The 71,597-nt window shown below is 31.5% G+C and overlaps 8 protein-coding genes across 11 annotated transcripts; 2 read left to right on the top strand and 6 right to left on the bottom strand.

Annotated features, from left to right (window-relative positions):
- Positions 1-9,527: 9,527 nt before the first annotated feature.
- Positions 9,528-13,684, top strand: LOC133668295 (probable leucine-rich repeat receptor-like protein kinase At1g35710). The gene is made up of 2 exons (XM_062088071.1): positions 9,528-12,974; positions 13,116-13,684. Exons 1-2 carry the CDS (start codon positions 9,611-9,613, stop codon positions 13,502-13,504), a joined length of 3,753 nt encoding a protein of 1,250 aa, XP_061944055.1. The 5' UTR covers positions 9,528-9,610; the 3' UTR covers positions 13,505-13,684.
- Positions 13,685-20,326: 6,642 nt separating this feature from the next.
- LOC133668792 (LOB domain-containing protein 15-like) lies at positions 20,327-22,343 on the bottom strand. The gene is made up of 3 exons (XM_062088799.1): positions 21,952-22,343; positions 21,464-21,713; positions 20,327-21,346 (listed from the first exon to the last, which is right to left on the bottom strand). Exons 1-3 carry the CDS (start codon positions 21,963-21,965, stop codon positions 20,927-20,929), a joined length of 684 nt encoding a protein of 227 aa, XP_061944783.1. The 5' UTR covers positions 21,966-22,343; the 3' UTR covers positions 20,327-20,926.
- Positions 22,344-28,247: 5,904 nt separating this feature from the next.
- LOC133668754 (uncharacterized) lies at positions 28,248-29,225 on the bottom strand. Its single transcript, XM_062088738.1, has one exon. The coding sequence runs from the start codon at positions 29,093-29,095 to the stop codon at positions 28,457-28,459; it is 639 nt and encodes a 212-aa protein (XP_061944722.1). The 5' UTR covers positions 29,096-29,225; the 3' UTR covers positions 28,248-28,456.
- A 10,874-nt stretch (positions 29,226-40,099) lies between these two features.
- LOC133668511 (CBL-interacting serine/threonine-protein kinase 10-like) lies at positions 40,100-42,805 on the top strand. Its single transcript, XM_062088416.1, has 2 exons — positions 40,100-40,249; positions 40,846-42,805. Exon 2 carries the CDS (start codon positions 41,214-41,216, stop codon positions 42,576-42,578), a length of 1,365 nt encoding a protein of 454 aa, XP_061944400.1. The 5' UTR covers positions 40,100-40,249; positions 40,846-41,213; the 3' UTR covers positions 42,579-42,805.
- Positions 42,806-44,633: 1,828 nt separating this feature from the next.
- Positions 44,634-47,937, bottom strand: LOC133667835 (uncharacterized). Its single transcript, XM_062087509.1, has 4 exons — positions 47,692-47,937; positions 47,052-47,190; positions 46,171-46,304; positions 44,634-46,071 (listed from the first exon to the last, which is right to left on the bottom strand). The coding sequence occupies exons 1-4, from the start codon at positions 47,835-47,837 to the stop codon at positions 44,712-44,714; spliced, it is 1,779 nt and encodes a 592-aa protein (XP_061943493.1). The 5' UTR covers positions 47,838-47,937; the 3' UTR covers positions 44,634-44,711.
- A 2,201-nt stretch (positions 47,938-50,138) lies between these two features.
- Positions 50,139-50,936, bottom strand: LOC133668512 (uncharacterized). The gene is made up of 2 exons (XM_062088417.1): positions 50,580-50,936; positions 50,139-50,492 (listed from the first exon to the last, which is right to left on the bottom strand). The coding sequence occupies exons 1-2, from the start codon at positions 50,784-50,786 to the stop codon at positions 50,391-50,393; spliced, it is 309 nt and encodes a 102-aa protein (XP_061944401.1). The 5' UTR covers positions 50,787-50,936; the 3' UTR covers positions 50,139-50,390.
- Positions 50,937-53,862: 2,926 nt separating this feature from the next.
- LOC133706243 (uncharacterized) lies at positions 53,863-59,557 on the bottom strand. Of its 4 annotated transcripts, none has more exons than XR_009844473.1 (13): positions 59,370-59,556; positions 58,117-59,007; positions 57,065-57,177; positions 56,854-56,973; positions 56,596-56,683; positions 56,114-56,205; positions 55,927-56,028; positions 55,075-55,184; positions 54,863-54,950; positions 54,736-54,771; positions 54,546-54,640; positions 54,261-54,303; positions 53,863-54,171 (listed from the first exon to the last, which is right to left on the bottom strand). XR_009844473.1 is itself a non-coding variant. In XM_062131734.1 (13 exons), the coding sequence occupies exons 2-11, from the start codon at positions 58,970-58,972 to the stop codon at positions 54,557-54,559; spliced, it is 1,689 nt and encodes a 562-aa protein (XP_061987718.1). In that variant the 5' UTR covers positions 58,973-59,007; positions 59,370-59,557; the 3' UTR covers positions 53,863-54,171; positions 54,261-54,303; positions 54,551-54,556. The 4 variants fall into 4 exon arrangements, 3 of the variants coding, with proteins under 3 accessions (XP_061987718.1, XP_061987717.1, XP_061987716.1); XM_062131734.1 differs by having other exon boundaries at positions 54,551-54,640; positions 59,370-59,557; XM_062131733.1 differs by having other exon boundaries at positions 53,863-54,303; positions 54,551-54,640; positions 59,370-59,557.
- A 2,967-nt stretch (positions 59,558-62,524) lies between these two features.
- Positions 62,525-64,213, bottom strand: LOC133668470 (CBL-interacting serine/threonine-protein kinase 11-like). The gene has a single exon (XM_062088339.1). The coding sequence runs from the start codon at positions 63,953-63,955 to the stop codon at positions 62,672-62,674; it is 1,284 nt and encodes a 427-aa protein (XP_061944323.1). The 5' UTR covers positions 63,956-64,213; the 3' UTR covers positions 62,525-62,671.
- Positions 64,214-71,597: the final 7,384 nt, after the last annotated feature.

Raw genomic sequence — 71,597 nt, 5'->3', positions numbered from 1 at the left:
TGGAAATTTGAAAAACCTATCCATACTCTATTTTTTGGTAACAAACTCTCTGGTTCCATTCCTCAAGAAATTAGGTTACTTCAGTCTCTTAATGAGCCTGGCTTGTCAATTAACGTTTTAACCGGTGAAACCTCTAATTCCATTGAAAACTTGACCACCTTATCTTTGTATTACCTTTATCGAAACCAACTCTCTATTTTTATTCCTCAAGAAATCGGGTTGCTACAGTTTCTCAATCAACTTGACTTGTCAAGTAGTATTTTTACTGGTAAAATCCCTAATTCTATTGGAAATTTGAGATACCTATCATTTCTTTATCTTCAGGGTAACAAACTCTCTGGTAAGACTTCTAATTCCATTGGAAATTTGAAAAACCTATCCATATTTTATCTTTAGGGTAACAAACTCTCTGGTTTCATTCCTCCTCTTTCTATTGGGAACATGAACATGCTCATTGCACTTGCTCTAGGTTAAAATAATTTATCTGGATATGTTCCTTCAGAAATAGGACAACTTAAATCTCTAGTGGAATTAAGCTTCATTGAAAACAAACTTCACGGCTCATTGCCCCTAGAGATTCACAATCTCACATGTTTGAAGATATTGGATTTGTCTAGCAATGAATTCCGGGTTATTTGCCATAAGAGTTATACCGCAGAGGATTGCTTGAAAAATTTATTGCTAACTCCAATTACTTCACAGGTTCCATCCCGAAAAGCTTGAAAAACTGCACTAGTTTATACCGATTAAGACTTGATTGGAATCAATTAACAGGAAATATTTCTGAGGATTTTGGCATCTATCCACATCTGTATTATGTTGATTTGAGTTACAATAATTTTTATAGTGAGCTTTCTTCGAAATGGGGAGATTTTCGTAACATGACAAGCTTTAAAAATCTCAAACAATAATGTTTCTGGTGAGATACCACCAGAGCTTGGGAAGGCTACTTGATTACAATTGATTGATTTTTCCTCAAATCACTTAGAAGAAAACACTACGGGTCATCTGCAAGTTCTGGACCGTAATGTTAGGGAGTTTGTAGATCCGATTTCTATCAGTCTACCAAACGATCCTACCTCCAACCACAAATTCGGATTGAGATTTAGATGGGTCGAAGAATCATCTCTATATCTCTCATTCAACCGACTATTATATTTATCCTGAAAATAAATAAAAAAAAGTCAGCAAATTCAAGGAAATACTAACTTAAGAAAAAAACTGGTTGAAAATCAACATACCAAAAAGTGTCGAGCTTGCGTATCCACGAACTGTTGCATCCTTTTTTGGCGGTCATCACTACGGGTCATCTGCAAGTTCTGGACCGTAATGTTAGGGAGTTTGTAGATCCGATTTCTATCAGTCCACCAAACGATCCTACCTCCAACCACAAATTCAGATTGAGATTTAGATGGGTCAAAGAATCATCTCTGTATCTCTCATTCAACCGACTGTTATATTTATCCTGAAAATAAATAAAAAAAGTCAGCAAATTCAAGGAAATACTAACTTAAGAAAAAAACTGGTTGAAAATCAACATACCAAAAAGTGTCGAGCTTGCGTATCCACGAACTGTTGCATCCTTTTTTGGTGGTCATCACTACGCACATGCGTTTAACAAAAAGCTCAATCGGGCTTGGTTCGCATTCAAGAACCGTAGCCCGTAAGATAAAAATGTTGTCAGTTAAATATATTTATAAAAAACAACAAATAAAATAAAATGGATGTAGTAAAAAATAAATCTTACCATTCGCTTCGCATGCAAAATGAATGAAATAGAGTCGTTAGTGTGGGTGGTAACAGAATTGTTGACATGCTGATTCTTGTTCTCCCCATCGAATTGTGACTGTTGCGTGAAAAGTGTGGACGTCACGTTCTGAATGCCTCTAAGACGTATGGTAGTTTGAAATCCTTCCAAAACACCACGTCATTCAAGTCTAGAAGCTCTCTTTCTTTCGTATATTTTTTGGCTTTCTTTTGCATCTCATACCAAAAATCATGGAACCTATATTGTACAAATAAATTATCTGTTAGTAAATGAAAAATAAAATTTTAATATTTGGAATAAAAAAAATTATCCTAATTTTGATCTTATTTAGTTGCAGCATGATTCTCCCAAACCATCCTCATAATATTATTATCAGCTTTCTCCCATTCAAATTTTTTCCTGCAGTAAAAATTTGTAAAAGAAAAATTTCAGTAATTTCAATAAAACTAATCAAATTAACATAATAAAAAAAAATTATTTAAGTTAATACTAACCTTAAACCTTGAAAATCATTCATCAACTAACGAATTTCATTCAAGATGTTTGGAAACCTAGCTTCATTAAAACAATGAAATTTCCATAGATGATTTCATCGTCAATGTTATTGTTCTCTCAGCCTCAATGTTTGTAAACCTAAAATTGCATTCCTTAAATGAAATTACTTTTTCAAAAATTATTAACATGTCATTGTGAAAGGAAAACAAACTGATATTAAAAGGTCATCCTTCCATAAGGCCTGATACTTGTTGGTAAATGGATCCCGCTATGAAGGGAACCCCCCTCGACGTTGTTGCATTGCACTCGACGAGCTCGCGTCTTGAGTCGATGTCTGTGCCTCAGGTGCCTATCTTGATTAGCACCTAATGACTCATAGTTGTCATCATCGTTATTAGAAAAACTAGAAGCGAAGATGACACAAATTAACAAATTAACGAATAAAAAAAATTAAATGATTTCTTTTAAAAAAAATCAATCAGCAGCACCTCCACAAAATTTTTAAACCTGCAAATACACAACTTATATGCCACAAACCATTTGATTTTGTTCAATTTCTTCTAACAATTTAGCATAATTCAATTTCATTGAAAATTTTTATTTTCTACGTGATAATATTTTTAATCCTAAATTTACAAAAATGCATTCTAAATTTACAAAAATTCAAAATAATAATTAAAATTAACACTACACATTTAATTTAAATTGAACAACAAAATTGAAATAAAAAAAACAACTAAAATCCAAAAACATTATTTCTAAGTAATAATATTTTTAATTCTAAATTTACAAAAAATTATTCTAAATTTAAAAATATTAAAAATAATAATTAAAATGAATCCTGCACATTTAATTGAAATTGAACAATAAAATTTTAAAAAAAAACAACTAAAATTCAACAAAATAATGCAAAAGGTATTACAATAACAACTAAAACTCAACACAATTATTTCTAAGTGATAATATTTTTAATTCTAAATTTACAAAACAATTATTCTAAATTTAAAAATATTAAAAGTAATAATTAAAATGATTCCTACACATTTAATTGAAATTGAACAATAAAATTGAAAAACAAAACAACTAAAATTCAACAAAATAATTTCAAAATTATTACAATAACAACTAAAACTCAACACAATTATTTCTAAGTGATAATGTTTTTAATTATAAATTAAAAAAATATTAGAAGTAATAATTAAAATGAATTCTACACATTTAATTGAAATTGAACAATAAAATTGAAAAAACAAAACAACTAAAATTCAACAAAATAATGCAAAAATTATTACAATAACAACAAAAACTCAACATAATTATTTCTAAGTGATAATGTTTTTAATTCTAAATTTACAAAAATATACTCTAAATGGAATAAATACAAAATAATAATTAAAATTAATCCTACACATTTAATTGAAATTGAACAACAAACTTGAAAAAAATAACTAAAATTCAACAAAATAATGCAAAAGTTATTTTAATAACAACTAAAATTCAACACAATTGGCCCAACGTCTGGAACACAACAGAACAAAAGATTCGCCCAAGCAAAACAATTGTGTAACAGAAAGGACATTGAATATATATATATATATATATATATATATATATATATATATATATATATATATATCATCCGCCTTAGATCAAGTAAGATCTAAGTTAAAGGAATAAAAAATTAGCTAAAAATTATCCTTTAGACATGGATAAATTAACTGATAAGATCTAAGCTTATTAGTTTAAATTCTCATTTTAAAAAAAATCTTATGATCAATTTCCACTGCTTAATGATGCAATGATATAAACTTTAAGAGAGAAAAGGGCAGAATCATCTGTAAATTTTTTTATAAAGGGATATATATATATATATATATATATATATATATATATATATATATAGAGAGAGAGAGAGAGAGAGAGAGAGAGAGAGAGAGAGAGAGTAGAAGGCAAGATGCACCATTAACCTGGTTTTAGCCCATGAGATTGGTAGTTAGAGAGACGTGTGAGAACTTAAAAAATGGGGGGGAGGAAGATTGGTATTCGCATATAATTTTCTGCTTGTAGTTTCTTGAATCTTAACCACTACATAATACTCTAGAAAAGGTACCATGCTATTAAAATTTAATTATTACCGAGAATCATAGTAATAAAATTCAAATTCATCTTTAACTATTAGGTGAAAAAGGTCTATTATCAATGAAAATTACCATCTAAGTAATAATTAGCTAACTTCTTGAAAATGGCTTTATATTAGTTCTTTAATGAGTTGAAACTTATATAAATACACACTTTCTTATTGTGCTAATTTTGTTTCGAAGAAAGAAGTTTGATGAAAAAATTAGAGATAATAAAAAACAAGTTTTCTTTTCATGTGTTCACACTTAAACACTTATCTTGGATTTTTATCAAGGGCTCACAACCCATTCCTTAAGATCAAAGGTCAATAATGAATTCAAATCTCCTAAAACCCCTGTAAATATCCTTTTAAGATCAAAGGGAAGAGGCTGAAAAAAGAAGAAGGAAAGTAACTGTTCTAGGTACTTTTCTAATCCAAAAGCAAGCCCCTGTGACCTGCTTTAGTTGTTTTTTATTTGTTTTTGTTCTATATTTATGTTTACAAGCATAAAAAATAAGTTTGAAATGCTTCCCAAATGATGTTGCATTCACTTCTTTGCTGTTGTGTTTTTCATTTGACAATGTTAATTTTAAAGTTTTTATGTTTTGATATATGTAAGTTGTTGTTTTAACTTTGTTTTTTTTATATATTTAATGTTATTTTATTTTGTGTTTTTGACCTAACTTATGCATGTTAATGCAAATGTGTTTATCCTGACTTTGCTATGCATGTTCATGCACAAAATGAGTTCAAAAAGCTAATTTTAAATCCATGTTACATGAACATATAGGCCGTGTTAAGTTGTTGTTTTTTAGATTTGGTACATCAAGCTTGATTTTGGTGTTTTAATGCTTTTTTGTTAATGTTTTTTATTCAAATATGTTTGTGTATGTTAGTGTGACCTGTTGGAATAAAGAAAGCATGTTTTAAAAGAAAAAAAATGTCAGTCTTAGAGGCTTGGTAGTGGCTGGGTTTCTGGGCAATTGTTGGTTTTGCTGGGGTAGAGTTCTTCGTGTTCTTACAAAAAAATATTGTCTTAATTTTATGATTTGGACTAATTTTGATCCATTTCTTTGCCTAGAATTCTTCCATGGACTTGATTAATCATTAATCTATGGTTTATTTGCATCAAGAACATATTTTAATGACTTTTAATCTTAGGGTTTAATTTCAGTACCAAAAACCTATTTTGGCCAAATCATGTTGATTTGTTGATAATCAAAGTAAATGGATGCTAGATTTTTTTTTATCATTGCATGATTCCCAACATGTCTATGCCCAGTTGAGTAAAAAAAATTTCGGGTCAAAAGGTTATACCTTGTTTAGTGTGCCTCTTTTTTGTTTTGTTTTGTTAAGGGTTGTTTTGGTTGAAGGTTGTGTTTGACAAATACTCCTTTAGCTTATTTTGGGTAGTTTTATTACAAGCAAAAATAGATTTTTGCCGAACAAAGCCTAAAAAATAATAAAAAAATGTTTTTTTCTTCTTGCATATGGCCAAAAATCCTAAATTTATTAGCATCATTTTCAAAGAAAATTTAAAGTGTTATGGCATATTTTTTAAAACAAATATGCCATGGATTTCACAAGATGTTTGTAAAATTTCAAAGGATTTTGGCCTATATTTAAAAAATATTTAAAAATTATTGTTGATAAGAAAATATTATTCACTTTTAATATAAGGATAAAAAAATATAAAAGGGGTTAATATACAAAATATTAGGGATAATAATTATATTATTTACTTTTAATATATGGATAAAAAACCTAAAAGGAGTTAATATCCAAAATATTATTATAGATAATAGTGTTATTACTCACTTTAATATAAGGATAAAAAACTTGTATGGTGTTAGTATCCAAAATATTATTGTGAATAATACAACCCATTCACTTTTAATATAAATATAAAAACCGCAAGGAATTTTATATGAAATATTATTTGGAATGACGCAGCAACTAAAAAAAGAATTCTAGTTTTTCCCTTAAAGAAGCCCCAACAATAATTGAGGATATTTCACCTTTCCAAACCGAGTTTTTGACCTAGAAAATTAAAATTTGTTTATCGTGGCAAACCCATCATAGTAAGTCGGTAAAGATAGACACCATCAAACAAACAATAAAAAAAAAAATACATCTTACCTCAGGTGAGATGGTAAGATGGATTAGAAGTGTTAATACATTTTCTTTAGTTAATTGATTCTTTATCTAGAATCCTTTTAAAAAATATCAGTTAAAATTTCTAATAGCTATAATATTAGTTTGCGAACATTCAACCAAACTAAAAACTATTTAACAAGATATCGCTAGAAAATTGTCACGACGACACCGTGCACCCCTGAGGAGGGTAGGGCAATAATCAACCGTAGAAAGCTTTCAACAAGACCCACCTACAGTCCGTGGCTAAGTGGCTATACTAACCAATGAATTTCCTACTTCATGTTGTATTCATTATTTCTTTAGAAAATTCAGCCCCAAATAACACGATAACAGGCTATTGGTTGGTTAAACTTTCTTTGCATGATCTTGTATGAAGTAAAGAAAGGTTTTTTTGGCGGAACATAGATTCAACAAATGAAAGGTTGCTGCTAATTGTGATACATAGTTTCTCTCATTCCCAGTATACGAAGAACTTAGACTATCAATAAGTGCTGTTTCTGACCATATAGCTTCAACCGTAATGAGCACGCTAATAGAGAAAAAGTTACGAAGAGACATATTCATGAGGCTGTCAATTCCATTCTATTCCGTTCATAATAAATGCATATCTTGTTTTATTTAAAAAATAAAATAAATTTTATTCCATTCAGAATCTTTGACTTCCATAAATTTTTTTCAAGTTCCGTCTGGAAAGCTCTGGTTACATTCTGACCGTTTTGTTTAGGCCAAATATATTTTTTTAAAAATAAAATATTATCTAATTTTACAGTATTAATTATATATTTCAATTCAACTGTTGGATTATATTGAAATTTTACAAGGAATATCCTGACATATTATTATATCTCAGGTTAAAATTTTGAGGTAATCAGAGTTTCGAAAGGACTTGCAAAACTGCCAATGATATTTTTTTAATTTTGTATAAATTTATAATTTTGTTTCGAAAAGTTATTTTTTTGTTATTTTTTATATTAAATTTTTCTTAATTTTATCATTCAACAATAAATTTATTAAAAATTGAGCTTTATAATTTATTTTGATTTATTTTATTTAGGGTTGTTATGGTCTCATAACCCGGATCACGGATCTGAAAGGTTAACCTGGATCGATTCAATATATTGTTATTTCAATATATATTTTTAAGAAATATATCATCTTAAATTATTTTTAAATCAAACTATATTTTTACCAGTTGTCTAGGTTGTTTGTGGACTCATTAAGTCGATCAAGTAATATCGATTCAATTTTATTTTTTTACTTGTATTTAAAATTTGAATTATATACTTTCAAGTTTGTTTTATCTTTGAATTTGAATAGAAATTATGTTTGTTAAATTAATATTTTAAATTAGAAAGAGAGAAAATAATATAATCTCGAAAGAGCATCTCAAAGTATTCTAAAACTAAAATATATAGTTCCAATTAAAAAAATAAAATGCCAACAGAAAAGAATTTACAACCTTGAATCAATCTAAGAAATTTGAAAGCAAAGAAGGCAACATGACTAATTGTGATATTTTTTCGTCTTTTTTCTTTTATATATATATATATATATATGCGTTTTTATTTAATTTTTTTGGCTATGATTTTGTCAATCATACACATAATTTTTTGTCATTTGTCACCATAACTCATTTTTTATTGGTTAAACGCATAAAATCTTAATTAACATAATAGATAGAATGACATAAATCTGAAGAGGATATGTTTTAATAATTTTTTTGTAAATGGCACAACGCCCCCATTAACCTGTTTTTAGTACATGAATTGACAGTTGGAGAGAAGATACAAGAATTTAGAATGAGTTTGATATTATGATAGGTTGTGTAGTTATGATTTAAAAAAATTATTTTTTATTGTGGTTGGTTGAATTAAAATATGTTTTTAATAAAAAAAATATGGTTGAAATTATTACTATATAAAAAACAATTAAAAAATATTTGGTTAAAATTATTGTTGAAAGTGCTATTAATAATAAAATGACTAAAAAAAATATATAGTAATTTTATAGTTTTGAATTATATTATTGTACACTAGATTATTACTAAGTTATTGATACAACAATGCTACAATAAAATTCTATTTTTATTGTTCCATTAATTACCTTTTGTTAAAGATTTTGCTAAACTGTAGTAATTTATTAAAAGCTCATTCTGGCATGTGTATTGTCAATGGTTCCCTCTCTCTCTCTCTTTTGTCAGCAAAGACAAATTGAAAGAAAGGTAAAGGTTAATGTTTATTTTCAACGGTTCTTTCTCTCTTTGGGGAAAAAAAAAACTTGCAAAGATAAATAAATAACTATGATCAGAACTGAGGAAAAGCAAGATAAAGTTCCTTCACAAAGGTCAGACCTCAGTAATTAATGGGATCTATTATTTAAACCACAAATTTTTTATAATTAACCAAATAATATAGATCATGCCATTCATTGTGAACGTTCTCGCCGGAAGGGGTCTGTGTGTAGCTGCATGAATCAGGAACCGACATGCATGTGTCTCATGTTTATTAATTACAAGAAATATCCAACGAGTGTTCTTTTTTTTTTAAATAAAAAATTAATACACTGTCTAATATTTAAGCTCAATGAAGGTAATTTTATGATGGATCAACCATGGTTTTTTATTTGGTTGCGAGGTCTATATATTAAGCTATTGAACACGATCACAAGTTGAAAGGAGAGCCCATAATATCACATTTATTCAAAATCTTAACTCCTCGATCGGGTTACATGTGTTTGCCTTTTGGCCAAGTTTGAAGCTGTTCTTGACAAGAAAATATACAGTGCCTTATCTATCTGATTTGGTTAAGCATTGGTTCATGGCTCACGTCTGTTACAGGGAATATTCATTTGATTGAACAATTAGGCAATCAATCAAATTCACAAAAAGCAAGTCAACACTGCCAAGACTTGCACATTAGAAAGGAGAGCCCACAATATTTGTAATATTCCATGAACTTAAAAAAAAAAAGAGGATTCCAATGATGTTTTCCATTCTATAAATACCACTGCATGTAGCCTAGCATCTCCATCTACCATAGCAAGCCATATACTGTATCTCTGGAAAACACACCATGACGTCCTTACTGCACAAACCATTCTCCTCATTCTTTCTCCACCTCTTTGTTCTTCTTCACATGTTCTACTTTTCTCCTTTCTTTGCTTTTGCTGATCATACTTCCTCTGCAACTCCAATATTTGGTACGACTGCTAGTGCTGCCAAATACAAAGTTGCTGGAGGTAAATTTACAGAAGCTGAGGCTCTTCTCAAGTGGAAAGCAAGTCTTGACAGTCAAAGCCAGTCCCTCTTGTCTTCTTGGGTCGGCATCAGCCCTTGCATTAATTGGATTGGAATCAATTGTGACAATTCTGGAAGTGTCACCAACTTGACGCTTCAGAGTTTTCGTTTGAGAGGTACCCTTTATGATTTCAACTTCTCATCCTTCCCCAATCTTCTCATTCTTGACCTTCGGAAGAATTCTCTTTCCGGAACTATTCCATCACAAATTGGTAATCTATCCAAAATTATTGAGTTGAACTTGTGTGATAATGAGCTCACGGGAAGTATCCCATCTGAGATAGGCTTCTTGAAAAGTCTCAGTTTGTTAAGTTTATGTGAAAACAAACTCTCTGATTTTATTCCTCATGAAATTTGTTTGCTAGAAACTCTTAATCAACTTGACTTGTCAATTAATGTTTTAAGTGGTAGAATCCCAAATTCAATTGGAAACTTGAGAAACTTATCTTTGCTCTACCTTTTTCAAAACCAACTCTCTGGTCCCATCCCTTCTTCTATTGGAAATTTGAGAAATCTATCCATACTCTTTCTTTGGAGCAACAAACTTTCTGGTTTCATTCCACAAGAAATTGGGTTGCTAGAATCTCTTAATCAACTTACCTTGTCAAGCAACGTTTTAACTGGTGGAATCCCCTCAACTATTGGAAATTTGAGAAACCTATCTCTACTTTTTCTTTGGGGTAACAAGCTTTCTGGTTCTATTCCTCAAGAAATCATGTTTTTAGAGTCTCTCAATCAACTTGACTTGTCATATAATATTTTAACTGGTGAAATCCCTAATTTCATTGGAAATTTAAAAGATCTATTCGTGCTCTTTCTTGGAGGTAACAAACTCTCTGGTTTCATTCCTCAAGAAATTGGGTTGCTAAAATCTCTCAATAAACTTGATTTGTCAAGTAATGTTTTAACTGGTGGAATTCCTTATTCCATTGGAAACTTGACCAAGTTGTCTTGGCTTTTCCTTAATCGAAACCAACTCTCCGGTCCCATTCCTCAAGAAATTATGTTGCTACAGTCTCTTAATCAACTTAACTTGTCAAATAATATTTTAACTGGTGAAATCCCTAATTCCATTGGGAATTTGAGAAACCTATCATTTCTCAATCTTTTGGATAACAAGCTCTCTGGTTTCATTCCTCAAGAAATTGGATTGCTAGAGTCTCTCAATGAACTTGACTTGTCAAGTAATATTTTCACGGGTGAGATCCCTAATTCCATTGGGAATTTGAGAAACCTTTCCATACTTTATCTAGAGAGTAACAAACTTTCTGGTCCTATTCCTCTTTCTATCTGGAACATGACCATGCTCACTACACTTGGTCTGGGTCAGAATAATTTATCTGGATATGTTCCTTCAGAAATAGGACAACTTAAATCTCTAGAGAAATTAAGCTTCGTGAAGAATAAACTTCAAGGCCCATTGCCCCTAGAGATGAACAATCTCACCCATTTAAAGTTTTTGAGCTTGTCTGACAATGAATTCACGGGTCATTTGCCACAAGAGGTATGCCATGGAGGAGTATTGGAAAATCTTACCGCTGCCAACAACTATTTCTCCGGTTCCATCCCGAAAAGCTTGAAAAACTGTACCGGTTTACACCGACTAAGACTTGATAGGAATCAATTGACAGGAAATATTTCTGACGATTTTGGCATCTATCCACAATTGGATTATGTTGATTTGAGTTACAATAATTTTTATGGCGAGCTTTCTTTGAAATGGGGAGATTATCGTAACATAACGAGCTTTAAAATCTCAAACAATAATGTTTCTGGGCAGATACCAGCAGAGCTCGGGAAGGCTACTCAGTTACAATCGATTGATCTGACATCAAATCACTTAGAAGGAACCATCCCAAAAGAATTAGGGGGGTTGAAGCTGTTGTACAGCCTTACTCTTAGCAACAACCATCTTTCAGGTGTCATTCCTTCAGACATCAAGATGCTTTCTTCTCTCAAAATCCTTGATTTAGCATCTAATAATCTAAGTGGATCGATTCCAAAACAACTTGGAGAGTGCTCAAATTTATTGTTGCTGAATCTCAGTGATAATAAATTTACAAATAGCATTCCACAGGAGATAGGCTTTCTGCGTTCTCTTCAAGATCTTGATCTTAGTTGCAATTTCTTAGCTCAAGAGATACCGTGGCAACTTGGGCAACTGCAAATGTTGGAAACTCTGAATGTCTCTCACAACATGCTTTCTGGATTGATTCCGCGCTCTTTCAAAGATTTATTAAGCTTGACAGTTGTGGATATATCATCCAATAAGCTACAAGGCCCCATTCCCGATATCAAAGCCTTCCACAACGCTTCATTTGAGGCATTAAGGGATAATATGGGTATATGTGGCAACGCCAGTGGTCTAAAGCCATGCAATCTTCCAGAAAGCAGCAGAACTGTTAAGAGAAATAGCAACAAACTTGTTATTTTGATTGTACTCCCTCTTTTAGGAAGCTTACTCTCAGTGATTGTTGTGATTGGAGCTTTATTCATTCTCCGCCAAAGAACTAGGAAGAGAAAAGCTGAGCCAGAAAATGAACAAGATCGAAACATATTCACGATATTGGGCCATGATGGGAAGAAGTTGTATGAGAATATCGTCGAAGCTACAGAGGAATTCAACTCCAACTACTGCATTGGCGAAGGAGGATATGGAACTGTTTATAAAGCCGTGATGCCAACAGAACAGGTGGTTGCTGTGAAGAAACTTCACCGGTCACAAACAGAAAAGTTGTCCGATTCTAAAGCTTTTGAAAAGGAAGTTTGTGTGTTGGCAAATATTCGACATCGAAATATTGTGAAAATGTATGGATTTTGCTCACATGCAAAGCATTCTTTTTTGGTTTATGAGTTCATTGAAAGAGGAAGCTTGAGAAAGATTATAACCAGTGAGGAACAAACAATTGAGTTCGATTGGATGAAAAGGCTAAATGTTGTGAAAGGGATGGCTGGGGCTTTATCCTATCTACACCATTCTTGCTCTCCTCCGATCATTCATCGAGACATTACCAGCAATAATGTCCTTCTGGATTTGGAATATGAGGCACATGTCTCTGACTTTGGCACAGCTAGAATGTTGATGCCTGACTCATCCAATTGGACCTCATTTGCAGGTACTTTTGGATATACTGCTCCAGGTGCGTAGCTTTACTTCAACATTAAGTTCCTATAATAGTATGTTTTTAGCTTATATTATAAATACTTAAGTAAATTTTTTTTCAATTTTATTTCTATCAACTATGTGATAAAAACACAGCATGACCAATTTTTTTTGGCAGAGCTAGCTTACACGATGAAAGTGACTGAAAAATGTGATGTCTATAGCTTCGGAGTGGTAACAATGGAAGTGATGATGGGAAGGCACCCAGGCGATCTCATCTCCACAATCTCATCACAAGCATCTTCCGCATCATCTTCGAAGCCACCGATTTCTCAACAGACATTGTTGAAGGATGTGCTTGACCAACGCATCTCGCTTCCTAAAAAAGGAGCAGCAGAGGGTGTTGTCCATATCATGAAGATAGCACTCGCATGCTTGCATCCCAATCCGCAATCCCGACCTACAATGGGAAGAATCTCTTCGGAGCTTGCAACTAATTGGCCTCCTTTGCCAAAGGAATTTTACACAACAAGTTTGGAAGATATATTCTCACACACATGCAGTTAATGTGATTATATGATCAGCTTTGTAGAAATTATAGGTTACCAAGGCGGGCTTTGTTGGGTTTTGGCCAACTTTCTTCGATTGTCTTCTTGAAAAATAAATGTTGTAATTTGCTATAGATTGTGTTCATGGGTTGTAAGTGCGTGAGGAAATACTGTTTTATAATGGATTGATCATTCAGTAGATTCAACTTCGTAAGAATTTGCTCTTTTTTTGGTTTTTAAGTAGATTCAACAAGATGTGAGCCTAATCCTTGGATCCTTCGTCTGCATATTCATGGAGGCAGAGATAGTACCATTGGGCTGAATAATACTTACTAATTTTTCCAAATAATTCCTGAATCCGAAAACAATGTTGTACTTGCAAATTCATGACATTATATGCAAATAAACAAAAGGATAAAATCAAAGCAATAGCCTGTTCAAGGAAACAAGCCAGTGCACGTTCAATAGAAGCTCACCCTAGTTATCAACTTTTCTGCAATTCGTTCTGATCTCTCCGTTAGTTCCAGTAAGAGACTTTATGTTTCCCATTTTGATCATGGAGTGTACATTATCTCATTGTGCTCAGCAGCAATTCCTGTGTTTGATCGCTCATAAACAGAACCATTAGATTTCAAAGGTATGTTGTAAACTCTGCAGCTTAATACATTAGATAGGCTAAAGTCAACTTGCTGTCACGTGGAATTTGTAAGAAGTTTTAAGATTACTCTCAAAAAACAGGAAGTCATGCTACAGATATATACCATGCACTTTTAACTGTGAACCAGGCAAGTCAGGAATTGGATAAGTTCTGGAAGATCATCTAGGGAGATTTGTATGTGTTTTCTCTCTGCCAACAGGAATTAAGGATGAAAATGAAGTTGAGGTCCTGACGATAAAGAAAGCAATGGATTTAAGGGAAACTCATGAGCTTGCTACACAAGCGCACTGGTTTATCGGGTCAGATTCGGTCAATGCTATCAATTGGCCAAGGAGGATGCATGATTATCTTATATATGTTGGCATGTTTTCTATGAAGCTGAGGTCGTTCTTTTATAGAAGGATTAACAGAGAAGGCAATTGCGTAGCAGATTCTTTGGCAAAGCAGAGTCTGCAGAGGCAAACAAGCTTTGTGGCTTGTCTTTAGTTTCTTTTCATTCACCGGTCTGTGATTCTTTTTAAGCCATTTTCTTATTGACTTCTCAGTTTTATCTAATAAAATTCATCTTTTATATATATATAAAGATTTCAACTCTGAGCCATTCTTGATTCGTTATTAACAGCAGCTCCTCCTTGTGTGCCTCATGAGTCCCAGCAACATATATTTGCTTAGGGTCAAACAGGATTGGATAGGCAGAGGCCAGTTGTGTCTCCACAGCCCGAAACAACATGAAGAACCAGTTTCTTATTTGCCCCACATGATTTTCACTGCTCTCTTTCGTCTTGTACTCTGCTTCCCTACATTTACAGTTTTTTGTTATATCTTGGCCAATGAGCTTGAAGCCCACTTAATGCCACATGACTTATTTTATTTTATTTTCGTAAAATAAAACACACGTGGGCTTGTTTGTGGCCCTCTCTCTCTCTCTTTTATATATATATATATATATATATATATATCTAAAAGAGAGAGAGAGAGCGCTTAAATATAAATTTTTTTAAAAATTATTTAATTCAGTTAAATCCATGGCTTGGATTATAAATTTGACAAGTTAAACTACAATACTCGAGCTTTTTGTTTTTATTTTTTTTTCTAATCAATATCTTTTTTTAACATCTTTTTTAAAAATAATTTTTAAATTTATGTTTTAATAAACATCACTCATATGTGAATTTATTTTTTCTTATTTAACTTTTTTTAGATAGAGATTTTTAAAAAAATTATTTTGTGAAAATTTAATTTTTGAAGATATTTTTCTAATTCATTTATATTTTTTTTTATCTTTTGCATAGATTAATTTTATTTTTGAAAATAATAAATATTTATTTTCAAATAATATTTCTAATATGTGCAGTCTTGTATATATATTTTTTTCATTTTACTCTATTCAATCAACTTAGTGTGTGTACGTATTTATTTATATTATTGTTTGATTGAATAAAATATTTATTTTAATAAATAAATTTATAAAATACAATCAGGTAAATATCTCATTTTACAAGATTAAATATCTTGATTTACATTTATCTTTTAATTTTTTTAATTTTATTTTTAGTTATCATTAATGGTTTTTATTTATTTATTTATAAGCACCCATAGTGATTGATTTATTTGAGTGTATATATATATATAAATTTTTTGATTTGCACTTAGAAATTTTTAACTAAAAAAACGCTATAATAAAACTTGCATATATAATGTTTTTTTTATATAAAAAAATATCTAATCCGCAATGACAGAAAATTAAATAACTAGTTTTAACTGAAGTTAAAAACTAGATGTTAAACTTGAAAAGCTAGGCAGTAAGCAAGCAGGGCAGCAAGCCTCAAACTAATATTATTAAAATTCACATGGTCTAAGATTTAAGTTACAAGTTAATAACTTGACTTGGATTAATTTAAAATAATATTATTTTAATTATTTTAATATTAATTTTTTAAAAAAATAAAATGAAATCTCACACAAGTTTCAACAATGACAACTGAATCATGAATAAACCTATTAAATTAATCTGACCAACTCTTACTCAGTTTAATATAAAACCAGATTCAAGTCAAGCTTTTAATCAACGAATTATTAGGTTAACGCCCTCATCTGGGCAATGTTCAATAACACTGAAGACTCTACGAATCAAGTTCTCGATGGTGCAAAAATATTGTAAGATAGGCATTGATTAACAGAGGGAAAGAAAAGGGTACGGAAGGCTAAGTTATCTTAGGAGAAAAGATATAAAGAACACACAGCCCCCATGGCCCAAAAGAAGACAAGAACAGTACTGGACCCAGATACAAGAAAAGTCCAGAAACCGAAATATCTATGCGATTGCTGTATTTGGGTCAATGACCCCCTCATGCGGGGGATTTCTTTTCTTACCTATAGGAAATAGGAATGCAGGGTCCCTTAATTACCGAGGGAATATTTAATAGTTTAATTATAAACTGATCAGTGGAGCTGTAAGTGGTGTCACAATATTAAATCACCTATGATTTGTACAAAATATTATAAATTTAATTCCATGTGAAATCTCTGGAACTTGGCTTTGCAAAACAGGTTTGAGGATCACTATGAGTCGTCATTATTAATTAATTAATTAATATATGTATAGGAATTCTCATAACCATATATATATATATATATATTGGCATCCAAATCTAGTGTAGGAGTAGTCAACCCCTCATAAATGAAAAATCAGTCAAAAATTAATATCATTCTGTCATTTTTGAAGGTGATGAACATCATAACTTCACGATATTAAATTGCTTAAAAATGCTTCTTAATTAAGATATAAATATAGATCCCTTGCTTAGTTTTTTCTCTTGGATATATGAAATTTTGACTCGTAAAAAAACAAAATTCAGATTCCACATGAAATACTGCCAAGAGAGGATACCACATACAGGTATATATATATACTAGCTAATAGTTTTTTTTTTTGTTTTTTTATTAATTTCTCTTGAGAATTAAGGAGAAAGACTTTATTGGAAGAAGGAATGAGGACTCAAAATTTTATATTCGAGAAACTTTTATTGGCAGTGTTCATGTGAAAGGACAAAGCAATTAGATGCGAATATCTCAAGCAACCATGACGTGAAACCAAATTATCACTATTGTATACTATACATACTTTAATTATACAGGGCTTGGCATTGAAATTGTTGTTAGGCAAAGTAGTGTGTCGACACTTTCTTCATGGTTTTGTTGATATTATAATCGAAAACTATTCCTTGCTTCTTCTACTTAACCAATTGAGCTCCACACGCCAAGAAAACCCCATTTCACAAATCAAATCTTGCTGGCATTCTGATTGAGACAACGTTGACTCCAACCCTAAATATTAAAGTTAATCCACAGACTCACAACTATTAAATAAATGCACCGTTTCTGAGGAGATGCCTCACTAGTTAAAACTCCGAGTTTTGGATTAGAAAATCTGAGGTGAGAAGAGAAGAGATGAAGAGGGGATCTTAACGAAGGATTGAGTTGGATTAATGTATAATTAGAAGAGATTAAGAAATATTTTCCATTGTGTGATGGTCATCATCAGTGCTGGATGATTGATTGCTCACAGAAGTGTTAAGATAAATGAACGTGTCAATCAATCATTTTGTACCCCCGAAGTTTGTCCCCACACCATACCGTCCTTGAAAACAAGAAAAAAAAAAAAAGAAGAAGAAGAAGAAGAGAGATTGAAGAGGTCACCATGAGGTGGGAATGCATCATGAAAATTATAATGTAAGAAATCAACAAGGAGTCATGTGCACTAGCCAGCATCAAGGCTCCAAATTCAAATTCATCGCCTAAAAATATTGGTTTGGTGAAAAAGAATTACTTGGGATCCATCCTTTCCATTATTTTTTTGGTGAATTAATGCATCGAAAAAATGTTGCGAAGAACTTTCAAAATGGTATATCTTATTCTCTTAATTAATATGCATCATTAAAATTAAATTTAGCGATCGACTACATATAACCTTGAGGTTTCAAGTTTCCATTCTTAGTTATTAACAACGAAAAGAATAATTATAATAGTATTCCAAAAGTTTTTCTCTCATGGTGAATAAGTGGATCTCACTAATGAATCCTAAAATTCAATGTTTCCAAACTTTTAGGAAACAACCACTTGACATAGCCAGGCAAAAAGCAATAAAACATCGTGAAAAATAGTTATGGGAAATGTTAATAAATAAATGCATGTAAAATAGAATAAACTAGATAAATGGCTTGTAGCGTATTTGTCATGTTCATGTGATATTAATGTTTTAAAAAGAATAAAAAAATCTAAGAATTTAGTAACTAAAAGAGATTGCATGTATTGTCAAAATAATGACTTGGAAAGCAAAAAAAAACAATATGGATTGAGCATCCAATGCTTACTTTTAAGCTAGATTCAACAAAGGTTGAAAAAACAAATTTGAGTTAACCCTTGTTACTTTTAAAACCACATAAAAATCCTATAGAACATAAATAACAAAAAATAACAAAATATTGGTGAATGAAACTTAAAAAAATAAACTTAAAAAAAAATCAAGTAAGTCCAGGTGAACTTGTATACCCGGATTAATCTCTCAAACTCGTAACTCATTAAATTATAGACCTAGACTAAATTAAAAAGCTTAAACACCCTTCAAATTAAATGTCGGAGGATGAAATCAATAAATTTAATTTAATTAAAAAACAAAATCCATTTTAAAAAAATAAATTTATATAATAATGACCCAAAATAATTTGAGGTAACCCTTGTTATTTTTTAAAAGAAAGATAAGTCCCATAAAAAACAAATAAAAAAAATATTGTTGAATGAAATCATAAAAGAAAAGGTAGCCTTAAAAAAGTGAACAAAAAAAAGGTAAGACCGAGTGAACCTTGTAAGCTTAGGTTAAATTTTCAAATTCACAATCCATTAAATTCTTGACTCAAACTCAACTTAGAAGCTCAAGACCTGAAAAATTAAATATTAAAGGATTAAATCAATTAATTTAATTTAAAAATAAAAATCCTTTTAAAAAGCTAAAAAAATCACATATAAAATGAATAAAAACATAACAAAATGTTAGTGGATGAAAAAAAGCTTAAAAAAAGAGGAAAAACAACCCAGGAAGCTTGTGTCAACTTTGTAAACCAGAGTTAATCTCTTAAACCCGTAACCCATTAAATTCTAAACCCAAACTCAATAAAGAAGCTAAACACTCGATCAATTAAAAGTTAGAGGATGAAATAATAATAAAAAATCTAAAAAAATCTTGTAAGATAAAAAAAAAAGCAATAAAAAAGAGATTAGATTTGATAGGAAAAAACTCAAGAATGATGAAATTATATAAAAAAATGAAAAACCATTTAAAATAAAACAAATTGTAATAAAAAGAATGAGAACTAGATATGACAGATAAAAAAATCTATTAGGGATAAAATTAAAAAAAATCCTTAATTTCATAAATTATTCTAAATAAAAAAAATTATAATAAATAGAATAGGGATAGAATCTTAAGGACAACAAACCTTAGGGGCTAATTTGATTTTTTTTTAAAAGACTAACATGAAAATCGAGTGGAAAAGAGTGAAAAAAATAAAAATAAAAGGTCACACGAGTCAACTCAACAACAATTAAAACATGTATGCGTCGTTTGTAAGTGGAGGAAATGCTGAAACTCTTCGACCGCCACTCTTGAAGTAAGGTTTTGGCCACCGGACAGCGTTGCGCATGCTATTCAAACCTGACGATCATTGTTCATGTGCTTCTAGCTTTTATTTTTTTTATTTACAAAATTAATTAAAGCTTTTAATGACATCTAATAATTAAATGTAAAAGATAAAAGAATCCTAAATTAAAGGTAATTGTTTTAAATTCAAAGATTAATGATGAATTTAACTATTTTAAAATTAAGTTAAACACTAAAAAGTAAAAACCCTTGATCAAGGTTTTTTTTTTAGTTGCTAATGGCTATTTAACCTCATTTATAACTGCAATGATTAATAAATCCCATGAAAAATTATTAAATTACCCTTGAATACACGCTGTAAAACTTGAATAGGTAAGGACAAATCAGTAATTTTAGAATGAAAAAAGCAAAGCTCTTTTTAGCTTTAAATGTAATTAATGTGACCTCTTATGCATGCATGTCCACGTATCGATCATACGCAGTAATTAATTGAAAAGGGCTATTTGATAAAGGAACCTGAAGAGTCATGCAGTAAAATATGACTGTCCGAATTCAATAATGAATCACGACTTTAATTTTTACATGGGAAGAATCACAGCCCCACCGTACCTTTTGTCTCCCCGACGTCCCTAAACAAGATTTCAGGACCTTTAATGGCACAGAAAAACATGTACACACGTGGACTTGAAGGTTCAGATATCTTTTACCCCAGAAAAAAGAGATGATAAAGAAGTTTCAAGGCAGGGCCATAAAAACGGTAGTAGACATGAAATTTGAGACCCTAGAACAAGGCAACAATGTGATGGAGTAGAAAAGAAATTTCAATTCCAAAAAATAAATTTAACTAGGATTTTGATTTAATGCCCAGATCGATCTAAGCTATGATCTCTTTCTTTTCCCATGGTTTCTCCATCTTCATAGAAAGTTACAATAGAACAATACCAGACAAGTACCATCTTGCTACTCTATATATTAGACAGCATTATTATACCAAATGCAATAGAAAATGTAGAAAAATTGACTACGGTCTATAATAAAAGACAACCATCTTGCTACTCTATTAGACAACATTATTATACCAAGTGCAATGGAAAATGTAGAAAAATTGACTATGGTCTACGGTAAAATTAATCAAAATATGGGACATTATTATCACTAGAAATAGTGCTATAACCTGATGTGCTAGTTGGTGGTGTATATAGAGAAGGCGAAGATGTAGATAAAGAAACAACAACAGAAAGAGGTGGTGGGGTGGGAGGAGGGGGAGGTGGTGGAGCAAGAGTTTGTGATGGTGCTGAAATGGACGCGGTTGCAGAAGAAACTAAAGCAGCATGAGTAGAAGAAATGATGTTACTAGCAGCAGCTTCTCTGTATTTGTAGTTGAGTATATCAGCCCTTGTTGCACTAAGTTCAGCTTGTAATAATTGAATTTGCTGTTGTAAGGCTGAAATTGCACCCATAGAGCCATAGACAGGATCTCTTAGCCTCAGGTTTGCTTCATAAACTAGACTATTTGCTGCATCAGCTCTTTGACTTTCAGGCACCTCCTAGATAATTAAATCCCAAAAACAAAGAAAATTGAGAAATCCCAAAACTCACTTAAATTATATGAAAAAAAATTGTGGGGAAGAGAAATCAATTAGTAGAGGGAGTTTGATGCATACCATTAGCAGCTTGGAGACATTGCTTGCACCAAAGACTTTGTGAACAGCTGCAAATTTTTGGGGTTCAAGTGGAGAAAAATATGGAGAAAAAGGGCACTCTTCAGCACATCTTCTCCTTAAAAGCTTACATGCAGCACAAGGTGTAACAGTATTCAAGATTCCAGGAGGACCTAACATTTGTCTCCTTCCCATTAGAGAAGATGCATCGCTTTCCCTCTTGATCCTCTTTCCTATCTCTTCAAATCTATCCCTAAAACAGCAAGAAGAAAATCAAGAGAAAGAACCTATATTATATGAGGTTTTTAAGAAAGTAAAGTTTTTTGTCCTTCTCAAAATTCCAAAAAGAGGTAGAACAAACAAATTACAGAAGAAGTCAAGATCATATATAGTTCTTAATTATTTTTTAGGCTAGAACAAGCTACGGTTATGCATTTTCTAGGAAGGTATATAGATCTTATTCAATTCTTTTGTGGGTGATTCACTCTTACCTGTCTCTGGACATTCAAGCATGCTAGTAGGTTCTAGATCAAAGGGAGAGGTGTGGAGATCGCTAAAGGAGAGTTTCAAAATGGAGGAGAAAGAAGAAATATAACACTAGAGAAAGGAGGGCTTAAAAGGCAAGGTAATCACAAAAAGTAGGTCAATGTATGTTTTTTTAAAAGGAAAGAAACAAAATAGGTACAAGAAAATAGATGATTATGAAGTGAATAAGATTTAGCAATCATGTTGATGATAAATATTAGCAGTAAATGTAGAAGTTGTTAATAATGTTCAAGGGGTTAGGTCATTGGAAGAAGAGTTGGAGAAGAAAGGAGAAAGAGAATTGCCAGCTTTGACATTTGACAATGCTATAGATAGGCTAGGCTATGTTCACGTGTGAGTTTTTTTTTTTGTCTACTCCCTTTGAAAGCAACCTCATGATTAACCATCGTTGGTCTACTCACCTTCAAAGCAACCACATGATCAACCCACTGGTTGGCCTCAGTTAAGAGACATATCACTGTTGGGGACTGCCGGTGGCTTTCAACACCGAAATTAAGGTTTTTTTTTTTTTATGGTATTTTATCATAGTTTAAAAACGCAATTCAATTTTGTGGGTAAATATAGGATCTGACTGACTCAAGACTAGAGTTGAGTTGGGTTTATAAAATAATAAAAGTAATTAAAAACTCGGTTGATATGGCAGGTTGACCCAATAAAAAATAATGTTATTTTGATTTGTAAAAAAATTAGAATTGATCTGGATGATCCGATCAAAATCTGATAATCCAATTAAAATTAGTGACCTGGCCAGACCGAGTTTAAAAACATTGCATTTTGGACATATTATCCATTCAAGTGAAGAATTGTAGTACTCGGGCTGTCGGCCAAGGAATACATTAGTGTACCGTGCGTGCAACCCAAAACATTGAAGGACATGACGAACACTACACTATTACCTCAAACTTCCTTGGCATATGATGACATTTTCGAACGGCTCGAGAGCACCTACCCCTTCTTTCCATCTTGGATTGATACTAGAGAGTTCTTCTAAAATCTGCATGCATCCTCTCCTTCTCGAGAAGACCTTGTGGACACGACCAGGTTGGTTGGCGGAAATATTTCGAGAGGATTCGGACGTCGTGGCCAGCTTGTTAGGATTGTCGTCGCGTTTATGTGATGGTGCATAAATGGGATCATCAGGGTATTGCATCAGCAAGCTTCGTGTTAGCACTCCGAACTATATATCAGTATGTAGCCCTAACACTTTCATCCCAAGCACAATTTGTAAAAGAAAAAAAAATCTCAACAAAATTATGCGTGAACGAAGATTTTTGAAAAGATATTAAAAACATGTTTCATATATGGTGTTTTACATTTATCATATATATATATATATATATATATTAATCTTAAAATTTTAATTTATATAAAAAAACTCTCTTAATCACCAAATTAATTCCATATAAAGTTAAATGAAGATTATTGAAATCGAAGGCCAACAAATTTCCAAGAAAAATCACAATATCTTAAGCTAATGAATATAAGAAATGATTGACAAGGAAAAGTAGGATCAATGATTGGATTTTACTTACAAGCTATACCTTCTTTTTTCATGATCCAAGATGGCCACATAACACTAACAAAATATAATATATTACCAAAATTAGAAAATAATAATGGAAACGATGACATAAAATATTTCATTGCTAATTTTCAACAAAAATAGCAACGGAGAATTTTTGTCAAAAATTTCTAACAAAAATAATAATGAAATATGTTTTATTGATAATTTTAGATAAAATTACCATTGGATTAAAAAGAATTATTAAAAATATCATCAACAATTTCATTGGAATACTGACATGTCATTATTTACTAATAAATAAAAAATAAGAATTATTTGTTCTTTTAACTCGTATATTTCATGCATCACGACGCCACATACGTGCGACAGACTAAATAGGTAAAATAAAATTTTAGAAGAAGTTTGATGCACCAATCATCTAATCTAACAAAAACATCATAATATTTTATGTAATAGTTTGATCGGGCTAAAAAAATTTCAGGACATTCTACAAGCCTTATTCTTAATGGGATGGACATTTTAGCTCTAATCAAATCTTGAAATCAACCTTTAAAATAATTTATTAAATTTCTCTAAATGTAGGACACCAACATACATAGAAGGTGCCCTCTTAAAATTGTCCGGGAACAGAAAGAATTTGATTTCAATTGATGCTAATAAGAGGATATCCCTTGTCATTGAGAAAAAAGAAAAAACACAGATAAGGCAAAACAATGCATGATAGTAACTCTTGTGAACGCCATAGAATCATTGCTGGTAAAGAGAAGGAGGGAAACCTAATAAAAAGGGAATATTTTTGGAAATTAAAGGAAAATGATGGATCTAAACTTTGCTTAAAATGGAAGGGATTAATGGACCATCAGTCCTCGTTTGACCCGTATTTTAAGCCTCACAAGTCGCCCTCTTGTCCTCCTAGCTCGATCTCCAACCTGACCATTACTTGCACATAAATACACCGACTCACCTCACATCTTTCTGCCTTTATAGCAATATGCCCGGTGGCCACCCTTCTCCAAAATTAAGCCCTAGAAAATGTCACTTTTCTAGCAAGAAATTTTACAATTTCTAGCTATTAAAATTTAACATCCATTTTCATAATTTTATATTAAAACCCGTTAACTTCCATTAGCTATATGCCTGAACAAACATTCGTGCTTTAGGTTATCTAATGGTCAATAGAGGAGGCCAAAATCAAATCAGTAATTATTGGTGATTTCCAAGCCAGCACATGGTTTTTCCTTGGAAAAAAAATGATGGGTTTACTTTTACTCAATCGGGAAGTTTGGTATGAAGAAGCATGGAAGTAGGCAGCAGGCACAGCAGCTAACATGTTGATCTACAGTAAAAATTAGCACTGACCATATATAATAGGGTAAATGGGAATCTTTGAAATCCAATTTTTTATTTCTTTCATGTATGTATTAGTTAGTGCAGCATCCAGAAAGGTCAATATCACTCAGCACACAAAAATCTAGCTAGTTGAAATTTCTTTTTCAGCCAATTGAACCTTTAATTTCTTCATTTGATTTTGGCTTGGTCAAGGAATATGCTGTTTTAAGGAATCAATTAGGTATTTGACCTTTTTTTTCTTTTTTAAAAAAATTAAAACAGAAAGAAAATATGAAACAATATTCCTTTTTGAATGAGTAAAGATGCCATCAAACTAATATGATTAAATATATTTCTTGAGATAATTTTAAAGAATTATTAAATGAAGAAAAGGGAATTAAACTTGTTAATATATAACAAAGTTATCAAATTTGACTTGATCCATGACTATTCCAAATAAATATTTAATATAGAATCAAAGTCATTAAACTTTAGTGATGAGTTAAGAAAAACAACCCGAATTGATCCAGATCAAATTTATTTTTCTTAAAATGATACTATCTTAGAAGAAAAAAAATTAAATTTTAACTGGATCGATGAAATCATAGATTAACTTGATTAATTAATAAAATTACATTAGATTAACTCTTATTTAATTTAATTTAATTTAAAACTCAAACCGAATTAAATTTCACATCAATACATCACCAACATAACTGGTTCTAATAAATTTATAAAATGAAAAGGACAAGATTAATGAGTGTGTCAACTGCCCATTAAGCTCTCATGATTTTGGGCCTAAGTGATATTTCTTTCATTTGTGCATTTGAGATTCCTCACTGTCTTTGGACACTTTATAACTAAAGCCCAGTGCAAGGCTTGAACTTTCAATCCAATATGGGTGCACAAAACCTTAACTGAGGGATCGTCTGGTATCATCTACATTTTCTGCTTGTGTTTTTTATTTTTATTTTCATTTTTTTGAAAACAAGGAACTTCATTGGTTGCACAGTTTTTTTGGTTTTATGTTGGTTTTGAAGTAGGAAATATTTTACATTATATTTATAATAAAAATAAATTGATAAATATTTATTTGATATTGACTAAATATGAAAATTGAAAGAAAAAAAAGCATTATATATGCATAAAAGCAGAGAAAACAAAAGAAAATGCGGGAAAATGTATCATTAGTGAAGTAGAGGAATTAAGTTGTAACATGGCTGCTAATTAATTAATTAATTCAATGAGAAGCCATGTGATCACGTGTTGGGATTTTTCTAAAGTGAAGCTAATAATTGAATCCATTCAATGTTTAATAAGGAGCTGTATAATGTATCATTGACATTATAGATAGTCAAAATTAAACAAATACAAATCAGAAGCTTAATTATGATTAATTATAGTATATGGTTCCTTTTTTATCTTTTCTAGTTTCACATGCATGCATGGAGACAAGGCTTAAATCAGATTCCAGCCTATTAAAAGAAAGAAAAACCTACATATATAAACTGCTTTCAAATAATTAAGAAAGACAAGATAATATTAAAAAAACCAAAACAACTATGATGAAAACACTATAAGCATTTATTGTACCTTTCAGGGCGGTGTTCGCTTCGCCACAACATCTCCTCCAAGTCCAGGTGGCATGTGTGACTTTAGGGGCTCTAGCTTGGCGGAGGCGATCTCTTCTTCTTCCCCCCCCCCCCCCCCTCTTTTCCTTCTCAATTTATGTGCTGGCCTTCCAAATTCTTATATCATACTTCGATTTATTTTTCCTTCGCAATAGATTTTTTTTTTCTTTTGATTAGTTTTTATTTTATTTAAAATAATTTATGAAATTATAATTTTTTTAATTTTATTCTTTTTAATTTTTTAAATGGTTAAATTTAGTCCCTGTTTTTTTATTATTATTTTTCTTATTTAGGATTTTTTTAAGAATTGATTTTTTTTTTGCAATTTCACCCTCTTTCATTTTTTAATTCCGGGTTTGATCCTTATTATTTTTATTTTTTTCCTTACTTAGGCAAATTTTTAAAATTAATTTTTTTCTTAATTTCAAACTTCAACATTAAATTTGTTAGAAGTTAGCTTTCTTAACTAAGTTTGGGTTGGGATATCACATATTGCGGCTTTGGATGATTAACTCATGTTTAGGATATTGGCCCTTGTTGTTTTTTTTATTTGTTTTTTATAAGATTTTTTACTAATTCTGAGAATGACCCTAACTATCTCGAATCTTTGTATTTGTCGATTTTTTTATTTAACTTTTTTAAAATGAATTTATTTTTTGAATTAGATTAAATTAATTGATTAAATCTAAACATGTTATGAGCTCGGGATATTAACCCGAGTTTAGAAGATTCGTCCGAGTTTGCTTAGTTATTTATTTATTTATTATTGATTATTTTTAATTGTATTGTTAAATTAACTATTTATTTAACTTAATCAAATTAATGACCCAAATCTCATATCTTTCTTGCTTTAAAAAAAATTGCACATCTGAGTTTTTTTTTTATGTTAAGAAAAAAAATAACATGGCTTGTGGTGCATGAATCATCAATCAGTATATAAAGTGTATATTACTCTCTCAATGATAACATTTATCATAACGAATTTAGTCTTTCATTTAGTGGGAAATACACAATGTTCGTCAAATTATTCTATTTAGTCAATAAAAATTATTTAGATGAATTTACTAAATCAATATAGAGAATACATAATTAAAACGTTAATTCAAACTGACTCAAAAATATTCTTAATAATTGGGGAAAAAACACCCTATTTAGATGCCCATTTTCATAGTTTTTTTTTTTTAAAAAAAAAACTCCATTACTATAAGTGTTATGATTTTGTATTCAATTTAATTATATTTGCTATTCTCTATGCAATTCCGTATATCTAGGACACTCACATACTATATCACGTGTTGATTGATAATTGGTGATCCTAGATCCAGGTGACCATGCCCGCAAATTGGCTTTAGATTAGACAAACTCATTTCTTAGAATTTGAGAAAGCATTAATAAAACGTTGACTAAGACTTTGATCATGATTTTTATTTATCATAAGCAAACAAATAGAGAAGATCATACATTCATAGAGCGTCTGCGTTAGAAAAATCTTAATTTTATGATGCTCATAAAAATAATAAAAATATTATTACCTAATCTGAAAATACTTTTATATATCTTGTTTGTATTTCTTTTATATATATATATATATAGGAATTTGACAGAATATTGTTAAACAATGGAAGGAAGGACAGGTTACTGTGAAACACAAAACAAATTATTACATGTGCTTGACTGGTACATAGCACCTATTATTTGGTGGATAACTTTGGAGATACCTATAATCACTTGTACCACCAGAAGAAGAAAAAGAAAATTAAGCAGCAAAATATATGATTGTATTGATGATATGATCACTTTCATTCACTAATCAAGAAAATCAACCATGGCAGCGATCATCACTAGTTTCAGCGTTGATTTAACCTACATAACCGGTATAATATAACATGGACTTTTTCCTTTCATTTAACGACAAGGACTAAAGCATCCATGTTTAGATACCAAACAGTACATTTCATTAACTTATTAAGCATCCCTGAGCAATACCTTGATCATGGATGCATAGCAACCTCGAGAACCGGCACTTGATCCACGACCAAGACCAAAGCACAAAGTAGAAACTGGAGATTCACACTCATTCCCACGATCCTGATCATCAAGATGATCCAGCATTGTTTTCCTTGAATCAAAATATTGTCTTGGGCTTGATGATTTTCCATGACAACTTCCTCGAGACTTCGAGACCTTCGTTGGCGAAGAAGGCACAGAATATGTTGCTGACCATGAGGATGATAACTGCGACGAAGAAGAAGATGAAGAAGCTGGTGATACAGGCAGGTTTGCTTTTCTTGTAGAACGTTTAGGGAAAATAGAGTCCAAGAGATTGTACTTAGAGAGCTTTTTTGTTGGTCTCTTTGGGTTGTTGTAAGAGTAGGACGGCGGGGGGGTTAAAGGAGGAAGAGGGTTTTCTCTGAACTTGATCTTAGGAGTGCCTGGTTGAGACTCCCAAGTGAATGGAACTGCAACAGACGCGCCAACATGGTAATCTTCTGTGCTCAAGTTAGACAAGGAGACATCTCTTGCTAGACGCCTGGAGAAGACCTTTTTGTCATCTTGCTTTAATTTTAAGGACTTTTGAGGAAGGTTTGAGCTACTTGTAAGCATTTTTTTTCTTTTTGGAGACTGAGTTAGGAAGACATGGCAGGGAAATAAAGAGGATGAGTAGAGCTTAAGGCAAGCAAGGGTTTGTAATTGGAGGGTTTCCGATGCACTGAAGGAATAGTATTAAGGCTTCGAGTTCCGAAATGTAAATAAATAGTTAAGTCTGCTTTAACTATTTATATATAGTTGGGTTCTCGATGAAATTAGGTCTCAATAATTAATCAATTATATACTACAAAAGTAATATATTTTTTAGCCACGATGTATTCTTTAAAACAAGTTGTTTTGCTACGGAAAAGAGAGGCTACGGTCTACAACTTCATAAGAAAAACAATTTTTTAGTATAATAATTTACATGTAAATAATCTGATTAAACTTTGATACCAAGGTGACGCGGAAAGAAACAATATAAGAAAGTAATTAAACTAAGATATTTACAACTCTTAATTCACATTTTATTTTTTAATCCTTTTCTCCAATATGATTATCTTTTGAAAATATTTATAACTCTTTAAATACGTTAGAAACCAACTTTTATAAGGTAAAAATAAATAAATAGAAAAAACAATATAAAATCTAAAATTAAACTAAAATTCTAAAAATAAAAACTGATTCGAATATCATTCTAATTTCAAGATTTTACGGACATCGACTGGTTATAATAAATTAATCATATATAAAACTAGACTTGTAGAATTATTTTGTAAAATTTAAGTTCAATTTAATGGTTAGATCTAAAGTTATAGGTTTTTCTTGTTAGATTATTTATTAGGTATAAAAATATATTTTTTTAAATTTAGTTATACCTCTCTTATTTATAAACAAGTTTGCTAGATTTTCTAAATAATACACTAATAATAGATCTATAACTAACTGATTAGAACTATGAAATACGTAATTTAAACCCACTAGACTTAATTTCATTAAATAAAATTGAGGATGTCTTAGTTGAAAAAACAATTAAAAATCAATAAAGTACAAATTTTGTGTTGTATAACATGGCACAACATGTCTTCTTTGCCCATGCAAATAAAATATTACTCTTTGAGTGAAAGAGGTAGTCTAGAATTTAGACCGATATATAGAAAAATTTGCTCTACGAAATTCAGATAGATCTTAACATTTTTTATTTTTTTTTGAGCTATGAGGGTTACATTTTGTTAAACTCATTTGGGGTATCATATTCCTTTCGTAGCATCCACTATGTTTCTTTCGTTTATGAGTCCCCTTAGATCGTATATAGAGAGCTCTTCTCTTCTTCTATCTCTACCAGCCTTGGAGCTCATGACCTGGTTGGTTTCGATAGAACACACACCAATACGACACAAGTGAGGCCAGTAGACCACATATAGAGTTAATTTCAGTTTCGCCGACAGTTAAGACATGATTTTCGGCTTGGGTTAAATTATCAGATTCCATTATTGTTTTACATCATAGTAAGAAGCAATTAAGAGAGCAGCTAGCAGCTACTTAAATACTCATTGTCAATAATTTCGGTAATGGTGAAGGAGCATCAATAGATTTGGGTTACATGCAGAAATTCTGTGCCCAAAAGAAGAAGATTATTGATGAAGGATAGCTGCCTAATATTATGCTTAATAATGCCCACATAGCTCTAATTTCCAACCATGTTGTTCAGTGTTAGGTATATATTCTCTAAGAAAGGAAGAGATACATAGATAATTAGGGTGCTCGGAATAACTTGATATAGTAAGTTTTTATAGCCCTTTTGATCTCTGATGAGGATAAACCCTTGTTTCATGTTTTGTCATTTCAGCAGAATTATAGTATAGGTGTATAGAGAAGTTGATGTAGTAACAAGAGAAGCCTCAAAACGGACACCAAATACTTGAAAATGTATTTGGAGACAAAAAATATTGATGAATAAATTTAAACAGGTGAGAAGAGAACAACAAGATCGGCACAAAATTAACTAAGTTAATTAATCATAGTTGATATTTTACAATGAATATGGTAAAGACATCTCAACTCCCATTACTGATCATGCATGCCAGATGATAGTCAATGAATGAGATAGTCAATGAATGAGATAGCAAGAGTCTTAGATTGGCCTCCATAGGGTTGTTTAGGTGATAAATAGTTTATTCAATTAGTTGATTTCAATATAAATACAATTAGCTAGGATCTCTTTCAAATATACATGAATATAGAAGAAAAAAACACAATATTCCATGTTGGAAATTAAAAAAAAACTATTAAAATCAAGAAACACTAAGTGTTTGGTTAATATCACATAACAAAAATAAGTACTTGGTTGAAAAAACAAAGACAAAAACATAAAATAAATTTAATTTCTAAATGTTTTTAAGTGAATTTTTCTAGCTTCTGACAAAATAACCAAACTTTACTTAAATATAATACTGAGAAATGAGAAAGTAAATTAGTTCAGGCACTAAATGTCTTTCATTGCTAGCTCACTATAGCATGCAAGTCCTCCCTCTTTTTTCCAAGAGCATTAAACAAAGACCGATAGAATTTCTTAATCTAGACTTAAACAAACTTGCAAGTATAAGCAGAATTTCGAGGAGAAAAAAAAATGCCATTGCTGATGCACATGTCTGAAGGCGACGCACGTGCATCGCCCTTGAAGGCCGGCTTTTCTCTGGCTATTGATCATATTTAACTGGTAAAACAGTCCCCATCATCAGCCGTAGGGGGAGGTAATCTGCATGAGAAACTTGGTCAAACCTGTGATAAATAATTTTTTAAATTGACCTCACATAAACCATTGAAGCCATCGGCGTAATTAATACTCGACGAAGTTATTAAGTCATTGTCATTTGTTATCTTAATGTTAAGTTAGTTAAAATCAGACATCAGAAGCTGAATTCTACAAGAAACGAACGTCCATAACAAAGGTTTGCTGCTGAGGTAGTTTTCAGACAAAAGCAACATCAAGATACAATGTAGTTGTGATAAGATAATTAAAATTAATCAAGTTTTAGTTTTCATTTCAATGCCCTCCTGCGAATAATTAATGGCTATCTGGTGCAGGTTGGAGTGAATAAGAATAACTAATGCTCCTTTTCTGTACATTTTATTGAATAATGGCCACTCTCTTCTTGCTTTACATGGGATGAAGCCACATCTTTTGTGTTTTATACAGGATAAAATGCATTCCATGTATCTTTGCTTCACCTAAGATCCTGATCATTGATGCAGCCCAACCTGATAAGAAGAAAGCAATAACGAAATTGGCTCGAACATTAACATCTTTCAAGTCTAATTTAATAGCTTTTGAACCTCAATTAGTTAAAACATCAACCCTTTAATTATATAACTAGTCACGTAGAATCTCCTAATCAAATTTAATGACATATAATGTTCAAATAAAAAATTATAAGCTTTCTTTGTTAGACTATCATTCGACAAGAACAAGTATTTTTCTAGGCTTAACTTTGTATCACTTATACACAAATGAGTGCCGGTTTTTATGCATGATTTAATTATGATAGATTAGCCAGTGATGTTCAAAGCTATCAAATTCTTGTACCCGCCTACATCATTTATCCTCTTTTCCCTCCTCTACCTCATTTAGAATCAAATCCACACCAACTGAACTTCAAATGAGATTTAATCAAATCCACTTCGTTCATGCTTTCTAACACAAAAAGGGCCAACTCTTCCTTCTTTCCTTCTGTTCAGTATGGTGCAAGATGCACTCTAATCAAAAGAAACAATAATCAAAAAAATGGCCGAAAGACCAAGTCACTGGCATGCAAATTTTCAATATAAAATGGAAATGACTTAAAAACAGTATCTCCAAGTAATTACTTACAACAGCTCTGAAAGTAAACATCACCGAACGAATCTCAATAAACTTGATTTTACGGACTATTAAAAGCCAAGAAGTAGCTAGTGTGTTAGCATCTTGAAATACATTTCTCTACGTGAAGTCCACATTGAGGGGGACTTAATTGGTTACGTATAGCTAGCTGAAGCCCAAAACCTCTTTCCCTTTATTTTCAGCTTAACCTCTAAGACAAGCCATTTCGGAAGGATGGAGTCGATAGTTGGCCTAGCAGTTCCTGAATCGCTTTCAATAATGACAGAGAAAGAGCAAGACTTGATCGTGCAAAAGTGCCTAGAAAGAGATAAATACTGGCAATAAATATAAACATTCACTAGAAATTTAATCTATATATAAAAAAAATGGTCACATATGAAGTTGTGAGACTTTTTCTGATTCCTTATATAATCTCCTTTAGCAGAAAGGGCCATCAGAAGAGCATCTTCATAAGGTATGGGGGTGCTCAGAAATTCAGAACCGGAGCAACAGCAATTCTCCCGCTACAACTTTTAACTGCACTTATTTTCTGTTCCTTCCCTGTATCATGGAGCAGAACATCTGAATTCGTTCTGTCTCTACACACTCAATCTTGTTGTGCTTTCATCTAGAAATGCATAAATTCCTGTGCTACATTATCCATCTTGATCGATCTGCGTCCGGATCTATTGCTTAATTATTAAGTCTCGAAAGACACCGAAATAAGTTTCATAGGGCATGATGCTAATGAGTCTCCTTGCCAGATATTTTATCTCTTTATTAATGCATGCTAATTAATACACATAAACCACAATAACTGGGTACCGTAAAAAGTCATAAAATACATGGAAAGCGGCTTCTGTACTTGCAGAGACAGTGCATGTTAAAAGATCATCACTTAATCATAATAGCAATGCTCAACCTTGTCTTCTTAATTTAACTATGCATCCACACACTACTTGTCTAAAGCACAGAATTATCACCACCTTCCCAGCCATAGCATCTGATTATTCAATACAACATCTCTCTTGGGAATTCCTCAAAAACTTGCTTCTCCGAACCTAACATCTCAAAAGTTTCAAGGTTTTAGCATAGAAGTCAAGCAACCAAGTATATTGAATAATCTCAAATCCAAAACCCATTTCCAAATTCTGGCAATTCACAAAGATATCACAAAAAGATACATCCTTTCTTATTTTTTAGTAGGAGCCTTGTGACCTTGTTCACTCATAAACATCGATAATCCTTCAGAACCTCAACGTCCTAACCATTGAACAACCTTATTATTATCCAATCAAACTATTACTAAAACCAAATTGAAACAAAGTTCATCGATCCCTTTTGCTCACATACAAAACATCAGACTCAACTTCTCATTAACATTCAAATAGTCCTAATTATTTGAACCTTGTCAACTAAATTAGTGTCACTGGACAAGACAAGCTCAAATATGAGCAACAAAAACAAAATTGTGTCAAGGCTACAAACACAATGCAAATAAAATTATTATGCATATTATTTACTCTAGACAGTATGCATCAAACTCATCTGGACTCTATAATTTCAGCATGCTATTATTATTAGTGTATATATCATGTAGTCAATCAATTAATTATATGTGACATTTGTTTTATTTATATAAATATATTTAATTTATTAATAAAAGTTTATTTATCTTTAATATTCATCAAATATTTTATTAATGAATTTAGAGTAAAGATAAAGTTCTTGGGACAAAAATAATTTGCAAAAAAAATTATAAAGTTATTATAATTAAGATATTCATATTGTATCAAAGCATTGTTCTTAAATATTTATGGTTAATTATATATTAAGACTATATATTAATTAGAGTTATTAAGACTAATACATATTATGTTCTTTTTTTTGTGAAAGAAAAAAGTTGTTCTCATAAACTGAGATATAAAAGATATCTTGAACTAATATGTAGGTGCTTATTAGATGATATGTACACTAAACTGATTGGCATGAGGATTTCATATAAAGAAATCACATTTGTCTATGGAAAGGTTCACATGACAGTTGTGTAAGTGATCCTTAGATTTGATATTACTAAGTTGTTTTATATAGAGAGTGTCATGTTTTGATCTTGTTACACGTTGTCCTTATTAAGGGTAACAAATGGGCAAATATTAGGTATAATTAATATGAACTATATGAAAGTATTTAAGTAATAAATAGAGGATTCATCACCTTAGGTGAATAAAAAAAATATTTCATTTGTTTTAAAATAGTATTGATTGTAAATTCTTATGTAAGGTGGAATAAGATTCGAAAAGAGTTTCAAATCTTATTCAAAGAATCAATGACTATGGTGTTAAGAACAAACATGATTTGACATAGCAGACACACTCCATGCTATAATGTCTAAATCATAATATTGTTAATAAAGAGATAATAATTATACTGAGAAACTAGTCACTGAAAAGTTAAGTAAAACAACTTATGACTTTTCTAATATTTAAGAGATCATGATAAGTTGCTAGACATTGTACTTGATCTTCAAATATAAATCAATTAATTGTTGAATTTATAATAAATTAATTTGTTTAGTTTATTTAATCCTATTTTATTTAGGATTGTAATTTATATTTTGATCAACTTATTAAAGAACCTAACAAGTCACACACATAAAAATCAATGGTCAGAAATTAAAATTGAATGATTAACCAAGTGTGACTTGATTGTAAATAAATTTTAGAAATTGAGGACTATAATGTAATTAATACAAGGGATTACAATTTTAGACTTAGAAGCAATCAATAAGGACTTGATTGAATAAGTTCTAAAATTAGCCTAAAATAATATATGTGATATTATTTAAGGGGCAAATTAATATTTTATCATTTATAGGATTTTTAGATTTTGTTATAAATAAAATGTTATACCTCTTATTTTTTAAGATGAATAAAGCACAATACAAAAATACATAAAACACACACACAAAAAGTTATCATTCTAAGGTATAACAATCTTTGTCTCCTAAAAGGGTTTAGGAGATTTCTCACTGGTGGTTCGTGAAGATTACCGTTAAAGGTTGGATATTTGAACAACTTAAGGATTGCGACAACTCGTCCTTCAAGCAATTATTCAAATTCAAAAAGAATATATGATCTTCAGGTAATTTTTTTATAAACCCTAAACAACCCTAGATCTATCAAACAAAATCTATAGGGCATTAAGGCTTTCAAAAAAAAATTGAAGTTATTATTTTTGCTGCATATATGTATTTCAAAAAAACCCAACAATTACAATTAAAATAATATTAGTTTTAATGGAAAATAAAACTCATTTTTTAACAATCATAATTAAGCTCATTGTCTTCTTAATCAATCAAACTTGAAGTCTTTTAGCGAAAATAGCTTTTCTTTGAAACTCTAATAAATTTAAATGCTGGTTTTTTGTTTTCCTTTTCTTTTTATTGAATGAATAAATTTCATTGATCAAATAACTTATATAGAAATAATAATACATAAGAAATATTAATGTGTTTAGTTGAAAAGATAAAAAAAATTAAAAATAAATTTGTATTTCTTTTACAAATAACAAGGATAGAAAGGATAAATGAACATATATCTTATGACCACTTTTATATCCAAAAATAATAACTAAAAACCACTTAAAAGTTAATCAATCTAAAATCCAAAAATTAATATATGATTCTAATATCTTAAGAGACATTTAATCATAATTTGTCTTTAAAAAAGAAATTGATAAATATATACCAACACTACATAACATCATTGACTAGAAATTTGTATGGTCACATGACCATCTCGTGTGATGAAAGTGCGTCTTTAGTATTATAGTGTAAAATACTTTTTAAAAATATTTATCACTTGAAAATACATCAAAATAATAATAATTATTTTTTTAGATTTTATTTTATTTTTAACATCAACACATAAAAATCATCAAAAAATACTAAAAAAATTAATTTGATATTTTTTCAAGGTAACTGTATTTTAGAAAAAACACCCAAAAACAAAAATTATCGCACTTCCAAGTAGGTCTATCTCTCTCTCTCTCTACGTACATACCTTTAACCCCTGTTTAGGAGCATAGCTTGAACAAAAATTGATTAAAATTTATCTTTTTTACTTTAAATTATTATTTTTATTTATGAATTGTTTTGATTTAGTTTTATTAAACAGTCTAACAACGATTTGGATAGTCCAAAATGAATCAAATTAGTTTTTTTTGCTGATCCTTTTATTTTTCTCTAACTTAATAATATTATTATATTGTTATCATATATTTTTATGCAGTAATTGAACTTAATATTATTCTTAGAAATCAGAGTCTAAAAGCTTATTTGGTTCAATGATACGTTCGTAGTTACCCAAGTTACTAGGAGAACGGTGTCAAGCAAGATAATCGTGTCTAAGCACAGCACACTAAATTTTGTTGTGATTTCATTTAGAAAGACATGATTAAGAGCCTTGGTTAGTATTAATTTCACAATAAAAGAGATAAAAATAATAAGAATAAGTAAACATGTTATTTTTTAATTTTATTAATATACTAATTTATTGCGAAAAAAATTTATTTTTTTATATCTCCAATCAAATGTATTATTATTCTTGTTATATCTGTTTATTTTTCTATCCCAAAATGTTTTTTTTAATGTCAACATATTCTTTTTGGCAATCCATTTAACTTTCCGGATTTGATTGGTTTTTATTATTCATAAAATCACTATTTTGTTTCTCTACATATTTAGGCTTAATTTTGACTTTCCGGATTATATATATACATGTAGTCTTCTTTTTTATTTTTTCTATTTTATTTTTTCTTAAGATTAAAAAATCACATTTATTAATTCTTTTATATTAAAAAATCATGTTTAATAATTATTTTTATTTAATCATTAAAAAACTAAATTTCGAAAGGTAATGTTCATGTTTTTCATCTCTTTTTGTTAATATTTTATTTCATAAAAAGTTCAATAAAAGATCAGTCAAAATTATATTAGATTAACCTTTGAAAAATAAAAAAGGGTCATGACACCTCAATGCAAACCTTACATACCAAAAAAAAATCCTAATTCAAGAACTTTGTTACTGTCCAAAAGACTAAATCCTAATTAAAGAATTTAATATATGAAAAACCTCTTCTTGCATATCAAGACTTGTCAAACCCCACCCCACCTTGTATTAACAACTCTTTCTTATTTAAATTCTAATCTTATCACCTAAAACTAAACAAGCCAAGACCAAGAAAAATAAAAAAAAAATCCCTTGAAATATTCCAATATTAAATGAAAAATATACTTATTAAATCTAATCTAACCCGACAGGTTAATTTAAGATTCAATAAACTTGAGATCTAGTAATTCAGAACCCGATTCATGTTGAGTTTCATTAAAAAAAAAATTGATCTAGTATGATGTAGGCACAAGCCCGGATTGATGTGGTTAAAACTTTTAGTTTTTTTTAAATAATATCATTTTATTTTAAAAAAATTAGGTTAATTTACTTTGCATGTGATAAATATCTATGATCAAAAGATTCATGAGGTGAAATTATATTTTAACTTGGAATTGGAATTGTTTTGATGGGAAAATATCACCTTTTCGTTTTCTTTTGTGGAGAAGTTCACTTGGTTTTGTTTAGTGTCTACCTTAAATGATTTTATATATGTTTATTTATCTTTATTTATGTGGTTTGTACCTTTTTTTCTTAGTTTTATATATAAATTATGGATTATTCTCATGACTTTTGGCTTGGTTAAATTTCTAAATTCCAAGAAGCCAAGTGCCCCCGTCGCTAAACCTAACAGTTTTACAACAGCTAGTCAAATAATAAGATATTTATTTACATGGTTGTTGGCCAAGATCACGTACGTACACTCCCAGCTTCTTTCCTTCCGGCCATTTCATAAATTCTCTCGACTCCTGGCATTATCATACAGTCACTTGTCTCGTCAAGAAAAGAGTCCAATGATTCTTGTTATGATCTTGCCCCCATGGATCGTATGCAATGGCCATATGGACAGGTTAACGGTGGATTTTGATATTGTTTTAGGATATGATAATAGTTATTTTTTAAAGTATTTTTTAATATATATTAAAATTATGAGTTAAAATTTAATTTCACCTCATGAATCTTTTATCATAGATATTTATAACATGTAAAGTAATTCTTTTTAAAATAAAATGATATTATTTATTTGTGTATTTATGTATTTATCTATCTAAAATAAAATAGATATTTAAAAAACGATTTTAATCTTTAGGTTCCTTTATTGTTTATATATATATATATATATATATAGGTATGTGTGTTCGCATGCATATGTGTGTATTTATGTATATATGAGGATCCAACTCTGCTCCCTATTTTGATTTCTAGCATGATCCTTTTGTCAATTTTCATTAAACACCATTCATTCATGATGGTGTTAGACCATTCCATTATTTGTTTTAAGATTAAATGTGTTATTTAACTTATAGTTATTAAATTTAATTTATCTTAAAAAAATTAATCAGATAATTTATTCATTCGAACTCTAACTTGGATAGGATTTTATCTTAAACTATTTTAAATATTGACTAATCCAAACCCTAGTGATTCTATGGATTGATCTGAAGATCTAAGTTAAAACTTAATTAGATTAACTTCAATTATTTTTTTATCTAAAAATATCATTTAAGTTTATTTTCTTTTTTTTTATCCAAAAACCATTTTGAATCAAACCCAGCTAGCCGAACATTCGTCGGCCAAACTACTTTGAGTTTACTCAGTCACTTTTGGAATATTTATTGGATTAGATGCATCTATTCGTTAGTAATTTTTTTGTACAGCCTTCATGCCAAAGAATATTACTTTTCCATTAATTTCTTATTATAATCAACACAAGATATTTTCAATAACTATGATTGACGATCTGGTTGATGTATTCAAATCATCTAAAATAATCAAATATAACTACTTTTAACCCTTTACAATCCTAGCCACTAATTATATATATATATATATATATATATATATATATATATATTGCAATTGATTGAAGGACAAGTGGGAAAAAAAATTGGGGAATGGTGTTAGGATAAAATAATAAAAGGACTAAAATAAGATAAATTTGAAAGAATGGGACCAAATATAACATTAACCAAACAACGTGTACCCAATTACATGTTCAAGTATCTAGTATCAAGACATGCCATTTAAAGTGCTTTAAGGTTTCTTATTACTACTGTCCTTTTATTTTCATTACCAAATCTGTACTGTTACCGACCGAACAAGAAAAAAAAAAAAAACAGAGAGAGAGAGATAGAGAGACAGGGTTGTCTATCTGTGGTTTGCTTTTTCTGTTCTGTTTTGGTTTCTTTCAACTCAACAAAGGTAAGCTCATGTGACTCTTTCTTGAATTTGCCATCCTTTTGTCTAGATTTTGTGGGTTTTTTTTTTTTTTTTTTAATTCTGGTGCTGGTTTTTGTAGAAATGTTTAGCTCTGTGTTGGTTTGATTGTTGTTTGATCATTGGCGTGTGAAATTTTTCATCTTTTTTATTAGAGGTTTTGTGGGGAAGTTTCAGTTTTTTGAAAGGCTTCATCTTTGAGATCGATAGTGATTAAATCTGCAAACTGTTGTTGTTATACTGTTTAGTGAGCGATTGAAGGGGTTTGGCTATGAAGTTTTTGATGATATAATAAGGGTTTATTAGCCTATGTTGGCTTTTTAGTTCCAAAAGAAGCAGACTTTGTGATTTGTTTGAAATTAATTTTCATTACCATGAATTTTCTTTTTGTTTATTCATGGTGTATGAAAGCAAGGGTTTTGTAAAGTGGGGGTTGAGGATATAACAAATGTGAAAGTTGCTTTGCAAATTTCTTAGCTACAAATTTGGTGGATTTCTTAGCATGCAAATGTAATATTATTTTTGGTTTTCTGTTTGCTCTTTTTTGTTGCTCAAGTTATAAATCCTGTTTGTTTGTGTAGATTTACTGGTATGCTGCCGGAGGTGTATCGTCTACGCCATGTCTCAGCATTCTTAAGGTGATCTTTGACCAAGAAAACCCTGGGAATGCTGCATGATGTGCTTGAGTGTTTGGATGTCCATCTCTGGAACCCATCAGGTTCTAGCTTTGTTGGAGCTTCCCTTCTTTGTTTTTGATGAGATTGGATTCGGAAATCATTATTCCTCTTGCTTTTGTGCTCAAAGGCACCGTGGACCTTCAAGATGGTATGATCTTTGTGAAGACGGTTGAGCTGCTTCTTCTTTATATATAGATCTTGCTGTTCAGGTTGAATAAAATATATAGGAGGAGAGCGCTGTATATATAGTGTATTAGCATTTTTAGCTTGGAATGGAAAATAAACCTAGTGTGTTGACACAAAAGTATGAAGTGGGGAGATTGCTTGGCCAAGGCACCTTTGCCAAGGTGTATTTTGCAAGGAACATCAAAACAAACCAGAGTGTAGCCATTAAATTAATTGAGAAAGAGAAGGTCTTGAGGGTTGGGCTTGTTGATCAGATCAAGAGAGAAATATATGTAATGAGACTTGTTAGACACCCTAATATCATACAACTTTACGAGGTGTTGGCCACCAAAAGTAAGATTTACTTTGTAATGGAATATGCTAAAGGTGGTGAACTCTTTAACAAGGTCGCTAAAGGAAGGTTAAAGGAGGATGTTGCCTGGAAATATTTTCAACAGCTGATCAATGCAGTTGATTTCTGCCACAGCAGGGATGTTTATCATCGTGATATAAAGCCAGAGAATCTGTTGTTGGATGAGAATGAGAATCTAAAGATTAGTGATTTTGGGTTGAGTGCCCTCGCTGAATCCAAGCGACAAGATGGATTACTCCACACAACTTGTGGGACACCTGCATATGTTGCTCCTGAAGTGATCAAAAGGAAAGGTTATGATGGTGCTAAGGCTGATACTTGGTCCTGTGGCGTGGTTTTGTTCGTGTTATTGGCTGGTTATCTCCCATTTCATGATACAAATTTGATGGAGATGTACAGAAAAATTGACAAAGCAGAGTTCAAATGCCCTAATTGGTTTCCAACAGATGCTCGTAAGTTGCTGCGTAAGATCCTGGATCCAAACCCCAATACAAGGATCTCCATTGCTGAGATTAAGGAAAGTTCTTGGTTTAGAAAAGGGTTGCCTAGACAAAGTAAAACTGAAACAGTAGGCAGGGAGGCAGCTGCTCTGGGTAGGAATGGTTCTGGTCCTTCTGAGAATAGCAGTGTGGCCTGTGAGGCAAAGCAAGAATCAGCCAAACCTCCATACTTAAATGCTTTTGATATCATTTCCCTTTCTGCTGGATTTGATCTATCAGGATTATTTGACGATAAGTATCCGAACAGAGAAGCAAGATTTACATCTGCACAACCGGCCTCAGTCGTCATCTCCAAACTGGAAGATATTTCTAAGTGTCTAAAGCTGAAGGTAATGAAGAAAGATGCAGGTTTGTTGAAAATGGAAGGAATGAAGGAAGGTAGAAAGGGGCTGTTGGCCATTGATGCTGAGATCTTTGAACTGGCTCCAAATTTCCATTTGGTGGAGCTGAAGAAAACTAATGGAGATACACTGGAATATCAGAAGATGTTGAACAAAGATATAAGGCCTGCTCTCAAAGATATTGTTTGGTTGTGGCAGGGTGAGCAAGAACAGCAGCAGCAGCAACAAGAACCACAACAGCAGGAGCTGCAGCAATGACATTGACCAAACTATTAGTAACAGTTTGCTTGAGATATTCTCTTAGTGCCATTTTTTCCGCTATAGGCTGTGTTTGTACAATTTCTTAAACTTCTCGTTTTTTCTACTTTCGTGCTTGTACTTGTGGGTGTTATATTCCTCTGACCTCCCTCAATAAACTTGCTCGTATTTGCTATGTGATAAATGATGACTTCACTTTCAATGCACATAACTCTTTAATTCTTGAATTTCGTGTCCTGACATCCTATGACTTTCCTTTATAACATTTTCCAGGCATTCTCTATCCTCATTTTCAGTTTTTGTTTTTGCATGCACTGAAAGTTAATATTATGACCTGGATTTTCCAGGAGGATCACCTTGCATCAGTAGCCGATATATATCGGTAAGAGCAAAAGAATGCTTCCTCTTGACGACGACTTTTTTTATATATATTATTATTTAGATTGCAAGAAGAGGTACAAACATTGTTTTGCATCCAGTCTATTTTGAAATCCTTATCAGTTCAAAAGATTTGTTCTTGATTATGTTCAATCTCAGAAAATATCTTCTCTAATGCGCTATGGTCTTGTCAAGTATTTTCTGTGGTGCAATGTTCCCGTCAATGATACAAACTTCATGTAGCACGAGATTTTGCACTCGTAGCCCATGAACTTTCTTTGGAAGTTGGTAGGAAACGGTTGGTTTGAACTTTTCTAACAGAATCGTACACGTGTGCACAAATGTGTACTTAATTATAGGTAGATTTCACATGTACACCTGGAGAACACATTGCTGTGGAGCACCCCTGCCCAGAAAAAAAATTTGTATCCTGTTGGGAAATTGCTCCTTTTCCATGTCCAAATATGAAACTTGTGCCCTTACCTAATTTAGCTCGTGTGTCTGAAAATTGTCCCAACATGATTCAGATTCCCATGTCCAAGTAATAGGTAAGCCTCACTTGGGTTCACATGGACACGGGCCTACCAACCTTGGTAAAGATCCTTTTTTGACAGGATAGGAGGATGATGTTTGATTACCAGAACCCCCGTTGATTCTTATTGTCTTGATTAAAAGCAAGCAAGTGGTGCAATAATCATGTGATTGATAACTTGGGCTCGCGGATTTATGTGGTTAATAGTGTTCCAACTGTCCTCATCTCTCGACAAACCCACATGATCCCTGATCGGAAATGTTCGTTAGCCTATCTCTTGCTCCCATACAATGATGGGACCAACTGGGACAGTTTGCTTGGAAAATATTTCCTTGAAAAGTCTGAAATGGCTTGATATGATATTTCTTTAGATATATCTGGATTTTTTACCAAATTTATCACTTATCATCACTTGTGGTGTCTAAAACGTACAAATCAAATTTCTGTTGTTTTTCAGCTGATGTTTTCTGAAAGAATTCCAAACCAAGGGTAGTAATTTCTTCAAAAAGAAAAAAAGAAAATGGCCACTAATGCATCTTAATCATGAATGCTAAAGATTTATGGTATTTACTATTGATGACATACAACCATGATTTTCAAGACTATATTCTTAAAAGTAAAATAATTCATCATTATCAGGGAAATAGTTTTACTGATGCTTCTTGTTGCTTCCAGTTTAAATAACAATATTCATCATCATGTCAAAGAATTCAACCTCAAATGTAGGTGTAAAGGAGAAGGTTCAATAGCGAACTCTACAGCTCCCATGCAGACAGAGTCTGTTGGGGCTTGGAAGCACATCAAGACACAGGTTTCCCCGCTTTCTGAAATGGTGCAGGTTCCGTAGTCATGTCCAGGTTAAGGACTAGAAAAAGGTGCAAGTTGAATGCCATTCTTATTAGATCACTTGACAGAAGTTGAGGCTCAGCTTATCCTTAGCAGACTGATAAAGGAGGAGCATGACAAATATAATAGACCAGTGCCAATCTAAGAAGCAGTTTAAAGATCTGAAACAGATTGCACAGTCTAACTAAATCCCATTGTGCAACTAGCAAGCATGAAAACACGTGATATTATATCAGTAAATGATCCCAGCAGGATGGGTGAAAATAGTTAATGTTAGAATATAATTACGCCAAAGCAGATTCTGCAGAATCAAACTGTGTACTTATTTCTTTATTTTTGCTATTATGTCCAACACTAGGTAATTGGACAAACTCGGGCTAAGTCAAGTCAATAATTACAGGATACGTAGGAGAAACTCTCCTCTTCTTGCTGTCTGGCCTAATTCTGCATTCTAGAGATGGAGACGACAAATCTACAATCTCAATTTCCCGAGAGATGGATGAACTTCGGTTCAGTTGTTTATCTTTACCAGTGTTTATTTTGCTAGAGAGCTTCTTCCATCCTGGCCAATCCAATTCGGTAGCATCCTCGTCAATCAATGTCAATACACCCCTATCTCTAGTCTCTCTCACAGAAAAGTCTGTAACAATTGAAGATGAACTTCGGTTCAGTTGTTCATCTTTACCAGTGTTTATTTTGCTAGAGAGCTTCTTCCATCTTGGCCAATCCAATTCAAAAGCATCCTCATCGATCAATGTCAATACATCCCTATCTCTAGTCTCTCTCACAGAAAAGTCTGTAACAATTGAAGATGCTTGCCTTGCTGGCTGATTCATGAAACCAAATGGTTGGGCTTGATCTGGTTCTGGAGAGGGTGGATCTCTTTGGTCTTGCATGCCATATGGTTCAGACCATCCAAATTGTTCGTGAGAAGTCTTGTTAATGCTATGTGGATAATCTGCAGAAGTATGAGCATCCACACATGTTTCTACAGCTCCACTTGTATAAGTAGCTTCAACATCTTTGTCGGTAACTAATTCCTTCCCCCTCTTCAAATCCAATTCAGAAACATTCTCATCAATCAATGTCAATACATCCTTATCTTCAGTCTCGCTAATAGAAAAAGTAGTGACAATTGAAGTTGATTTTCTCGCTAGTGTGTTCATCGAAAATGCTTTTCTCGCTAGTGAATTCATGAAATGAAAAGGCTGTGCACGACCTAGCTCTGGAGAGGATGGCTCCCTTTGGTCTTGCTGTTCATATTCTTCAAACCATTTGATTTGCTCGTCAGAAGTCTTTTCAATGCTATGTGCACAATCTGTAGCATCTGCATTTGTTTCTTTTACAGTTCCACATGTGTTACCAGATTCGTTAAATGTTTTGTTTACAGGTCCACTGCTGTTACAAGCTTCCCTATCTTCTGTTTCACCATATTCACCTTCAAAGATAATCTCCTCCCTTCCATTATAGCATGGAACCTTATCCATGGAGGAATCATCCAGCTCCACCAAGTTTGCATCAACCATTCCACTTCCATCACTAGCTCTCTCATATTCCTCTTCACCATCCCAGGCATCTTCATCATCTCTCTCTTCAAACAAATTATCAACAAAATCAGAATAGCAGGGAAGCTCATTCATGGGGCAAATTTGGACCTTCATGTTCTTTGGCAAGCTTGGACAACCAGCAGAATGCACTTTGTATTTCGTTGAGAAATAGTTTACTGTGATGTTCAAGCTAATCATATAAAGAGAAACATTCAGTGTTTGATATATCAAACCTTGAGATGAAGTTCAGAAGTTCTGTCTATTTACTTCCACATAGAATAAGTTGTACCTCTGCCAAGACGGGAGGTTAAGCATTGTGTAAGCAAGTTTAATCTTGTTGGCAACTCCCGAGAAGGATTTAAATGCGGCAGCTGCCTGCCTGACAGCCACTGACTCTGTTGGGTGCTGCCATGCCCATTCAAACTGCAGGTTTGCATCCAATTACACATTTCATATGTTAGCACTAGAATATGTATTGCAACTAATGACAAAGTGGTAAGTGCCCAAGATCTTAAAACTCTTGTCTTACAGGTAAAGTGATGACTAGTTTTGACAGGCTATAAAAACTGTAAGCTCAAGATTATACAACAACTCCAAAGACAGTTTTTTATTTTTTATTTTTCATGGTGTCATTTCAAAAGCGCAGTTTTGAAAATGTATAATCAAAATAATTTCTCCAAGAAAAAAACCTTGGCTATGATTCCAAATGCCTACCGAGTACAACTTGGTCGAAGAAAGCAATCACAAATGAGCTAGGTCTTTAATTCTTTTGGGCATACATTATCAATGCAACCCCCATCAGGAGGCAACCAACTAGTCGACTCTGCACAAAATGTACAAGACATGCTGCTAGATATTGTTTATAATCCCTTACAAAGTGAAAAGAATAAAATAAAAACAGGAAGCCGATATCATAAGGAACCTCTGAAACAGGAGCAGGCAAATGCAAACTGCCAAAATCCAAAGCATGATAGCTAAGACCAATCTTAATTTCAGTTATAGACTAGTAAAGAAACCGTCAAAGGCCATGTTTTTAAGTTTGGCTGAAGATAATCTACTCTTTTGTAGACTCTTGTATCGACACAAATAAACGATAAAACTGCTTCAACATGCTATAAGAATCTAAAGCCAAGAGTAAATAAACAGTTAAAAAGAACAAAAAGAAATAACCTGCAAAGCAGCAACATTAGTTGGGAAACCATAAACGCAGATAACCATTTCCCATGGCCTTCTTTTCTTAGTCCTGCATGCTCCACTTCTAAGCTCACCATTATGTTGCCTAATTCTCCGCCGCGGATTCACTGTAAATCTGCAACAAATCCAGCCCTTCCACGCTTCAAAATAAAAACCAAAAAGAGAAAAGCCTGTCCTAGCTTGGCTAAAGATCAAATCCTTTTTATTATCACAAATTAAGGACTCTAGAAGCAACAAGCTTTGCCATTAAAAATTGGTTTCAAGTAATGGGTCGATACAAAAATCTGAAACAAAGATCATATGGCCCCACAAAACAATTGATCACCACATCACCAATCAATCAAACCCTTAATAGATTGATCAATTTTTTTTCCTTACATTGAATACTCTAAAAAGCAATCAACTTTGCCACTGAAATTGGGTTTCAAGTGCTGGGGCAAAAGAAAAAAAGAGGTATCAAGATTGAATACACCCGGAAAGGAAATGATCTAAACATTTATAAATCAATCAAAGACTAACCCTTTATTGATTGATCAACAAAAATACATAAAAACCAAAGAATACACCAAAATATTAAGATTCAGAAAGCATAAAAAAATGAAAGAAAGAACCAAACCCGATATAGGTATGGCCTTTGAATCTGGGGCAAAGAGAAGTCAAGAGATAGCAAGCGAAGAACCCATTTTTCCCCTTCTCTGCTGCTTCTCCTTCTTCTACTATTTCTTGAGGAGGATTTTTTTGGGGTTTTCTCTTTCTTGTCATTTTTGGGTGTGGAGGATAAGGATCTGTGCTTCTTCCTCCTCTCCGTATCTCTGAGGAGCGGAGTTCGATGCAATTCGACCGTTGGTGTAGGGGTTTTATATATATTTCAGATTTTGAATACTTCTGTATTTTTCTAATGAGAACTCTAACGTGAATAATATTAAAAATCTACTGATTACTTTTTATGAATAAAAAATACAATTATTATGAAATGAATTATTTAGATTATTACTTATTATTATTAATTCTTTTTTTTTTCTTTTTAGAAAATTAATTATTGATTGTTCCTAGAAAATTATCTTGTATATTATACGTGTTTTCTTCTCGATGATATAGGATATTCTCAAACTACATGCATATTAATCAAAATTAAGTTCATCAGTTAAACAATTTTAAAAGCATATTTTTTTGATCGACTTGATATATTTAAAAAAAAATTACTAAATATTACATTAAGGCTTGGATCTAAAATATTAAGGAATAGAATATACGTTCTTAAACACAACTTTAAAATTATTATACTTATTTAATTTATTTATTGATTTAATAAATGAATACAATATAATTCATGTAGTTAATTCATGTAGTAATTTACTGTTGATTATTATTGTAAAAACTATGTCTCGCTGCATATACTAGAATAATTGGCTTGTAATTATATATATATATATAAAAAACTTCTGTCAAGTTAATTTTAAAAAGAAAGGTTTTAGGGCAACTCTTGATTTTTATCTTGAAAAGAAAAAAAATGGTAACTCTTATTACATAAGATATGTAATACATCGTATCATCCAAATCCAAATTCAATTTCTTTCATAAAAAGAAAATCTTTTCTGTAATAAGTTCTTTTTATATTTCTTGTTTTAGGGGATAAAAATTCACTGTAAAAATGTTCTACTGATAAATTTCATTTTATAATATTGTATTTATCTCTTTAATTAAATATATTTTTATTTTTTATTATATATTTTTTTTATTTTGAGATGTTAATCTCAATCAAACACGGTATTAAAGCAAGCCCCAACACCTCAAACTGATAGCTAGTTCATTCATTTCTTCTAAAACCAAATAAAGCAAAACATGGATGCATGCAGCCAAATTTTCAACCATCATATATTGTTATCCAGCGTCGACGGAGAAAGCAGAGTCTAAGAATGCAATTCATGATAGGGTAATCATCAAAGAAACCACCTTTTTGTACTCAGAGTGGCCACCAAATTTACCAAGGAACCAGGATCTGTGCAGCGCTAATCTAAACTTTCCATGAATCACCGAAGCAGAGAACATGGATCCTTTTTGTCTACTAGAAATCACAATCTCAAGAGTTTAACATCAGGTTTATTAATTGTCAAACATCCATTTCAGCAAATTACATCTAGCAGCAGAAAAATACCAACTCATGAATGAGAAAAACTGGAACAGCAATGGCCTGAATATACCTAACATTACACAGTCCAATTGAGTATTTCTATATGCACAAAAAGGCATACAAACATCACTATCACCACATGAAAGAGGCTACTTTAAACCAATCCGTATCTCCAGATAACTAAGAGTAACTTCCCATTTGAATACGTTGCTTCTCAGATATTGTCAGCAATTGTATAAATTTAGCATAAAACACACATAATTAACGTGGAAAGTGGCATATGGCATATAACACACATGCTAGAACACCTACAATATAAATAATGTTCAAGGATATTCAGTTCTAAAGGAGCCACATGTTGACAGTCTACACTAGCTGTTTAGGTCTGAAAATGTACACCCTTAGCAGATTATCATCCACTCTACAAAACTATTATCATCACCATCCTCCCACAGCAGAAACATCTCCATTTCACCAATCCTGATAACACCTAGCATACATTTCCTAATTATCACCAACATGATGATCTCTAACTCTTAAACAAGCTTACACACTCTAAGTTCTTGAATAATCAGATCCCAGACACAAATTGAATAGCAACACCAACATCACTATCCATTCTCCAAAAAACCCTAAAAAGTTTTCACACTATCACTAACCCATTTTAAACCAAATACTCCCCTATACATCACAACAAAAGAAACATATATAGAAGGGCAGAATCTCAACAAAATTACAGCACAAAACAAAATACTAAAGACAACGCGATATCTAAAAGCCAAAAGGTTTGACCTTTCGTTCTTACCAAATGCTAGTCCTGGTAATTACAATTTCATCACCAATACAAAAACAGCAACATTACTACAAATACAAGAACAGAATCTCACCACCGCTACAATATAAATGAAAACACTAAAGATCAACACAACATCTAAAAGCCACAGTTCTGATCTTTCATTCTTATTAAATGCTAATAGTACAAAGTACTGATCTTTCATTCTTACTAAATGCTAATATTACTTTACAAGTTACAATTCCACAACCAATACAACAACAACGATTTCCAAATGGGGTCTATTTTTTCCAATTGGATTGCAGTAACACGCAACCATTACTAGAAAAATGAAAACCTGAACACCCTTGTAAATTCCATTACCTACAGATACAAAAACTCCAAAAAACAATCAACTTTCACGTTTTGAGGAAAAACCCAATTGCCTCCACAAGTATTTCCCACTTGCCATATCCACCAATGTCCAAAACCCCATTTCCACCCCTGACTTTACCTGCAAATTTTCAACGAGAAGATCAAAACTTTACCCAAAATAAGAAAAACCAGAAATAGAGATAGAACAAGGGTAACTATTGCACACCTTTGAGAACCGAGAAGAAGAAGAATCAGACGGATGAGGAGAATTCTTGTTGCTGTCGGTGGTGGTGGTGGTGGTGGTGGTGGTGGAATTGTCATCATCTCCAGTGTCGGTGCTGGCGGAGAAAGGGCGGGACTTGAGGTTTTTTATAACAAAAAAACCGGCAAGAGTGGCGGAGAGGAATACCAGAATCAGCCTCAATGGGCACATTGTTAGTATTACGTGTCAAATTTGAGAAATCTAAGAGATAAATAATCTTTTGTTGTTTGTATTATTATTATTAAGAAGAAGGAGGAGGAGGAGGAGGAGGAGGAGGTTGTTTGGTTTAAGTTTCGTCAAAATCAAAAAATGGTTTAGAGAAACGAAAAGGAATAGAGAGGCTAGAAACTTGGTACTTGGAAGAATCAATGGGCATGGTGGGGTCTCATACGGGGGCCTGCTGCACGTGATTTTTTCTAATAAATAATTGGATTAAAAAGAATAGTCAATGGTGATATTCTGGTGATTTTGTAATCAATTTTGTATAGGATTAGCTTATGGGGTTACATTGTACATGTAGTATTTAAACCCGGTCGTAATATAAGTTAATGGGTAAACTTAAATTAATTAAAATAATTATATTTTAATTTTTTTTAATTAAAATAATATTATTTTTTAAAAAATAAAAACTAAATAAATTAGATATTAATAAAGTCACATGTTGATGTATCAGATCAATCAAATAAAACTAATCAACTCTAAATAAATTTTATTTTTATACTCAACCTAGGTTAAAAGAAGGATAGATTGGTTCTCGGGTTAAAGTCAGATCAAACTATGATTAATAAATGTGATTTCACATGTATTATTTATTTTATTCATTGCAATTCAAGAATAGAGAACATTATTTTGAATATAGAAGTAAACGAATTCAATTTCAATATTGAAAATTTAATTTTAGATGTTGTTATACATTAAAAATGATCAACAAGTTATAAAATTTAAATAAGAAAGAATATACCAAACTTAATTACAAATCAGATTTAATAAAATCTGAACTTAAAAATAAATAATAAAAGAAAGATATAAAGAGTCTGTGTAAATTTCTTAAAATAATGAGTGAAATAGGATGAGTGATTACTTACTAAAAATTATATTGAATGAAATAGAATTAGTGAAATTGAGAATAATCTCTTCGCATCAAAATATCATAATAGTTTGTAATGAATTAGCTTTGAAATTAAGAACATCAAGAAATTAAGGGAAGTAGAAAAGTCTGAAAAAGGCAAAAAAAAAGTTGGTGAGGATGTGAGAAGGAATGTTGTTTAATTCAAGTTGACGGGTTGAAAGATGAGATAAGGCAATGATTCCTTGAGTGGTTGAGCCCCGTTGTTTTAGATTGTTTTAGAGAGTATTTGATATTGTAGTAGCTGTTATGGTTGTAGTTTGAAAAAAAATATTTTATAAAAAATACTTTTAATTGAGGTTGGTTTGAAAAAATAGATGTTTGATTAAACTGTGGTTGAAATTGAGGTTGAACAAAAAGTAGTTTAATGTGTTTGGTTAAGAATGCTTTTGAAATTGAGGTTATAAAATAATTTTAAAAAAAATATATTAATATTGATGATTTTTAATTTAAATATTGTGAATTTAACTATTGCTATTACATCATGAAATAAATCATATTTAATATAAAATATTTTTTATTATTCCATAAAACCATCTACAATTCCATTACGTACAAAATATATCCGACAAGAACTACAGTTTCTATAATTTTTTTAACGTATAATAAAATTAGATAAAATATTATCAGGTATAAAATTCACTCTAAACTAATTTTTTAAAAAATATTAAAAAAACTTAAAAAAAAAACGAGGTGCATGTGAACAGTGTACTAATGCACACTTTTCATGTTAATTGCACTGTTCATTGAACAGTGCAATTACTTTATCAATGCAAGAAAAGTAGCCTTTAGCTACTTTTTTTAATCCCGCGTTTCAAACACAAAAATTGATGGGGCTCATGAATAATAATTAGTAATTTTTTTTTACTAAATACTTAGCTCCTGTATTTTATTTTAAACGCAATTGTTTTACTTTAAACGCAACTTTTTAACACGTAAACAAACAATCTCTTAGTATTTAACGAAAAGAATTCTTCAAACAAGTTTTAATGGTGTAAAAAATAACAAGTCAACCATGGTGCGATGGTGCTTGGAGGGTTGGATCCCTTGTTTTTTTTTTTTTTCTCCTGCCCTCTTTGTTAATGCTAGAGATTGTGACATTTTCCATCTCACCTCCATTTTGTTTGTGTTTTAATGGTTTGGAAAAAATTTAACAATTTATTTTGTTTTAAATTAATTTTTTTATATATTTTTAAATTATTTTGATGTATTGATGTTAAAAATAATTTTTTTAAAAATATATTATTTTAATATATTTTTAAATAAAAAAATATTTTAAAAAATAAACACTATCATACTCTCACTCTGAGACAACCCTTCAATATCTCAATCACACTCATGGCAGTTTGTTTGTTGATGTAACAAGTTGTTGTTAAAACTATGTTTTCTTCTATTATAATTTAAAAATATTTAATTAATTAACATATATTATAGTTGTGTATGTATCCTCCTAAAAATTTTCTCTTAAAATTATAGTTTTTTAAAAATTATAATTTATAATTTTTTTTTAAAAAAAACCTCGATTGAAATGTCATAATGCTAAACATATTAAAGTACAAAAAAACAAAGGGCATAAATCTCATGTTTGAAAGCTGTGTCTGCCACGAAATGAAGCAAGCTCTGAAGTGGATTAGTCTATCAAATTGAAGGAGGAAGATGTCATCTTTTTGGCCTTTTGTCAAGCTCGTCAAAGATAATATTAGCTTTTGTTACACCCACAACTTGCTCCCCTTGTGATATTTCACCCACTCATTTAGTCCACCACTAGTTTATAATTTTTTTAAAAAAAAAACACAGAGAAAAATATGCTAGCTTTGCTAATGTATTTCCTATTTTTAAGTAAAATATTGATTAGAAATTAAATAAAAATTTAATGTATCCAAAGCAAAAAGAAAAAAAAATTAAATAACATCCGTGATTGAACTCGGATGAACCTGAACTATCTAGTCAAATCCATTACGGCGTAGGTTAACCATGCACAAGTTCAATTCCTGTCACTAGCATTTTACCCATGTACGGGCAGATGCTTCATATGGATTTTTTTTTTATTTATCCTAGAATTTACTTTAAAATTTAATAAAAAAATATTAATAATAAACAATAAAGACCCACAAGCCTAGATTCTATTGTCAAACCCATGATTTTTTTTATTTGCCATTAAGTTTTTTGCAACACCATTTGGTCCCTCAACAACAAAATCACAAATGCCCTCAGTTCAGTTTTTTGTCATATATCTTGATTCTATGAGACTTCTTCCTCACAACATGCCAATGAGCTACGAAGATTCTTTTTGATCTACTTAACATTCTCTCCTCCTCGTGGGGTAGCAAGATAAAGATTTGGGAGCGATGAAAAAATTCTGTAAGAGCTGGAATCTAAAGAAGCAATTGATGTTGGCAATTTTCAACTCTAAAGTTATCATCTTTCTCGCTGAAATGGACATGTTATTCACACTCAGCACGCAGATAATGAAAACTGAAGCTTCAAAACTGTCAATGAGCTTTAAGCTTTCAGCTTACCAACGCCAGCTCGAGAACTTCTATGTCAGCTGTAAGCCATGCCCTGCAAAGATAAAATAATTTGTTCAACTACTCAACCATGGACTAGTGAAGGAAAAGGCAGAAAGTAGGGCTACCATATAACCAACCAACCTATCTGCTCCATCACACAAGAATGACTGAGAAAAGCCTGCCGATTTCGTTTACCATTTCCAAATATGTGGGAATTATCGATTGGCCAGACCATGCCAAAACTCAAGATTCTAAAATATAAAATTATGTTTGACCAACAAAAGCAGGGCATACCTTACTATGAATTATAGTTTCGCAAAACGAGCAATCTTAGAAAGCACTGTCCTTACGCTTCGAATACCAGCTCCAGATTTTGAGCTCACCATCATCTTAAGTAAAACCAAACTAAAGTTACTTACATCATCACACATTCGAAGGCAAGTAAAACAATTTTAATCTGTTCAATAAAAAAAATTGGTCATACCACAGGCTGAACAAGAGACTTGTTTGCCTTGAGGCTCTGCACAATTAAATAGGTAGACACTTGTTAGTCTTAAGAGAGTTCTAAACTTTAAGCGAAATTGTCATCTGTGTTTGTGTGCAGAATTCACCTCTTCAATTTGCATGGCACGACGTGCCACATCAATTGGAAACACCAGATCTGTCTTGGTCATTACAACCTGGTATTTAGTCTGGTATCTGTACATGATAGAACAACTTCGTTCAGTGTCTAGCCATGTGAATATTACAAATTGGAGCATGCAATCAAATACTCAAGAATGTTAAAAAAAAAATAACAAGCAACGGCTCGTGATTTATATACCTTTCCATCAAATCAATGAGTTCACGATCTCTTGGCTTCATACCCCATTTCGTGTCAATAAGAAGGCACACTCTTTTTAGATTAACTCTCATTGAAACATACTCCTTTACCTGCAAAGTTTAACAGCTCTTAAACAAGGTAAATGGCATATATATGCCAATATAATTCTCTCTCCCAACAGCTCATAAACAAGTGAAAAATTAGAAATGTTTCATCTTTGAATAACCATGTCACCAATTCCCACATTGACTGCAACTACAACATCAAATTTAGAGCCAAATGATCTTGCACTCTGCTTTTAAGTCTCTAGTCTTAAGCATTTGTATTGCATGTCACATGAAAGTCAAGATATGGAGATAAAATAATTGATCCTGCATTATTAGAAGAATTGCATCAATGATGAACAACAACTCTGAAGGAAGACAAGACATTTACCCAACTCTCCAACATGTGAAAAAGTGAAAAAGTGAGAGTGCACCACAGCAGTAGACATGTTCTGATGCTAACCAGTTGGGTAACTGACTCTATGAAGACAGACAAACAGCAAATTCTTCAAGTAGTGATTCTCACCTTCTGAACCAGAAGAACCAGTTTTCTTACGAAGAAAACAACTTAACCAAAATTTAACCATTAGGATTACCAAACATTTCAGAAGTTGAGCAACAACCTCGTGTTTTTGTGGCATAAAAAAGCATGCCTAGTAATGGTAAAAGGGAAGGCCAGACAACAGTGGTTATCAACATGGTCTCATATAACAGTTTCCAAGGTACGATAATTTCACAGAACTTAAACTCCAAAACATTCAGCATGAGGCACCCAAAAGAACAAAAGTCAATTTCTGTGTGTGCTTACCAATTCCTCCCAAGAATCCTTGACTTCTTCTTTTGCATAAGCAAAGCCATATCCAGGCAAATCAACCAAGCAAACGTTTCCCAGCTCAAAGAAATTAATTGTCTGCACAAGAACCATTCATGTTTTACAAAAGAAATACAAAAAAAAAAAAACACTAATTAAAAAATTCCCATGGGAATTATAGCACCTGAGTGAGGCCAGGTTTGTCCGATGTCCGTGCAACACCCCATTGTCTAGTAAGTGAATTGAGTAGAGATGACTTCCCGACATTTGACCTTCCTAGCAATGGTAACAATAATACTAAATGTGTCAAAAACTGCAGAGGTTGTAATTCCTCACAATTTAAACTTTTTTTTAAGAAAGAAGGTCGTTATTTATACTCCAAAAAGTCAGAGATAACACAGTTATAGAAACCAAAGGATTAAAAGACTGGATACTGAACACCATGAGTTAAGATTTAAACAATGCAAGTAGCCAAATTATAGGCATTTATGAAACCAGTAAATATTCACAATTGATGGGATATGTGCATTTTCCATGCAATACTAACAACTGCACACTTGTGACAATGAAAACATAACACAATACTTAAAATGCACATTGAGAAAAAAAAAAGAAAAAGAAAATGGAGGTAAGAAGCATTCAAAATAGTGATAAATTGCACTCTACCTGCAAATGCAATCTCTGGAAGACCAGGAGGAGGGAATGAAGATGAGACCTTTGCAGCAGCAAAAAATGTCAATTTATTCCTAAAAATCTGTTACAAGTAGTTAGTACCTGCCCTGATTATAATTACAACAATAGAAGAAAGAAAAGTCAAAGGTTCACGTAAATGTCCCCACCATTTTCTATGACTAGATTGAAATGAATGGAATGGTTAAGCAATAGATAACAAAACATATCTTAAAGTGGATAGTTTATACATACATTTTCTTCTATTCGTTCTCTCTCAGAACTTGTAGAGAAGGGGATGTTATCTAATGGTGCAGATAAATCAGTGTTGTAGCCTGCTCTTTTCAGCTCAATCAAGCGTCTACGACCTAGAAACTGCCAACATGATTATCTTGAATTACAACACAAGAAATAATATAAATAAATCAAATTTCCAAAAATCTGAAGCTTTTTTTTAAGCAAATACATTATCTTCTACAAAGGAAAGAATGGAAGGACTAGGTTGAATTGCACGGAATTGTGCATTCATTGACATTCCAGCATCTTTCTCCAATTCTTTTTTCCTCTCTTTGGTACTTTCTGAAAAGCATGTAAGAATGAATCATTACTCATAAAAAAACAGGAGGAAAAATTCACTGTAAAAAAAGATGGAAGAAATAAAGTGATTGAAAAATGAAAACTGCCCTAGAAAGAAGACTTCCAAAACTCAAACAAGTAAGATTAAAAAACAATATTGTGGCATGTGAGACATGATCCCAAAACATTTAATGGGCAGCAGTTCAGTTACTAAGTAAAGGGCATCCCCAAATAATTTCAGCTTAGGAAATGAAGAACACAAGACAGACATGAGGGTGGCTTAGGGGGTGATGTTCTGATGTTCACGCAAGACAAACTCCTCCACATGCCCTTTTTTCCACACAAAGAGGAAAAGAAAAGGCTATTATCAAATATATCCACCATGCAAGAAAACAATGAATCTTATCTATGCAGGAGAAACTGAACAACTAGTACCACGGACATTAATCTCAAGTATCTTAGATAGTGTAAGAGCCTCGGGAAGCAAGGCCATGTCCTGCTTAAACAAGATGAAAGAAGCACATTGTTTAAATTTTTTGACAGCAAGAGCAGTCCTGTGGTGCCCTGGCCTTATGACTTACACTTCTCTCTGACCAACTGTCCAACAAAAAGACAGACTAATAGATAGTAGGGATGGACTAACACATGTAAATAGCAAACATGGGAATCTCACTAATCCCTACTGACTCCTGAAAAGATTCAATTAAAATGATGAAAGAAGCCTCTTTAGAAAAGCTGAATCCACCAATTAGATGCCCAGTTTTTAATGACATCCACAAATTAAAAGTTAACATTAGTTGTTGACTTCTTTTAAAAAGCACCAGGGTTTCTTACTCCATGTTGCATATTCTCAAACCAAAAATGAAATACTAGAAATGGGTAACATGTAGGGAGGTAAAAGACCACATATCACAGGCAAGAATAACTCAATAAAACTCATACCATCAGAAATTATTCCATCATCAAGTCGCTTATTCGAGGTATCATATGGATCTAATCTAATCCGCTTTCTCTTATGTGGCTGCTCATCCGCAATCTCTGAATCAGCAGGGCTTTTTTTGTTTTGAACACTTCTCTTGATAGAAACTGAAGGAGATACTTTAGCAGATTTGCTTTGACTGTGATCCAAGCGCTTACTTGAGTCATAACTACTTTTTTTTTGTTTCTTCAACAACGCATTCCTCCCACTCTCCAATTTATCTTCCTCTTTCATTTTGGCACTCTGCTTACCAGACTCAAATTTGCTTTTAGTTTGTTTTTTCAACAAACAGTTTCTGTCATCATCAAATGTATCCACCTCATTTACCTTGGTATTCCGTTTAACACTAGATACTTGTACGCTGGTATTGTCAACTTTACGAGAAGAATGTTTTGTTTCAGATGTAGCAGCCTTCAATTTATTAGAAACCCAAATTGAGCGAAGAGGATCAACAGTTCTACTTTTCCTTTTAACAGAATCATCTGTCACTTGACTTTGCCCTCTCTTAGATAGAGCTTTGCTATTTTTCACCTTTCTGGTATTTGCTGTCCCCTGATCCCCATATTGGTCTGCATAAATTCGCTTCCTTTTCCTATCAGAATTAGCAAGTTCAAACCTCCCCTTCCCATAAATCTCTTGATCACCCTCTTCTCCACCACCATAGCGATCTTTTCCACCTTTTTCTCTCGATTTTAAATTCCTCCGCGCAACATTCTCTCCCTTATAAGACTTATTTCTTTCCTTAGAATTCTTCAATTTTCCAACATCAAGTTTTAGTTTTTTATTAATCTTATACCTTAAACTTGCTTCTGCAGACATTCTCCAATAATTATTCAACAATCCGACTAAACAACCTGGAAAACATAAATGTCCAAATCATTAGAGTGAAAAACCAATCACAAAAACATCAGAAAGAACCAAATATTCAGTAACATTTGCACCATTACAAAAGAAACAACCCCAATCCAACTATGCCTAATGCAACTAACTTAACATTAAACAACAAAAACACTGTCAAAAGCTCCATTGTTTAGCATTTCTTCAAGTTCTCAGAAACCAAACAGTGAGCTAACAACAACTATCATTGTTATTATCTTAGCACAAAACAAAAATAGACAAGAAACTTAAGCATCAAAAAGCAAGAACTCTTCCAACTAAAAATCATAGGCAAGTTATCTAAGTACTAAACTAAGACGTGGAAAATGAGTTAAAATACCTTTTCTTGACAAATTCTTTTGTGGGTTCTCTTCAAGTTTCGAACTTTATGAGTTGTGTCTTTCATTTGCTGTTCTCGCTTATGCTGGCGCTGTGTCTGGACTGTGTTTCTACCCTACCGCCACTCTCTCCCTCCGGAAAAGTAACAACGGTGATTGTGGACTTCATGGGCCGAGATTGTGTCTGTGGTTAATGGTAAGAGGCCTAGCTAAGGTTCCATGCCATATTTTCCTATGTAGAGCTTTTATACTGCTAAGCCCACGATTGTTCAGGAATCAAGGCTAAAAAAGTTCTTTCCAAGAAAACCCTTGTTTTATGTTAACAGGGAACACAATTGGGTCCGCTTGGGAGTGTCGTGTGTTGTGATTAAAACTGTATTTTGTTTTAATTATAATTTTAAAAAATATATAATTACTTTATATATATATATATATATATTATAGTTTTATATGAATTTTATTGAAAAAATTTTAATTAAGAAAAAAAAGTTATAATTTATAGTTTTTCTTAACCATGTTTTTTTCAACTATAAAACAGATATTTAATCTTATTCTAGTGATTATTTTTTTTAAACTGTTATATATATTTTAAAAAATTGATTAAAATCTTGAAAATTTAGTGATTATGATAAAAGAGATAAATATAGAAATAATAAAACGTGTTTAAATGAAAAAAATGAGACATAGGAAAAAAAAAAATTCTATCTTCAGAATAGTTTTAGATTGAATTCCTGTCATTTTAAAACATAAATGACAAGGAAACATGTTTTTTGTGTACTCGCTATTTTTCTATGCAACAATTAATTACTGTTTCGAGATATAAGATATAAAAATAACGAGTGCATAAAAAATAGAAGATCATATATATATATATATATATATATATATATATATATATATATATATATATATATACATAACTTAAAAAATTAATTAAATATGAAAATCAAGTAGCTAATAAATAGAAAATTAATTCAATTCCTATAAAGGAAATTAGAAATTCTCCACAAAAAGCATATAATATAAGTTTGAGTGATTGAATCACACAAATATAAAGCTATTTCACATATTATAATATTTTTATGAGTTTTTAAAATATTAAAAGTAAAGTTTATATGTGGTCTTAAAAAATTCAAGTATATTAAAAGCAAATTTTATTTGTTGGATAATCAGTTAATATTTTGATACTAGTAATCTGATAAATTCTTTCTAACCAAGGTGACTAGTAGCTTGTACATTGTATCTAATAGGTCAAGGTGACTAGTATTTATAAAATGTTTTTTTTTATAAATTTAGAGACTCTCAAATATTTAAATAAATATATTTTTAGAGAAAAAATACAATAATATTTTAGAGAGTTAGCTTCTGAATATATGTATGTTAAAAATATAAAGAATGAAAAAATTATAACCTTAGAGTGTGAAAAATTCATGAAATATTTATAACTCATTAATTTTGTGTTTTGTGAAGAAGAGGGGCTGAAAAATCATTTTATCAATGTGATATTTTAAGTTATATATTACTCAAAATCATACATATTAAATTAATATAAAATATTAAAAAATCTATATTTATATCTTGGAAACTATCTAAAAAGTATTAGGCTCAGGCACCTGCTGATATCATTGATAGTTGGGTTAAGGCTACGCATGGACCCATTTGTTTTTTTGGCTGTTAGGATTCGTTAAAATTTGGGTGCGTCAATTTTTATCCTCATGTCTATAAAGTTTCAAAATTTCGAATTTCGAATCTTTTCTTCCTTTGGAAATGATAACTTTATTAGGATGATCGATATTTGCCATGCTCGTCACCCATTTGAATGGACAAAGAAATCATATGTTCTTGCCAATTGATAAAGAAATTTACACCAATTGGGTTATTTCCCTACGATTCACTCTTCTTTTTAAAAAATCATTATTATTATATATTCCATGCTTCTTTTAGTTGAGTCACAAATCACCATCTATTTGATTCGCTGCCTTATTGGGGGCTGGAAACACCCTGGTCCCCTTCACACCTCTGCTTAATTAACACTGTCCAATTAATGATCAGTGATTACTAATTAACCAGCCTAATCCTAAATCATTAAGAGCCATTTCCATCTTTATCTTCAAAAGGGTACCCTATTTTTGTATAGCTCTGCAAGTTGTTAAATATAAAAATTTGATTATGAATGATTTAAAATAGAAAAGAAACTCTGAATGTAAGGATTTTAGGCTGGTCTCCAAGTACCATGAACAAGAAAAACAAATTAGTAAAATTTGAGGCAACGTACATGACCACAAACTTGAGCACATGGCATATGCCAATCTGGAGTGAAAATGGCATAAAAAAATGGACCCTAAGATCGCAGGTACAATGATTGAATCCACTGATGAACTAACCCATGAGGTAGTTTGGCTGCATTATACATGCCAAATTAACAAAATCAGTACTTAATTAGTGACAATTATTCTTAGTTCATTACAGCTAAATTAGGTATCAAACTCCTTTGACCTATCTAGAGCACGATTAACACCCTGCAAATGACAAAAAAGAAGAAGAAGCAAAATGGTAGGTCCGCTTGAATTGAAGCTAAAATTGAAGCTAAAAGTGTTCCCAGTTCACCTGCGCAACTCCATGTTCATTGAATGGGATCTCTAGAAATTAATGTCATGTTCACCTAAAACCAATCATATGATCCAGATCATCCATCTGCTTTAAGAAATGGGGCTCTGTGTCTTCTTCTGGGCCACCATAATACAATCAAATCCCCCTCCAGCAACAAGACTCTTTCTATAACTTGATTGAATTGCTCTCTTCTAGCACATAAAGTGAGAAGGAAAGTAAAATACCATTCAAAATTTCAAACCCAAATCTCATAATTAGCTAAAGCTCTTTATGCCAAATTCAAAAACTTGATTGAATTGCTCTCTTTTAGCAGATAAAGTAAGAAGGAAAGTAGAACAGTACCATTCAAAATTTAAACTTCATTAGTTCATTCTCAAGTTATATATACACAAATCTACCAAACTAACAAGGAAAGTAGAGTTATATTCTGTACTGGGATGAAAATAAATATCCATGAATTAAGTTTCGGGTATTATCCATACCCGAATCCAAACTTAAGAACCTCGGAACTATTATATTATGAACAGAGATTACAAGTACAAGTAAATAGATTTAATATATAGCTTTCGTAGTTTTTTTTCTTCTTTTTTTATAGGAAAAATAATAGATTACAACATACATGGCCAGAATTCATTTTTCTGGCAAACAAAGGATCACCAAATTCCATTTAGCAGAAACCTGGCTTTCTTGTTGATTAATCATCATTAACAACACTATTAGTACTAATTAAGCCATTAAATATCACAGGCTTAAGCTTATTCTTCCAAATCTCCTTGTAACATCCAGCATCACCACCATTCCTCTTAGCCTCCACAACAAACAAAGTATCAGTCAACCTGCGAATCTCGACCGACAGCATCAAATTACCATCTTGCCCTTCCATCTCCAGCCCCCATTCTTTCCTTCTCCTCACCCTCAACCTTTCCTCCTTGGCAAACTCCTCGACTCTCTTCACCAAATCCTCCGGTGATTCGGTCGAGACAAATCTCTCTCCGTCGTCAACCACGTTATATGAATCATCAAACATCCCTGATAAGTTCAAACCGGAGGAGAAAGATATGATATCGAAGGCATTCAAGCTTGTAGAAGCCAATTCCTCGTCTTTTCTCTCATCATCCTTGTTGAACTCCTCGTCGTAGAAGTTAATTTCCTTATGCTTCCCTTTCTTGAACCAAGGATCCTTCAAGATCTCATCAATGGTGATTCTTGTCTCCGGATTCGTATCAAGAAGCCGAGACAAGAATCGTTTCAAATCGGTGGACATCCACTTAGGGCATCGGAATTCACCTTTGTAAATCTTTTTATACATGGCCATCAGGTTTGGATCATTGAAGGGCAAATAACCAGCTACTAAGACAAAGAGAATAACACCACAAGACCAGACATCAATCTTAGCACCATCATAACCTTTCTTTGCAAGAATCTCCGGGGCAACATAAGCTGGAGTTCCACAAAGCGTGTGCAAAAGCCCATCAAGTTGGGTCTGATCTCTGACAGCACTCAGACCAAAATCTGAAACCTTCAGGTTCCCATTTTCATCAAGAAGCAAGTTTTCCGGTTTCAAATCCCGGTGAAAAACCCCCCGAAGATGACAATAACCGACCGCTGATATCAACTGTCGAAAGTATTTCCTGCTAAGATCTTCGCTAAATCTTCCTTTAGCAATTTTAGTAAACAATTCTCCACCTTTAACATACTCCATGACGCAATAAATCTTCGTCTTGGAAGCCAAGACTTCGATGAGTTTCACAATATATGGATGGTTTAGCTTTCGCATGATGGAGATCTCCCGCTTTATGTTAGCAATCAAGCTAGGGCTAGAGATCTTCTTCTTGTTGATAATCTTTATAGCAACACTTTTTCCTGTTTGAACATCTCGTGCATGGTAGACCTTCGCAAAGGCTCCACATCCAAGAAGCTTTCCAACCTCATACTTGCCAAATAAGGCATTTTCGGAAACTTGTTCGATCTCTGGCATACCGTTCTCACCTAGAGATCGAGCCCGTCTGGAACCTGCTCGACCCAATAAAGGAACAGCAAAAGCGATAACAATAACTGGATAATGGCTGAAAGAAGGCGAGGAAGAGAGGCAAATTTAGGGATGTTGGAAAAACTTGGAGGAGAAAGTTTGAGTGAAGGAGATTTGATGATGGAACAATTTTTTATTTTTTTATTTTTTTATGTGATGGGGCTGTATGTGGAGGTGGTTACAGTGTCTATTGACTACGCGTTATGGTGGAAAAGCAACTGGCTTTTATAAACCGTGTTTTGAAAAAAAAGATTGGAAAATTTTATTGTCATACACCTGGTGGGATGTTATTGGGTGGAAAGTCAGGGGACTTGTACGAAAGACACGTTGGTGACACACCCAGAATCTTCTTCTGGTATTAGTATTTTTCTTGTATTTGCTTGTAGGCATGGTCGCTATTTCTATTTATTTTTGTGTTTTAAAAATATATTTTTAAAAAATTTAAATTTTTTTTATTTTTTATTTATTTTAAATTAATATTTTTTGAGGTTTTTAGATTATTTTAATACATTGATATCAAAAATAATTTTAAAAAAATAAAAAATATATTATTTTAATACATTTTCAAGTAAAAAATACTTTGAAAAATAATCATAATCATACTTTCAAAACTCAAGTTATTAGATGATTTAAAATAAAAATTAAAACCATATCACATTAGGAAAAAAATTTATATAAAATTAGTCCAATTATATCTATTCAGTTGATATGATATATCAAGTTATTAAAATTAATAGCTAAATTAGAATAAAAAATTATATAAAATTAGCCACAATCGATAACAATAATGCTTAATTATAGGCACTTAGGATTTAATTATAATGAATCATGACATGTAAACAGTTTTTGTTTTTCTTAATTTGGAAGATAAATTGTGAAGAGTTTGTGTAGAAGGAAAGTAGATTTTCAAAAAACAACAAATGACTTGGCTTTCAATCAATCAAACATGGAAATCATCTTTTTTCAGTAAGGTTATGATTAACAATTAGCTGGTTGCCATTTTATTTGTGCGATTGTAACTGTGTTTTTCTAAATTTATTTTTTTATTTAAAATAATTTATATATATATATATATTTAGATTTTTTTTATATAATTTTATTTTTGAAGAAAATAATCTTCAACTTTATATACAACAAAATAATTTTGAAACTCGGCTCGGCTCAACAAGTCTATCTAGGACCCGGCTGATCCGAGGCTGAAACCGGGCTGAATTGAAAAAAAATAGAGTAAGGAAAAACCCGGTGTGATACTCGATTAACCCGACAGATTGACCAGTAACCTGATCAAAAATTTAATTATAATTCATTAATTTTTGTTTTTTTAAAACAATTAATCCAGCTGATTCAATCAAAACTCAAAACTTGAGTCTTAAGTCAAGCCGGGTCTAAAAACTATGTATCCTACTATTAAAAAAAAAAAAAAAGCAGACATGATAGCCATAATTGGTGGACCTTCGAGGATGATGGTTAGTTCACCTCAGAATTTTTGGATTTGACCGAGAAACTGTTTCCGAAAACGCGGCGGGGACGGCGAGGAACATCGACGCCGATACATAGAAAGATAAATAAATAATTTTGAGATGCGAACATATTAATTTAAAGGCCTAAGAATTCCACATAATTTTGCAAAGTATATATTAAAATATAATAAAAAAATAGAAATATATAATTTTGCAAAGTATTTATCAAGTCAAATCTAAGCAACATAGAGTTTGCTGTATCTAAAATAACATTATATATTAACTGCTCACGAAAGCTGACGGCGACGATAATAAATTTGACCCAGATGATTCTAGGAGTTTCCACACCGTAGGATATTTGTCAATGCAATAGTAATATTTTATGAACAATTAATGGATGAGATTAATACCAAATTCCATTATAAAAGAATCTCTTTGGTTTTTCGAAATTAATCAGATAGTTTCTCTAGGTTTAAAAACAATTAATTTTCTTCATATTTTCAAATCTATTTGTAATTTGATCCTTTTTAACTCATTTCATGATTTTTTTAATTTAATTTATTTTTTATTTCAAGAAAAAAAATAAAAAATGAATAGCATAAAAAGGGTGATGAGAAAAGAAGATGTTTTTTTTTAAAAAAAAAAATTATTGAAATAAACATGATAAAAAAATGTTCGTGAGGCTAGGTAGTTGTATTTTAAATTAGAAGAATTATTTAATTCCTTTTGAAAAATTAAAGAGACCAGCTTATAATGTATTTTAAAATTTACTACATATCTACATCAAACATCAAACAATTATTATTCTTGAAATTTCTGATAAAACTAGGTATATTCAAGTCTTCTAATAACTCTAAATTAAATAACTAGATAACGACTTGTCGGTCCGATATCCTATTACACGGGGCGCCCACACGCAACACTCTGTACACCCTCTCTGTCAGTCTCACTTGCTCGTTTCTATCTTCCCTCTTGTCTTGTCTCCCCCAACTTGCTTGGACTTGTTGTTGCCTTTTTATAGGTGACTAACAATCCTTTTTATAAAGGAAATAAATCATCATTTTTAAGAGGATTGGTCATTCCTTAGAGATTAAGTGCTGGCCACCAATATTTTTAAGTCGAATTCTAATTTTATTTTATTTTTCAATTAAGCTTATTTTTTTAATTTTGTTATTCACTACTAGAAAATTGATAAATACAAACAAAAAAACTGACATGATATTTCTGTCGGTATATATCAAGAGAATTACGGTGAGAAATTTTTTTAAAAAAACCAAAAAATATGATGACATGTCATTTATACTAACAAAATTACTGAAATATTGAAAAGTCATCGATATTATTTGACGGGTTTTTAAAAATTTTTGAGTAAATTAAAATTTTTAAATTAAATATTATTAGTATCATTTCAATTATTATTATTATTATTATCATTACAATACCCCTTCCCTACAATGTTAGTTTTTTTTATTCAGTGGTATTTTGGTTTTTTTATTGTTCATAATTATTAGTAGTATTATTACAATTACAATTATTATTATTATTATTATTATTATTATTATCATTATCATTACAATACCCCTTTCCTACAATGTTATTTTTTTTATTCCAGTAGTATTTTGGTTTTTTTACTATTTATAAATATATTGAATAAATAAAAATATCCCTAAATAAATTTATAATAACTAATACACCTGTGAAAAAAAAAGAAAATTTCCAACATCATCCCGATTTGTAAAAATTGAAAATTGAAAATTTTATTCAAGAGGAACATGCCTCAAAGGATTCGATCGAGCAGCATCATGTAATTCAAGGATCCAATTAAGAAAGAAATTGAGTTAGAAACCGCATCTAGAGTTATTTGATAGATTGGGAATTGATTTGAGGTTTTTCTAAACAAAACAAATAATGTTGAGAAATATCATGAAAGATACTAAGTCTAACATTAGAGCAAATATATGATACTAAGTCTAACATCATCATGCAATATTTCAATGAGAAAAGGATATCAATAATCCAAGAAACCAAAGTCTCCAACGTAAATACGGACAACATAGAAATGAACAAACAAATAGATCGAAACAAAATCCACGTACATTAATAGATAACAAGGTGCAATACTAGTACGTACGTGCACTCTCTTGGCTAGAAAATTTCTCACCTATGCTGTTTCTTGGAAACTCTCCGTCTCCATGTCTCATTGAATTCTTGTTCACCTCTTCTGTGTCTTTTTGGCTCGTGCACACCTTGCACGTGAGTGTTCATACTTCATAGGATTCCCTGTGAGAAATTTCCTTGCACTTGGATTTCATGCTCACCAAAATACATGCATTTCATTCTGGAATAGCTAGGAACCACAAGTTTTTCAAGCATCACGTGAAATTATAGTGGCATTTGTGGGGGACTCTCAAAGTGAAAATTAATATAAGCTGCTTTTGATTTCGAATGTACATGAACAATTATTTGTTAGCAACATTTATGAAAATATGGATCAAGCACTGGATTTTTCTGTCATGATCATCCAAATAACATGGTGGTTGTCGTAGTAAAATAGGCCTATCATTTGGGCTAGCCTTAAACGGCAGGGTGACTCTCTGTTTAGGACATTTTGCCATCTAGCTCGCGCCCAAACGAACAACCATTTCTTGTTTTTCAGACTCCTAATAATCATGGGACCAAATTAATCACAATCCCATGCAAATCTTCAAGAAGCTTGACGAATGACATACACCATAATAACAGTGTTATGATCTCCAAAAAAAAAAAATCAGTGTAACAGTGCACTCTTCTATTTTTTTCTTGAACTGTCAGCACGATATCTACCTTCTTTTTTTATTGATGGTTATCTCTGTGCCTACCGGTCTCTTAAATGGACGCAGATCTTTTTCCCCACCTAAACTTCTCTTCAGTATAACTCCTATAATTATTCTCCATCTATACGGTGGTTGAGACTCCATCAACAAGATACTTTCATAAATATCTCAAGTTATTAGGTAAATATAAAGATCATGAGAGATATAATAATTACAATATTCACTCTCTTAAATCCCTGTTCTCGTGATTATACTTTTTTTTTTTTAATTTTATAATTCTTAATATCGAATAGTCTTCTATTTCAATAAAGCACTGGCTTGCAAAACTTATACCTCACATTGAAAAACTCAAATTCAATTTAAAATTTTTATGATGCATTTAATATATCATATATGGTCTAAGGGTTAAAGATCTAAGGCATGATTGAAATTGTAGTAGCGATGATAGTTTAAAATATATTTTGTTTAAAAATTTTTTTATTTTTAAAAGTTTATTTTTAATATCAGCATATTAAAATGATCTGAAAATATTTTTTTATTTTAAATAAAATAAATAATTTTTAGAAACATTACAAATACACTTTAAATAATCTATAAGTTTCAAGCATCATTTTTTTTAAGGAAAAAAAAAAGAATCTACTATAAGATCACGAGTACAAGCATGAAATAATATCTTTTTAGAAGTCAACAATATAGTGGATTTGCGCCAGCATCGTGGATATTTATGATTCATCTTTGGACAATTGATCATGTACGAGTGTTCTTGTAAAGTAGAAGAGGTAAGGTGAGGTGCTGTGTTCAAATATATCCTTGACTAATTTCATAAACGATAAGAATGAAGGAAAGAAGAACTCTTGTTAATTGCATTAATCATGACAAGGTCATCCGTGATTATCCATGACAAACTTATTAATGAACAACGTCTTTTGCTCTGTCTTTACTTCATCACCCACTCAAAATCCCAGAACTATCTTAACAGTTATATCAAACCGGATCACGGCAAGAGTAGAATTTCTTCTGGTTCGAGAAGTTTTTTGTACCGGAATATTGCAAGGACTGATAGAGATCTCAGAGCTATCTTAATACTTGTATCACTTTAAGAACTGATAGAAACGACAGCAACAAGAAGCAAGCGCCATCACTCTTTCGAGTTTTTGTACACAAATCTTAGCTTTGCCTGTTTAGCGTAGCTGAATTGAAACGTAGACCAATCACACGGACACAAGAGAAAAGAATTCCTTATTTACAAAAGAGTATGGATTAATTATCAGACTAAAAAAAAGTTGATAATTAATTAACTAGAAGGTGTGTAATTAACCACTCATAGTTGTTATTGTCTTACCTGTAAAGGTTTAATTGCAAAGCTGGGTTGAATCTTTCTACTCAGCACAGTAAAATGAAAAAAAAAAAAAAACTATGGACTTAGTTTATTGAAATCATATTGGGACTCCTAGCTGGTGTGAAATTTGGAAGTTCATAAGCTGGAAGATCCATCACTGATGGCGTTAGTTCCAACTGGACTCGGGCTTTGTTCCTTAAAGTTCAAGGAAGGTGTAAGGCTAGGACCCAAAAAGTGTCACTGTTGGCCTTGCTATATTTTTTTTTGTGGACTTGTGGGCTGGACAGTGACATTGTTATTTGGTTTCTTATAGAAAATACAAATAAAACAGAAACAGAGGATAGAGGGAGTATGTTTTCTTGTACATTCTATTTTGAAACAGCAACAATTCACTCTAGAATTGTTCTGTATATAAATTTATTTTATAACTTTGTCTCTATCTCTAAAATAAAAAAATATTCATACCCTGTTTATTTCATGAAAAGTAGTTATTTTAAAAATTAATTTTTAAACTTTCCCGTATTTATTTACTATGAAAAAAGTTGGTTAATGAAAAATATTTTCTAGTCAAGTAAAAATTTAGCTCAATTTCCATAAAAAATATTTTTTTTATTTTGAGCAGAAAATATTTTTCTAGAAGTTATAAAAAATTTAAAAATATCTTACTATTTGTTAATTATATCAAGTTTGATCTTTAATTTTTTGATTGTTATATATTTTAGTTTGAATTTTTTTCTTCAATTTCATTTCTTAGATTTTTTTTTATTTTTATATCAACTTAGAAAATATATATTCCAATCAGTTATTCCAAGAGAGGGAAACTGACATTATTAACAGATATAAATGGCAGGTTAGGTGGCTGAATTTGTAAAGGGGTGGCTAGATTTGCTAATTAATTAGGAGAGTTGGGTTGCTATTTTGAAAGAGAAGGAAAAAGAAGAAAGGGGGAAGAAAGAATTGTGGGGTTTTAATTCATTTAAATTTATTGATGAAATTTTCATCTGTTGTTATTATTGAAGTGTTAAATTGTTGATGAAATTTTTATTGATTTTTATTTTATTTTATTGTAATTTCCATAAAAAATTGCTGATCGCTATTTCTGTCAATAATTATCAACATAAATATTCTGCTACTATTTCTGTTGGTATTTTCATTGTTATTTATTAATTTTCTATAGTGTTTTATCATCTAAGGAGTAAAATAAAAAGGAGAAAAAAACAGAAGAATGATAGAGGTCAGAGAAATAAAATAAAAGTAAAAAAGAAGAAGCAAAGATGAGGCATTGAGGATCAATTGGGAAAAGAGACTAGAGAGTGGTGTGGCTAGCCAGCTTTAGGCCGCAGAAGGCAGGAAGGGAGTGGGGATTAAGGATTGCTTGTTGTTTATATGCAATTTTTCTTGCAGGATCTGGAAAACATAGCAAGACAGAGAGAAGAAAGCCTGCAAAGTCTTCAACATGGTAAAGTTTATAAGGAACCCGCCATGATCTAAATAACTTAGATACCTAGTTACCACCTATCCACTGCATCAAGATTTTTTTTAATATGTGGATATTTAAACCAACTTGTATATCTGGATTAATTTTACAAGTTTTAAAATAAATAATTATATAAACCTTTATTAATACTGAAGTTTATAATACTACATCAAGATTCTTGATAAGAGACAAGCTGGACACAGAGAGAGACAGAAAGAGGTGAACAAAAGTGAATGTTGGGTTTACTCGAAGTGAGATTTGGTTTAGTACTAATTTTGCATGGGAATTGAAAGGAGGAGTATTCGCTCACTATTCAAGTCCATATTTAGAATTACAAAAAAGAAAAAGAAAAAATAGTTTATGACTTTGAAAAAGGCTCGCATTCTCTCAATCTTTTCCCTAGATATATACTCATGATCTGTACGTAGTGGCTAGCTAGCTGCTTATAATTATATTTGTCTTCTTGAAGGAAGTTTTTAGCACTACCTTTAAATTTCTCTAC

Source organism: Populus nigra, chromosome 11 (assembly GCF_951802175.1).
Source record: "Populus nigra chromosome 11, ddPopNigr1.1, whole genome shotgun sequence".
NCBI lineage: Eukaryota > Viridiplantae > Streptophyta > Magnoliopsida > Malpighiales > Salicaceae > Populus > Populus nigra.
Note: the sequence above shows the minus strand (reverse complement) of the source record. Positions and strands in the feature narration are given on the sequence as shown.

Excerpts from the sequence above, each read along its gene's own strand:
- LOC133667835 (XM_062087509.1), bottom strand. The coding sequence starts at position 47,837 with ATGACAAGAAAGAGAAAACCCCAAAAAAATCCTCCTCAAGAAATAGTA. Across the intron at positions 47,191-47,691 it reads AAAGGCCATACCTATATCGG|ATTTACAGTGAATCCGCGGC; the intron begins GTTTGGTTCTTT and ends GATTTGTTGCAG. Across the intron at positions 46,072-46,170 it reads AACCTCCCGTCTTGGCAGAG|CTTGAACATCACAGTAAACT; the intron begins GTACAACTTATT and ends TTATATGATTAG.
- LOC133668470 (XM_062088339.1), bottom strand. The coding sequence starts at position 63,955 with ATGCCAGAGATCGAACAAGTTTCCGAAAATGCCTTATTTGGCAAGTAT.
- LOC133668295 (XM_062088071.1), top strand. The coding sequence starts at position 9,611 with ATGACGTCCTTACTGCACAAACCATTCTCCTCATTCTTTCTCCACCTC. Across the intron at positions 12,975-13,115 it reads TTTTGGATATACTGCTCCAG|AGCTAGCTTACACGATGAAA; the intron begins GTGCGTAGCTTT and ends TTTTTTTGGCAG.
- LOC133668792 (XM_062088799.1), bottom strand. Across the intron at positions 21,347-21,463 it reads ATGTCTCCAAGCTGCTAATG|GAGGTGCCTGAAAGTCAAAG; the intron begins GTATGCATCAAA and ends TTAATTATCTAG.
- LOC133668511 (XM_062088416.1), top strand. The coding sequence starts at position 41,214 with ATGGAAAATAAACCTAGTGTGTTGACACAAAAGTATGAAGTGGGGAGA.
- LOC133706243 (XM_062131733.1), bottom strand. The coding sequence starts at position 58,972 with ATGTCTGCAGAAGCAAGTTTAAGGTATAAGATTAATAAAAAACTAAAA. Across the intron at positions 56,974-57,064 it reads TTTCCTTTGTAGAAGATAAT|TTTCTAGGTCGTAGACGCTT; the intron begins GTATTTGCTTAA and ends TCATGTTGGCAG. Across the intron at positions 55,185-55,926 it reads AGGATTCTTGGGAGGAATTG|GTAAAGGAGTATGTTTCAAT; the intron begins GTAAGCACACAC and ends TAAACTTTGCAG.
- LOC133668754 (XM_062088738.1), bottom strand. The coding sequence starts at position 29,095 with ATGCTTACAAGTAGCTCAAACCTTCCTCAAAAGTCCTTAAAATTAAAG.
- LOC133668512 (XM_062088417.1), bottom strand. The coding sequence starts at position 50,786 with ATGTGCCCATTGAGGCTGATTCTGGTATTCCTCTCCGCCACTCTTGCC. Across the intron at positions 50,493-50,579 it reads CTTCTTCTCGGTTCTCAAAG|GTAAAGTCAGGGGTGGAAAT; the intron begins GTGTGCAATAGT and ends GAAAATTTGCAG.